The sequence below is a fragment of the Aythya marila genome (assembly GCF_965140915.1).
Source record: "Aythya marila genome assembly, chromosome: 8".
NCBI lineage: Eukaryota > Metazoa > Chordata > Aves > Anseriformes > Anatidae > Aythya > Aythya marila.
The window spans coordinates 3676809-3738769 of record NC_139049.1 but is presented as its reverse complement, the minus strand read 5'-3'; the positions used below and the strand labels follow the sequence as shown (position 1 = coordinate 3738769).

Genomic DNA, 61961 nt, shown 5'->3' with positions numbered 1-61961 from the left:
TCAAGTTTTATGCCCCAGGCGTTCCCTAGACAGGCTGAGGGAAAATTCAGAAAAGCTCCCCCTGCATGATCTCCCAGCCCTGTTAGGAGCCCTGTGTGAGTGGATGATCCAGGCTGGATTGTTTCACGTGGATATTTCCATGGTGCCCTATGGGATTCTCCCTTCTTTGTTCTTCCCAGCCTCCTTATTCCTTACCCGGCTTGCTAAACCTGCATGCTTCATACACAGGACAGGCTTGTGCTCAACAGAAGCTCAGCTCTGTCAGTACACTACCTGTTTTGGTAGTGTACTTCTTTGAATTGGAAGTGTCCTAGCAAGGAAATAAAATAAGTTCCAACAGGTACGGGAATCACAGGAACAAAGTCAACAGTAAATGAAAGAGATCTGGACTGTATATTTGCTATGGTCCTCAGCAGGCTTCAGTATCCAGAAATGACTTTGCAGTTGTGCTGCCACAGAGCCTTACACCAGTGCCTTTGCCTCCAGGCTAGCTAGTGGCCTGGTGCATGCTGAAAACAGAGAAGGATTTAGAAGTCTTGTAGCTGCTTAAGCAATGAACAGTTCTAAGACAGGAAGAAAAAATAATACCCATGTAACTGAGTCCTTGGATAGTTACCCTAAAGTATGTGCTTGTGAAAAACATTTTAAACTAGAAGGGTATTTGTGACTGTAATTTCACCAGTGCTACTAAATTTCCAAATGTAGCTTCTGTTTTCCCTACTTGAATTTCCATTGGGAGCAGGGAAACACCTTGCTAGGTCAGCACTGACATGTCTCTGCTAGCATATCCATTCAGCTTTTGAAACGTATCCAAGTTTATGTTAAAGGATTGTTAAATTTCACATGACAAAAATCAGTAGGAAACCAAACCAACATAGAGCCTCCTGATTCGCAACCCTAAAGCAGTTATTTTGACCAATGTTTATCACAGTAGCTAGAACAGACATCAACAATCTAAATTAAAGACTTGATGTGCTATAGAGCAAAGATGTTCATTAAGTATTATTAAGTCACTTAATAATTAGAACAGTATAATTTCATTAACTTTCAATTCAATATGATAAAAAAGAACAATTACAAAGTTACTGAATGAATATACCAGATCCCTTGATGAAGGGGAAAGCAGAACAGACTGCCCTAATCCTTTCTCCATCCATATCACCTGATATGCTTCACATCTCTCAAAGCTTTTGTGCCTGTGTTAATTCAGCAGTGGTAAATTAAACCAGTTTTCTGCATATGGGAGTCGCACCACCAAAAGATCAATGTGCAACTGCTACCATTTAGCATTGCAAACATTACATAGGGCACAATTAACAGCAGTCACGAATAGTATTTGTTACACTGGCATCTAAATGGTGAATTTCACAGTGCTGTTTCATCGTCAGTTTGCAGTTTCTTTGTGTGTGATGTGATACACCACAGCAGGAAAAGATCAACAGTAGCTTCAAAATAAGAGTGGATCAATGCCATTGATCAGGAAATAATTTTCCATCTTTTTCAAACATATTCATACCAGAATATTTTAGTTCTTTTATATGTGTTCAGTTTTGGGCCCCTTGCTACAAGAAGGACATCGAGGTGCTTGAGCGGGTCCAGAGAAGGGCGAGGAAGCTGGTGAGGGGCCTGGAGAACAAGTCCTACGAGGAGCAGCTGAGGGAGCTGGGCTTGTTCAGCCTGGAGAAGAGGAGGCTCAGGGGCGACCTTATCGCTCTCTATAGGTACCTCAAGGGAGGCTGTAGCGAGGTGGGGGTTGGTCTGTTCTCCCACGTGCCTGGTGACAGGACGAGGGGGAATGGACTTAAGTTGCGCCAGGGGAGTTTTAGGTTGGATATTAGGAAGAACTTCTTCACTGAAAGGGTTGTTAGGCATTGGAACAGGCTGCCCAGGGAAGTGGTGGAGTCACCATCCCTGGAAGTCTTCAAAAGACGTTTAGATGTAGAGCTTAGGGATATGGTTTAGTGGGGACTGTTAGCGTTAGGTCAGAGGTTGGACTTGATGATCTTGAGGTCTCTTCCAACCTGGAAGTTCTGTGATTCTGTGATATACATCTTCCTGGTACTCCCTCCCTTCCTGCTTTCTGTTTTGCACCCCAGTATTACAGAATACTTATCCTAGCAGTGGCCTCAATATGCTTTGGGTGGCCTATTTGCTAGATGTGAGATCATACCTAAGTCATATTGCTCATGGTTACTTTAAGGATTGACTGCAAAGCGTAGCAAAGTAGAGTATTTGCATGACAGTATTTTTTTTTCTTTTTAAATACCAGAATAGCTTCCAATAACAATAGTAAAGGCAAATTAGCACAGAGAGAACTTAACTTCAGGCTAAAATTATAAGCAGATTCTTTTGGCCTGCATGCAGGAGATATTTGACTTTATACGATTTAAAATGATAACACAGTTTTTCTCAATGCCCCACACCTCTGACCTGTAAATCCCTGAATTACAGGTCATGAATTACATATGATGATTCAAACAACAGGAAGTTTCAAAGGTGTTGAATCTTCTGGCTGGCTGTTGTCTTCTAATGGGGAGATCTTCAGAAATGCAAACCTGATTTTGAAAGAAAGCTCCGTTTCTTTAAAAGTTTCTCTGCAATTTGGTTAGATTGCAGCCTTTTCTGTGAGTTGGATCTTTGCCATACAGTGGCTGAAAACAGTGTTGTTCTCAAACACATTACATGCCCAGCTGGAATTTACATGTGGCCTTGGACTTTAGAATCTAGTATTGAGAGAAAGTGTTGGCCAGAACATTCAACTGATCACCTCCAGACCATTTTATCTCTTTCTTTGTTTAAATCCCTTCTAAATAACTAAACAGATTGCAATAGCCTGATACGCAGGGAAAAACAGTAGGGTGAAAAAAAATATAGTTTTATAAGTAAGAATTCATATGAGATGAAGGGGCTAAGGCACTAGCCTCTGCAGTTTGTTCTTACTGAACATGTAAATGCCCTTTACTCTAGTCATTTGGCAGTATTGGTTTGACCTTTCAGAGATGAACTTGGTGTCATCGTGAATTTTTGGACTGCTGGAATATTTCTTGTCTTGTTTTTAATCCTAGCTTTGCCACTCTTCTACTCATTGGCTTCAAACAAACCATGGTTACTGCTTCATGGTCTCTGTAAAATTACACTGCTAATACATACACATATATACATATGTATTAAATAAGTTAATTATGTTAATATATGTTAAATACATATATATTTAAATAGAAAATCACGAAATTCAATGCATATATCATATGCATATTAAAGAACTTCAACTATAATTTTATTATTAATATAGTTTTTTTCACAGACTTTAAGATATATTTTACTGTGCTTTTGATAAGACCTTTGCATAAATTTGATATTAATGGTCCTATGAGAATGGGGTGACCAGACTAATTTTTTTTTACATGTAGGACATATTAGACCTGCTTACTGAATCACTACCAGCATTTTTATTTTACTGTAAATCGTTCCAATTAACACTAGTGAGATATGGTGACTTCAGCAATCCTGTTCCTAAAGTAACTGGTAATAATGCTTTGTCAAGAGGAAGATGAGGTGGAACTGAGATTGGGTAGCAAAGAAACTTGTCAGTATGTGGAAGAGCATTATACTAGGTTTCAATTCACCTGGTAGTTCCACGTAATCCAGTTTTAAGTGCCTTAAACTGAAGCACTTGTTGGTTAGTGCTTTTGCTAGCAAGCTTGCTGTGCCCTGTGAAATGGGATAATAGGATCTCAGGTACAGTGAAATTAATAATTAAAACAACAAACAAAACAAAGAACAATACCACAGAAATGATGAAAACATAGAAATCTCAATTAGATTAATATTTTAGTACTTTTATCAGAAAACTTCAATAGTTTGCTTCATATAATGTTATGGCCCACACATCATGAAATGGGTAAAATGATTTTACTACAGCCCTTTATTATGATGTGCTTTGAATTGAGCAGGGACTTTGGGTAAAGTGGCAGGTTGCTATTGCATCATAACACCTGCACAGACCTGGCTCAAATTGATATTGGCAACCTCAATTAATTCATTTCAGATAAGCGAGGGAATACTTTTGTGTTTAAATTCTCTTTAAGCCAAAGCAGATGTTCATTTTGGTAGAAAGTATCTAACAAGTGTACTTCAGCTGTTGATGAATCAGAATAGACACAAAAACAAAGTACGTTTCTGTGTAGCCGGAGTAGAAAACCTTATTTTACTTAGTGGCTAATGCCACCAGGTGGCTATTTAGTGTAATTGACTAAAAGCAGTAAATTTCGCTTTTACCTCTGGGTAAACAAATATTTTTGTTAAATACATTTCCCAGTGTTATTTGTTACATTTGTGAAACATTTAAAAATGAGTGAACATAGGGAAGCTTGATTACCAGATGGAAAGAAAGACCAAAGGAAAAAAGACATAAAAAGAGTATTTATTGGGGCCAAAGGTAAAAATCAGTTGATAAGTTTTAAATAGTGTCAGAGCTCAAGGAAAAAGAATTAATTAAGTATGGAGAAAAATATTTCATCCTACATTGTGACTTTTACCATCGTTTATTTCCTTTTAAATGGTCAGGATTGTTTCCATGACTCAAGATTCCCTTCTCACTGGGGGGAAAAAAAAAAAAAAAAAGGGAAAAAAAGAAAAGCATGTGAAAATTGCACTGTAGGAAAAAATCTTCCTAAGATAATGTTATTGTCATTATTTCCCTAATACTTACTTAACTAAGCTAGTAAAGCTGAAAAACTTGAAAGTCTCTTGATTTGAACTCAAGTGCTGTCTTGCAGTGGTAATTTCACCAGTGACGTAGAGAAACCATTTGCCTAGTGCACATATATGGCACTTGAGCAAGAGCTGACCTTACAGAATTCCCCAGTTTTGCTGTATCGTTTGCTTACTAGCCAGGAGGAAATTTGATTACAAGGAACCACATAACAACATGGGGCCTGTTCAGACCTAGCTGCAATGGCTTATTGTTTCCCATATTCCCTTGGGCTTGAAAAAATAGCACAGCTATCAGTACACGCCAATATTGGACTGAAAGCTATTTAATTTCCAAAATTATATGTTTTACTTGTTTGCTCAGTTCTTAAGCAACACAAATTCCCCCTGAAATACTCGTCATGCAGTCTGCTTTGTAAAATTGCTGTTGTTCTCAAAATTATAAGCTTTCAGCTACTTCCTTATGGCCTTGCCAGAAACCATGCGAAAAAAAGCCATCAGCTTCTCTTTATATTTGATGGTATGTTCCAGGACACAGAACAAAGGAAGGCATTTGCCACTTGCCATAGCCATCCCCTGGTGTAGTTCATCAGCAGGTTATACAACTTTATCTCTCTTCAGGGTTGTAGTAAGATTAAAACCCAACTGCCAGCCCTCTGTGTCTCTAACGGATACCATGGTTAGGGCAGAAACTTCTGCTTTGCAGTAAGTGTAGCATTGTTATGAGCACGTTAACACAGCTATAACTGCAGTACATCTTACAAAGAAGATAAATCCGTGGGCTTTTTATAGTTCGTATATCCTAATGCATTTTATTTCCTTAATAGTACTTGACTATTGATACTTAAGAACAAGTTAACATGCAGTATTCTGTCATGAGAATATATTCATTAAGTCTGCATAACTATTGATTTTTTTTTTTTTCTCTCTCAATAGAAGGACTAACATATTTCAGAAGAATCCTTCCAGACAGACTGGTGACCGTGCAGGAGGGCAGAGGTACTTGTACTCACTAGTTAAAGAATTTAACTAGTGAGTTAGAAATTGTTGTCTCTTACTTTTCTTGCTTTATAGCGCTTTAGCAGTAGCTAACGCCTGGTTAAGTAATACAAAAAGAGATGCAAAGCAGCATTCCTCTCCTTACCAACTTTACCTTTCACACATAAGCTAATATATTTCCCTAAACTCTCTGTAGCTTCCAACAGCATTGCAGCTTGCATTTCCATCCCTCCTCGCAGACCTGCAGGCTTCCATATAGCTTATATTTCCTATACAACAGAGGCAGGGCTGGCTGCAGCCCCAGACACCCCGCACACCTCGGCCCCCCGCACACTACGGCTGCCCCCAGCCCGGCCCCCGGGGCCCGCGGGCGCCTCCCCCGCTGCCGGTGCCGCCCCCAGGGCCCGCCCCGCCCGGCGCCGCCAGCAGCAAAGCGCCCGGTGCGCGGCGGGGCCGAGCGGGCAGGTGAGGGGCTGCTGGGGGGGACGGAGGGGGCATGGGGCTGCCGGGGGTTGTGGCTTAATCAGCACCAGGGAGCGTGGCTCCAGCGAGCTGCTCGGAAGCTGCTCGTGCTGTACGGCCGGCCGGCAGTAGTCGTGCTGGAAGCTGGGGGCCCTTCTGAGCGCCTCTGAACTGCTGCTGTCAGTGCAAGCGCTTCTGAAAGGCTTCGGACAGAGCTCTGACCTGGCTTTGCCCTAATATTGTTAAAATACTAGAGAAGACTCTAAAGGTAAACGCAGGGTTATTGCATCTGAAAGTTACGCTGCTCACGTGCCTCTGGCGTGTTCCTTGCTTCTTAATGCTATAGGAGTATTTCCATGTGTTATTTCTTTATTAATATTCATATTTCTTTATTAATATTCATATGAGGTAACCTCATGGTAACTGTTGCAGTTGACGATGTAGTTGAAATTGGTTGTTGAGTGTAACTAAACTGAAGCTACTTTTTAGGACAGTATGCACCTTACAGGGTTCTTTGTATGCTTACAAGCTTGCAGGGTTGGGGCCCTAATGGTTTGTATGCAGAGCAGTTGTCCCATATAAAATTAAATAATTAAAATCAGTCACCAAACAGGGTGAAATCCTTGCCTCTTGCTCATTCTTAGTGGATAAGAGGGAGGGTAGGGGAAAAAAAAAAAAAAAAGCTGAAGTTCCTCTTTAAGACTTTATTTTTCTTCTGAAAGAAAAAATCTCTTTGATATGATAAGCTTTAAAATCATACTGTAAATTTATAATAACTTATGCTGTGAGTAATAAGGTATCAAAAGTTTTTCTTTTTATTTCCCCCCCCCTTTAACTGCATCAGAAGGTAATTAAAGTAATGACTTAATGCAGAACTGCTGTGAGGCATGTGGAATGAAGATGTGGGGTCAGTGCTTAATGGTAACTTCATGCATTTCATCTGAAATCTAGCCTTGTGGGCTTAGCTGGGGATGCAACAAAAAATGTTGGCTTGAGGTAAAGAACACTCATAAATATTTCCTTTTTTAGTGTCTGTGTCCTGTTTCTAGTTGCAGAAGAACTTCCTCTGATCCTGCATGTGATAAGGGTTAATACTGTGAGATGTGAACCAAATAGAAGTTATGATGTACCTATAAGCTTTCTTGCTATAAGTAGAAAGCTAATGGCAATTTTATTTGAACTTCTGTCACTGTAGCAGGACTGGCTGTGAAGTTAGCACCTGAAGTAGGAAGACCAACAGGCTGAGGTGTACGTGTTTTGTCATTTTGTGGCTGTGTGTTTTTTCTTCTTAATTTTGAAAGGATAACGAATTATCATGAATGTGAATGCTAGCTGCATGAGTAAGGGCAAAAAACAGATAATCTGATATGGCAACTTTCAAACCAGCAGGAGAAATTGACGCACGCTCTCTTTCTGAGAGGGAAACTGACTCTTTAACAGCAAGGCTCTCTGCTTTGTGCAAGTGTGTTTCTAAAGAGACACAGCACAGTATCATGTGTTCATACAGCTGGTTTTGCTTTAGACAGCTTCTTCCTTTCCTGCTTGCCCTCTTCTCTTGTGTTCAGGAGAAAAGTTTTGGCCATGATGGTTTTTGTACCTTTTGCTTGGCAACATGTTTGTCTTGCCCATCCTCTCTCTCTCTGAAACTAGTTTTAGGTTTCATACTATGCAGCTAGTGAAATTCTGTCAAATAGCTGAAAGACAACTTCTATGAAGAGATGCTTTGTGTGTGGGCATTATGTGTTTGAGGAACTAGACTGCCAGGGCTTGCTTTCCTGTCACTACCTGCAGGGACTAGGAGCCTTTTAAACACAGGAAGGAATAAATATTAAAAAAAAAAAAAAAAAAAAAAAAAAAATAGTACAAATTTAGTATGGACCTTCTCTTTGCCTCTGTTGTCCTCAGGGACATGCTGGTAACAGGAGAAAAAAAAAAAGCTTACAGATAGTAAGTATTTACAAATAACTTTCTCTTTGTAGGTAACTACAAAAATGAGAAATATCTCTTCAGTTTTCTTCAGTTGTTTTGTTGATTCTGAAGCCACACTGTAAATATCTAAATTAGGCTACTAAATTAGCCAGCTGAAGGCAGGTAACCAGGACTTCTCTCTTTCTCCCTTCTTGGGAGAGAAAATATACAACTGCTTTTGGTCTTTGAAGTTTGACAGTGTTAAAGTTATCCACCTAAAAAACAGTTGAATTTCCTCCTGTGTTTTAGATGCAGCCTGCCTGGTTAACCCTCCTAGCAATCCAGTTACTAGTTGAAGCCGCGTGACCCATTACAAATTTTCAGTCTTATTTGTAGCCTACTGTATGGTTGGTTCTGGCTCTTTCAAAAGCTGTTTCTACAATTATAACACTCAATTATTCCAATTGCTTCCAATCTTTCCCTTCCTTTTTCCTTAAAGAAGAAGGAGATGACTCCTGCATGAATGAGATGGCAAATTTCAGATGTTCAGTCAAGATACCACAGCAACACTTGTTGCTTTATGGAAGCTGGTGGATACTGTTAAGCAAACCTGTCTTTCTCTTTGCAATCAGTCTTTCCAGGCAGTCTCTTGAGATACAGCCAAAGACAATTACTTTGACAAGAACATCGCTAATACTTAAAGTTCAAGCCCATCACAAGTAGCAAGAATGCTAGCTACTACATCTCCATTTCCGCTAGCTGAAAGGTGGTTTCTAGCTCACTCTTTCAGGACTGTCTTTTGTATGTTTTCGGTGAGCTACGTGTTATTAAAAATAACTGACCTGCATCCCAATACTGGTGGAGCAACAGGCCATGCCTTTAGGACTGCATTCTGATTCTTCTACATGACTTTCCCCCAAATTCATTGTGACTTCTCTGTAGTGTAGGTTTCCCAGAAGGGTGCTCTCACTAGAAGCTCTTTCTCTTGGGTTCTGACCTGTCCAACAAATGCCAAGTAACGTGTCGTAACTCAAGTGATGCTTCACTGAAACTCCAGTTCAAATTCAGCCAGAACTGTCACTTCATAAGTCATCTCTCAGTTCTTAATACTGACTAGTCTCTGCATGAAATTGAATTTTACAGTTATAATCAAGTTTTGTATGAAATAATCAGTAGTTGACAGTCTTGGTATTTGATCCCCTTCTTAATGGTAATGAAGTTTTCCTTTTGTGCCTTCCCTCCCAGGGCAGGGTGAGGGGGTGAGCTGTTATACTGAAGTAGGAGGGAGGGAGAGAGGGTGAAGGAGGGAATATGTTTGTAGTCATGCTTCAAACTGTTGGGTGTTGGAATATTTTTATTTGACAATAAAGGCACAAATCATAGTGGTTTGGATAACTTTCATCTAGTAATGATGTGATATGCTATAGTATTGATTTGTCAAGGAGTTGTATTTCAAAAGTTTGTAAATAAATCACTGTGACCGAAGGTTCTCAAATCAACAAGCTATAATAACTTAGAGTGGAAACAGTATTTTCAAATGCTGTAGGTAAGAGCAGACCATTCCACTGTTTGCATGCCTCAAAACTTGAGTTAACAGAATCAGATTATCACTTTGAGTCTAGGTTTCATGGCCATACTTGATGATTTAAGGGTTTCATATAGTTCACTTTCAGTCAGATTTTTTTATTCACTTTTCTAGAGAATACAATCAAGGTGACAGCTGCTGATTCACCTTTATTAGAACGCTTTTTAATTTCAGCTATGTTTATGGGAGGAGTAGAATAACTGGATGAATGAGTTCTCTAAGATGGTTTTGATCAGCCTCTCAGGTTCTTTTTGACACAAGGTAGGGAGCTTATTTTGGTTTTTACTTTATTCTTTAAAAGGTACGTATCCTTTCATAATGTGAATCATGCTTCACTTTGTTACACTTCAGCTTTCCTGAAACCAACCTGTCTGTAATGAGCACTGCCCTGCCTGTGCAATTAAACCTAACCAAGAAAGAGGCATTGTACTTTTATATGTAGCTGTGAGATCTAGTTGTCTTACCTGTGTTCTTCCAGCAAAGGGGAATATCAGGAAAAAGTTGCACATTGCACAGTTTATTGTATATTCACTTACTGTAGGCCTCGGTCCTGTTACCTGTGTTTGATCAGAACATCTCGTTGCAGTTCTTAGTGTCACTACTCCTCTAAGTAGCAGTTCTGCGTTGTAGGATGTAACATGCTAAGCATCTAAAAATACAATCCTTTCTTACAACATCACTTGGAAGAAAATAACTGTTATATCTGTAGATCTCTCTAGAGAAAAGAGAAAACTCACTGAACGAAGTGATCAGTCTACACTGGAGTGACTTGTTGCTTGCCAGTGGTAGACTTGTTTGTATTTTTCCCTGCTGAACAGGTGACCTACTTGTCCAAATACCTGGTGGTGATGGATATAATTGCTTATTGATCTTCAGCCTACGTATTTCTTTGTCACTTATCAGAAGTACTTATTACTGATTCATTAGCTTAATTCATTTCCAAGCTATAATGTGCTCTGCTTTCCAGACAAAGTCACTTTTTCCTTCTCTTAGGGTGTTATGCTCAGGAGGGCATGACATGCAATTTCATGCTCTTGCAACAAGTACTCCTTTAAAGCTAAAGGAGACATCTTAGCTTTCTTGAATGTGGAAGTTCTGGGCATCTCTTGAATATCCCCTCTTCCTCTCTGTGTATTCCAATTGTCCTTGCACTGCTCATTATGTGAGGTGTGTTTTGAACAGATACTGGCTGAAGGCCAGATAAGTGTGTGCATGTTACGGAAGGGGTTGGGGAACACTAGAACAGTGTAGGATCCTAACAGTTGGGGGGCAGAAGGTAAGTGATTATAAACTTTTTTTTTGTTGTTTTCACTTTATTCTTTAAAAGGCACATATTCTTTCATAATGAAGTTAAGCATGATTCACATTACACTTCACGTTACACTTCAGCTTTCCTGAATTCAGCCTCTCTGTACTTTCTTGTACTTTTTTTTTTTTTTCTTTCCTAAACTATTACCTTAAATATTAGGTTATGGAAAGGATTGTGTCTTATGAAAGAGGTTTTTCCTATGGTATTGGAATTTAAGTCCAGAGTTCTTCAATCTGAAGAAGCTAGTTAAGGAATAATCTCTTCAAGCTTGACTTCTCTAGAATTGTGACTTATACTGTTTGGTCGATTATTAGTTTGTGAGATGTTTTCTGAAAACATACAGAGAAAAACAGCAGAATGATTGGTATTATGAGAGTGCTGAGTGCTTCCTGTCTTTCTGTCTCTTTAGCTGTGTAGGTAGAAAATGGGGAGTGCCAGAATATATTTCCAGGTTAAAGGGGAAAACTGAATAACTGTTGTTTAAAGCAGTATTCTAATCTGGAAGGTTCTTGATAATATCTCACTTGATTCTTGAAAGTGTACAGAGAAGGTTGTTCCTCTATAGTTAACCTTATTAAAAAAATATATATATATATTCTTCAGTACAGTACTTCTCTCAGGTTTTGGCCTTTTGTCCTTTTCCTCTACTTATTTTTTCTTTTCTGCCAGCTTTTGAGTTGAATGAGTCTGCTGAAGAGCTTGTTTCACTTTAAATCCCTACCACATCCTCTGCTACTTAAGCTAGAACGCAAACCTATTTTTTTTTTTTGTTTCTGTGATATGCAGCCTTATCTCTTCTAGTAGCAAAGTGTTTTGAAGATTTCTCTTGTACATATAAGCTACTTTAATACCACTATTGTACAGAAGCTTAGTTTTTAGCTTCCTATAGATTTCTTTAATTTATAAATGAAATCACATTGCTGTAGATTTGTGATGGTTTAGAGATATTAGAACTAAAAAAAAACAAAAACATTGACTAACTAGAAGTCATAGATACTATCATAATGTTATCTTGGGTGTTTGGAGGAGGAGTTGAGTGGTGATCTTTTTGTTCTAGTTTCTGAAATGTTTGATCACCATCCCCTAGATTTTGTTTACTGGTATGAAGTTGAGAAGGAGCTCGTACATTGAAAGATGAATGTAGCATTGCCCCGGATTTTTTGGATGTTTAGCACTGCATGTATGAGGACTTTGGAAAAGTTAATAATGATTACTCTTACAGTGTGCAAGACTAATGATATGTCTTGTTTCTACTTGACTGCCTGTAGATATCAGAGTTGAGTCTGAAACATCTCTGTGTCTTGCTTATCTTCACAACCATGCATGCTATCAGGGAACTTCTTAACCTGGTGTTTCTTATCACTTAGCACAGAATGGACAGAAAGCAGGCTTATTTGCCTGGTCCATGTTCCCCTAGAGCTGATAATTTTTTTTTTTTTTTTTTTTTTTGTCTAAGGATTGGAAGGATGGTGTCTTAGTTCTCCCAGCCCCTTTGGACATACCTTGTTGGCTAAGACTTCCTGCAAATACTGGGTGCAGCTGTAAACTCTGCATGCTGCAGAACAACAAAAGATTTACCACAGCTGTCTTGAAAACAGCATTGTTTCAGAACAGATTATTATATGATGAATGCTGAATTTTAGGGGGTTCTTATAACTGTATTAGGCTGGTTAGTCCTACTACCTCACATGGTTTTTCATGTCTCCTGTTCCCTTAGAGATTATAGCAAGCAATGATATTGTTGAACTAATTGTCTGGAGGTCCAATACCCAAAAGGAGAAGTTCTAAGGAACTCCTGTGTTTGTCTTAAACATATTTCTGTTTAACCTTTTATACCAAATCCTCTTTTACATGTATAAAATCTATTTCTGACATCTGATAACCACAGTCTCCCTGCAGAAAGGAGAACTCGTCACCTGGGAGTTCTTTGTCATAAGTGAAGAAATAGACACGAGTTGTGGAAACTCATGTTGGCAGTCCTAATAATGTGCAGTTTGGAGCTATGATTAATAAATGAGTGGGAATGATGTTAGCTTGGAATGATGTTAGTTTTTTCAGTACTGTAGATGTTTATACACCAATTAAAATATTTTAAGATCCATCTGTCCTGTAGATGTGTTTAAGGGACCTGGATTTTATTTTAAGAGAGTGGGAGAGCTGTAAATAAAAAGAAACTTAATATAAAATATAAATATAAAATAAAAGATGATGTAAATGTCCATCTGGTGGATCAAGGGATCTATACTCTTGAGCATATAAATGGTCTGAAACACAATTTGTGAAAGTCCTTGTGAAGTCTGGTAGTTACCACAACCACTTACTAATTGTAGCTACTGAAGATGGGAATGGTGTTTTCTCATGCAGGCTTTTGTTTTAAATGTGCTTCTAAAGTTTAGTATTTAACATGTTCTAAGAATGAATAGTGACCTGCAATGTAAATGTCTGTGGTATTTAATTACTTGTAACTCTTACTTTATTCAGATGGAGCTGCCTAGCCTGGCTTCTGGTTTTTGGATGCTTATTTGTTTCTGTGTATCTGTGAATGGATATCCAAATGGGAGAGTAAGAGAAGCCTGCATGAGCATGATACCCTGTCATGGCAGCTCACCACAGCCATCACCTGTGCACAACATTGCAGTTAATTGGACTGAATTTAAACCTGGGGACACTATAGAAGGTATTGTGTTAGTTATAACGGAAGAGTTTAATTTACTGTTTCTTTGTGTTGCAGCATGTATTTACTTGGGTAGCTACAGCAGATCTATTTAAGCAGTTGAGTGTTGTTCAGGGCATCCCTTCAGCAACCACTCAGTGTTTGTAAAATGAGCTTCTAGTGGTTGTTGATGAAGCGCTTCATTTGTCCTCTGGAGAATGTTCAACTTCCTTTTATTTTCATTACTGCTGCAGTTCACCTGTCTGGACCAGATTTTGAAGGGTTTTTCATACAAGCCCGGGATGCAGAACACTTGGATAGCCCCGCGGTTGGTTCCTTTATGTTAGTTGACCGGAAACATTCTCAGCTTCTGACGTGTGGCCGTACCAAGGTATAATCTAGTTTATTAAAATGGGACATTGGGCACTAGGGTGTTTGTTCTGTCCCATTACAGATGTGGTCTAGTACAAAGCTATGTAATTTCTGAGCTCAGTAAGCATCCCAGGAAATTGCTATAACTTGCAGCATAGAAGCATGGCTTACTGAAATTTTATTTGTCTATTCTTATAAACTATTTAAATGCTCCTGGTGGTAGAAGTCTACTGAAAGCATACAGCAGTCATAATTAGTGAACAATGAATATGTCCTACTGCATACGTGCTTATTGTACTTCTTAAAAAGAAGACATGCTCTATTTGCTTTGGAGAAGAGTAACCAATTTTTTGACATGCTTGTTAATAATGTCTCATAGCAAGGAAACCTTCCACAGTAATTGACCGAAAGAAAACACTAGAATAGGCCACTATCCTTAGTGTAGCTGTGTTAAGTAGTGTTAGTGGAGCTGCCTTAGTAACAGGTTAGATCGCAATCTCAATATTCATTTTATTTAAATTAATCTTGCTTCACATGCAAGAGATCTGAACTGACTAGTGTTTCAGCAACCAGCATGAACTTCATGCTCATGTGAACTGATCTGGACAAAGAATCTCAATCTTCCTGGATTTTTTTTTTTCTGTTTTTACCACCTGCCCCAATTAATGTATGCTGTAATATGTATGCAGTACTGTAATGACATGGGGTTATGTTTCGTGCCTTCTCTGATGAAGACGTAGTTCGGTGTTGTGCCTGATTTGTTTATCTTTCGTTTCGCTCTGTAATACTGGTCCACTTCTCTCTATACAGTTATTACACTGTTCCTTCATGTTCTCGGTGTCAAGAAGTGTTACGACACTGTTTCAGCATAAACACTGCAGGGATCTCTTTTGTCACTGAAGTCTTCTGGACTAAAAGACCTCTAGTTTTTCCTTTCTAGGCTTTTTTTGGCAGTATGTATGAATTTCAGTGGTAGACTTCATCTGAGTGGATCATGACTGACTGGAGAAAAGCCAGTTGTCGACTTTAAGTTGCTTGCAGTGAATATGTGCAGTACAGCAGTGCAATATCTCTTCAGAATTCAGCTGCAGCCAATGTAATGAATGTGTTAAATGAAATGTCTTTAGTGAATACCCTCTGTGTAACTCTTAATATGTACATTTTCAGAATTCAGCAGTCAGTCACACAAGTAAAGCAAAGAAGAGTGATGTAAAAGTTTATTGGATTGCCCCTGGAAATGCACCAAAACACATACAATTTCTGTAAGTAAGCCCAGTATTAGCTTTAACTTTAAAATGCAAATAAAATAAACATGTACAATTGTCTGACAAATACTGACCAGCAAAAGTATCCTTAGACTAATGGTCCCAAAAGTCAACACTTGCTTACTGCAGAGTCTACATTAATATAGATATTTATTCTTTACATAAAGTTTGGAGGTTGTTTTTTTTTTTGTTTTGTTTTGTTTTTTTTTTTTTTTTTTTTTTTTTTTTTTTTTTGAGCTGACAGCAGGAGGGAATTCTGAGACTGGTTTCTTCAGTAATTCCTGTTAACTGCTTAATTCTCATATATGTGGTATGCAGTGGTAATATTTTTCTTTTTTTTTTTTTTTGTACCTAACAAAATGGCACACAACCTCCCATTATACTGTCATTTTTTTTGGAACTAGTGGGTAAAAGCCAAGGTGTAAAAACATCACCCTTCTGAGGCTATGATCTATGCTAGAGACACGAATGTGTTTTATATCTAGTAGGGCATGTAGTAGGATGCTTTAAAGTTAATTTTCCCCCCTTGAAATGCTTTCTTATTTCAAAATGCTAGAAATTGTGGGGGCTGGCATAAAGATAGGTGTCTAGCAAGTATGTTGTAGAAACTATACCAGTTAAATGTTACTTTAAAAAAAAAAAAGAGTTCCTAATGTATGCAGTACTGACCAAGTGTGCATGTATTATTTCTTAAGAGCCACAGTTGTGAAGAAATACAAGACTTACTGGGTGAAGATTCCTGGTCCTGTTATTTCTCAGCCTAATGCACCATTCCCAACAACACCCTTATATGTGACATCTGAGGCTATATCAACATCACATTCAGCTTCCTACTTAACAAAGCCAGTGAGTAACTATGAACCCAAATAATTCAATCTCTAATGCTTGTGATGAATGAAATTAAGTGCCATTGATACAGTTAGAGAGAAAAGGAAAGATGGTAGGAGTAACTTACATATCAGACTAAGAACATAGATGTCTACCCTGTTGTAGTTGCTTGAACGTGGGTTGAATGTGACCATGCCTCATGTGGGTTAAGTTTTAAATGTTCTTTCAGCCTTCTCAAGTCCAGATGAAAATTTTGTGTACCTGGGAAGAGACTTACTCTGGTCTTGACTCCTAACTTATTCAGTAACTGCAGGTTCAGAAACTTCTGAGTACATCTGTGTTACAGACTTCTACTACTGATTCTTGACATTTCAGTGGATTGAGAACGCATCACTACTTGATCCAGAATAACATTGTGACTTCTAGTACATGGTTTGTCTCATTGCTTGTCAGTGGACTTACTGCTTTAGAAAGGAAATAAAGTTCTTCCCTTCTTCCTGCCCTCATCCTGCAGTTGATTTCAACCTCTCTAAAATAAAACTGAAGGAAGTTTCTTTCAAGTTTTTACTTTTTAAGGTTATTCTGCTATAATGTCTTTGACATGAAAATTCAACTTAAATAAAAGTACACCTTAGAATTCCCTATTATTTTACTTACTACCTATCTGGTAACTATAGGGATGGGTTGAGAAACTGGTATGTGGGTGTAGATGGCACTTCTTTCCAGTTCCTTGTATGCTTTCTTCTACAGCAGGTTACAAAGGGAAAAAGAAGAGGAATTCACATTGCTTATGACTTATTTTTGATTTGTTTTCTAGTTTAATGCATCAGGTTGTGGAATTACGAAGTTTTGTGTTAGGAATCCTTCAAACTGTGATCCCGGAAGTGCTTCGTGCCTTTTCTTATCCTTCCAGCTGCAGAAGAGTTCAGTACTTATTGAAATGAGTGGCGCCAGTGAAGGGTACTTAGCATTTGCATTGTCCTATGACCAGTGGATGGTGAGTGTCCTATTTCTACTTTGGTTACTTTTGTGATCCTGGTAGAGTTTCAATGATGCTTCAGGAAACGTGCATATAGGAATTGGGTTAGATTACAAACAAATTTCTTCCCTGTAGTGCTGAAAGAAAGCACAGGTGGCTTTTTAGAGAGGTTTGCAGTCTTAGCTTGAGACTGACTTTCTGCAATAAATCTCCCTGTGGATACCTGTTCTCACTGAATTCAGCCTTAGTAATAGCACAGTAGCTGACTGGAATTCCTGTCTGGATAAACTTTGCTTTGTTACCCAGGAATTAAAAACACCACCTCTCAGAACTTGCCTTGCTGTTTTCTGAAAACCACTTGCATTTCGGCATTGTTCATGTAAGAGTGACTCAATCCTATCTTTACTAAGTGTTAAAAGATTCTTTTTTTCTAGTTGCTTTTAAAGTGAAGGGACAATGCTGAAAATATGAAATCCATGAAGTGTTGCACAAAGATGCTTTTTATTCATCTTCCTACTGCAAGAGCGATTTGTTCTTAACAGTATATTTGTACACTTACAGTTATGAAAAACAACGTGCAACTAAAGGTTTTTAAAATACCATTAGCATCCATCTCTTTCTTGTTTTAGTAAAATTCTAAATAAAGAAACTTATGATACTATGGTTGTTACTTTGGAGGAGGGGGAGGAACATGTTAAATCATAATATGTCTTACTATTTGACTTCATGTGGTTCCCCTATACCACTGAGGTGTTTGAAAGCTGGCATATAGCTTAACAGTTTGAGATTTGAGTCTTTTGCTAGACTTTTGGAAACAGTCATTATAGGTTTTTACTGGTTTAGAAATAACTCTTTCTCAAATATCTAGGGTGATGATGATGCATATCTGTGTATTAACGAGGACCACCATGTTACTGTAAGCACTGCATACCTGAAGGGACGAAGACCTCCTGTGTTGGATTCAGAGGTATGCACGGAAACCATTCCACAAATGTGGGTTTGAAGTGATGAATGGTATGCTGCTGCTTTGTGCTTTTATTTTACAAAGTAAATGTAAATAGTCAATTGGATTTAGAATTCTTTAAGTTGAGACTGATTGGGCTCCTCCTCAAAAATGAAAGTTAAACTTCTGAAGGTAACATTTACCAGGAAGGAAGTCATAGTAGGAATTTACATGATTTAGGAACTTTGTGCAAATTACTCATGCGACTACCCTTTTGCTAGGGCTGAGGTTGTGATCTATGTATCTTGGGTTAGAGGGTAGAAGGGAAGCAGAGGATTATCACTGTGAGTTGTAAAAACTTGTAGTAATAAATCTAAGCCTTAGGTTGCTACGTTAACTTACTGACATACTTCTAAGTTGGTATGCAAGACTCTTTTTTCCTCAGACCATTGCTGTGTCATTTCTTTGCAAGCAACAAGAGTCACTTGCACAGGGTTAGTTTTAAACCAATTACTCTCCAAATCCCTTTTGATGTACTAATACAGTAGAAGGTATCACCAAAAAAAAAAAAGTATTGACATAAGCTGGAAGTATCTGCTTAACTAGGGCCTTTAATACAGAAGAGCAGCAAGTTAGGATCTCTACAGTACATCATTTTTAGGATTGCTGTTTTTACCTTTATACCTGCTTCCTTATGTTTGTACTGGATTCTTATCTTCCAGCTGTTTTTGTAGAGCTAAACAGTTTTATGGGAGAAGACTGTTCATTTATCTGCTATAAATGTATATCTTGAAAGCAGTTAACCCAAAATATGGTGATTGGCCCCTAGGGTCAGAGTACATGTTAGGAAAATTCTTTACTGGGGGGGTGACCAAACACTGGAACAGGCTTCCTAGTGAGATAGGTGATGCCTGTTAATGTTCTAGAAGCATTTGGATAATGCCCCTAACATGCTTTAAATTTCGGTTAGCCCTCAAGTGATCAGGCAGCTGAACTGTCTTTGTAGGTCCCTTCCAACTGAACTTTTTTATATTTTATGTTCTGCTATTGTACTGTAGTCATCTGAATTGCAGGGGAGAGAATGACCTCTTGGCTGTGTTAGCATAAGAAATGTTTTATATCGTGACCTGAGATATAGGATGCTGCCTGTGTTTGCTACTTTGAAATTAGCCTGAACAGTGACCTTAAAAGCAATAAAGAATCCTATTTTTCTGGAAAGACTGAGTATTAAATATTCTGTTTCACAGAATGCCCTTGAAGATGTGTCATGGAGGCTTGCCGATGGTGTTCTTCAATGTTCTTTTAGAAGGAGTATTCATCTTGCAGCATCTAAAGAGAGATTTAATCTAGACACCAGTTATTATATCTTTCTGGCAGATGGGGAAGCTGGTGAAGGTAAACTTGACTTGTGTGGTTGCTGTTCTTTGAACAGTTCTAAACTAGTTACTGTAATGTAAGATATGCCTTAGCTGAGAATTAGTATGTGAACTAAGGACTCTAGTTTCCAAATTTGAGAGGCATTTAGTTCGGTCATCTTTACTGGCTGTCTGGATCATGGCTTTGATTTTCAAAGTTAAAGATGACTTATACTTGTGTTGCATGGGCACTTGATGCTAGGAGCTGTTAGCTGCTTAAGATCTAGCCCCACTTCTTAAAAAATGGACTGGAGCATAATAGAAATTATTCTTCATGTTTTGTGTGCAGTGGAGAAAGCTCTCCTCTGTAGAGGGTTAAATAGGTTCATGTATATTAAGTATGGAAGACAATTTAGATGACCTGCAGGTTTTGATTCACAAGTTAAGTTCCTACCATATTGCACATTAGAGGTTTTGTATAATTACGTTCCATAGTTGTAACAGGGCTTACATTCATGAAAAAGGAATAGGCTCACTTTACAAGTGTGACTTGCATTTGCCTTAAATAAACTACTTTGTCACTGTTTAGGTGGGCCAATATACAAACATCGTCGTCAGCCTCTAATTACCAATGGAATGTACAATGTCACAGGCATTCCTCAGGATATTGGAGGTTCCCGGTCCCCAAGACTCATCAAGGCTCATGGTAAGTTGCACCTCTCAGCTTTGACTTCCAGCTCAAAATTAGCTGAGATTGAGTTTTCCTCACTATTGCTGAGTATTTCCTCTTCTTGTCATTCAGTTTATTTTTACTGTTGGGTAGCAAGATTTGAGGTTGTCAAAGCAGTTAAGCTATTAATAATTTTCAATTTCAGAAGAGTTAAGGTTCTCTTTACCCAGGAAAATGAATCTGTTTGACTTTCCTCTTAAATGTTACTTGGAACTTGTTTCTCTTTGTATCTTTCTCTCTGGTTTCGCTTATGTTCATTGTTGGTCTAGATCTATCTGAAATGAGAAACCCTTCGACTGATTGTCCAGAGCTGTTGAAGTGAATTTTCTCTTCTAGTACTGGACCGTAAACTAGGCCCATAAGAGACCTATCATTCATCCTGTTGATGAAAGCCTGTAATAAAGGTCACCCCTTGTTCTCTCTTGTATAAATTGGTAATGAGTTAGTATCTCCCCCTGTATGTAGGGATGTATGTGAAAGGCAAAATAGACCCAGTTGCTCTGTCATGCTGAGGATGTTGTCTAATCATTCTTCTTATGGATGATTCTGACCTCTAGCAACATAAATGTTATAAAATTGTAGTCTAAACCAGGTGATTAAAAATTTATCACCAGTAATTTCTGATAGTATACGCATGGGCTAAAATATTATATGGTCTTTGAAGCAGTATTAGCATACACATAAATGACCTATATTTTTTTTTATTTTTATGTTTATTTTATTTTTAAGGAACACTGATGTTTGTTGCTTGGATTACTGCAGTTAGTATTGGTGTCATTGTTGCACGATTCTTCAAACCTGTCTGGTCTCATTCATTCCTGTTTGGAAAGGAGATGTGGTTTCAGGTGGGCAAAATCTCCCCCTAGTTGTATTCTCTTTCTATTAGCAGAACTTAAACCTACTAGATTCAAGAAATAAGAGGTCAAACTTGGTGTGGTTTTCTTTTTTTTAAGTCTTATAAAATGGAATAACTGCGAATTGGAAATTCAGGCTTGAATAATAAAAGCAAAGTCCAAAGACGCAGCTAAGAACATCCTTATCTGCAGATCATTATACATGTATGTATTTTAATAGTGTATTAAGAAAATCATAGTTTCTAAAAGCAGACTTCAATTTTCTAGGTGCATCGTATGCTTATGCTGACCACTGTCACGCTTACAAGCATATCTTTTGTTTTGCCTTTTATATACCGAGGAGGTTGGAGCAAAGTAAGTGTGTGGTTTGTTTTTAACTTTGTTGTAAAAATAGGACCAAATAAATGAGAAGTACATTGACTCTAATATTAGAACTATTGTCAAGAGAATTGTTGTAAAAGCTATTGAGAAGTCAAACTCCAAATTCTGGCAACGCAGAAGAATGTTGTCTCCTTTATAACTGTAGCTAAAGGAGACTTTAAAGCTAGTGCTGTCTGCTGTTTAGATGGAAGAATTTCTCAATACAGCATAAAGGTGGGGCAAATCCTGGGCAGACTAATCAGTGTCTTCCTTCTTCCTGGGAAAACCATTTCCATCCATCTGCAGAGCAGCTTGTTCTCTCCTTTCTCCTCTGCCAGGATAAACACATTACTTTTCCGCCACCATAATTTTTATAAGCTTAAATGAAATTAACATTTGTTTTTTCTATATCTTTACATAAATATGATATTCAAAGGTCTTATGTTTAGCAAGCAGGTTTTCATCCCTATCTTGGCTGTACTGTGATGGCTCTCACAATCTTTCAACTGCTTATGGCGGGTTTCAGACCATCTCTTCATGCACCAAGGTATTCAATTCATTCTATAACTGCAAGTAAGAGTGTAATGTTTTCACTTCATTGTTACTGCTTAAAATGTTTTTTTTAATATTCTTTAATTTTTATTTTAAATTACTTTCCCGAACAGCATAATGCTTTTCTTCATTTCTGTAGGAGACAATTGTTTAACTGGTTTCACTGGAGTACTGGTACAACAGCTAGAATGCTAGCTGGTGAGTAAGTTGTAACTCCCTTTTAAATGACTTGAAGGAACTCTCAGTAATTATCTGGTCTATTGCTCATCTAAAGCATCTGGACATCTAGGCATTGAGTTTTAGCACATTGGATCCTCTGTGCCATTTCAACTCTGAAATAAAATTAAACCACAGATGATAGTTAAATCCTTTTGTTTAACATGTTTCACTTGCTCAGCCGTGTTTAAGGTAGGTTCAGGTATCTAATACCAAAGATACTTCAGACAAATATTAAGGACCTCTGTAGTGAGGAACTGTTTTTTATCTTGAGTCCTCTTTTCCTTTTTGAAACTTTTGAGGATAGTGTTCTTATCGTAACATAGCTCAATAATTGACTATTTAACTTAAATAACCATAATTTAGTCTTCATTCTATATCCATAAGGTTCCACAGGCAGCTTAAACACAAGTTTGGGTGACTTTGGACTTGTTGGTCGTCACACATTAGTGATTGTGTGACTGCACAGGGCACTGAGCAAGATGAAAACTGCTTTGGCATCCTGGCCTTCTCCTTCCTTCCCTGTTTCCACACCCACCCTGCCCAGCAAAAGCTTTTCAGCTGTAAAGATTCCTTTAACCTCACTCGCCATGCAACTGTAGGCAGTTTGTGGGAAATCTGTTTCCAAAGGTGAAAAACTTGTTTTAATTGTGCTGATGAAGTACTGAATGTCTCTATCTCATTTTTGCTGACTAGTGGTGACTATGTTCTTGGGAATGGATCTACCAGCACTTGACCTACCAGACCCATGGGACACCTATACAATGATTGCTTTTGTAGCTTGGCATGTTGGTATTGACGTTCTTCTTGAAATACACAGCTACTGTCTCATACGGAAAGGTACAAGCCCAAACAATCTGTTGTTTTTACCTTGCTTAGTGAGATTTGTGACAAAAAAAATCTAAGTGAATTGAATTTGTAGAAGTGGTTTTTGGCTCCTAACTTAGAAGCTGAAGGGAATAACTGTAGAGTAATAGCATGATATCTTTATAAATTGCTATGGGAGTAAAACAGTTCTTGAGACCAATGTATTATAGAAAAATTGTTTTTGCGCTGTCTCAAGTGGTAGCCTCTTATTTCTCAAGTCACAATTCATAGGGCAGACTGAAATGTGTGAGTGTTTTCCCAGAATCTATCACCTTTTGCTGAGGTCTTGATCCCAGGTAGGGTAGGACTCCCGCAGATTAATTCACACAGTCTTTTTATTGTCATAATTTACTGGTATGAATGGATATATTGCATGAGCAAAATGATCTGAAATGTAACCACAAATGCTTGCAATTTTGAGTGAACAAGGGAACAAAAGTGAAATTACGGCTCCAATATGTCTGATAGTGACTTCACTGGAAATTCTTAATCTGGCTGGCTGCTGTCACTAAAAGAAGATCACTGTACACAAGTAAATGACCTGTATCTAAAGCAGAGAGGAGATGTTTGCAGGATTGAAGCAGCATGGTATCTTAACAGATGGTGTAAAGGGGCAAGTAGAGGAGTGATTAAAATAAACTTAGGTTAGTGTTTCATTCCTAGAACTAGGTGAATGAGTCTAATGTTTAAACAATCTAAACACAAAACAATTAACAGTAAATAACTGCTTTTCTCTTCCTATTAACAGCTGAATTGATAGAGGATGACAGAGTACAAATATTGCAGTCACTCACATCTGCAGAAGCAGAGGTAAGGCAACATTTGTAAACACCTGCTATGAGATGGGAAGCGTGTTTTTAAAAATAAAGACTGACACACTTTTTTTTTTTTTTTCCCTTGCAGGGTCATCTGTTTAAACAGATTGTGTTAACAATCTATGTCTGTGGAAATATAGTATTCCTCATTGCCTTCCTGGCAGCAGTCTACCAAATATGAAATAAGCAATTGAAAACTCTGCAATGAAGTACTGTACACTTGAAAAACCTGTGAGGAATACTTTATTATGTTTCCCTCAACACATCCATGAAGATGTAATTGAAGAATAATAGCACATGTTAGGGAGAACTTGAATTCAAATCAGTAGAAGGATGCTGGAATCCTGCAAAAGCTGTCTTCTGATGTGATTTTTAATGTGAGTCTTTGCCCGAGTAAGGAATTAAGTTTCTATTTTTAATAAGGGCAGTAACTAACTTGATTGGAGTTTATAGGCTAAGAAGACTGAGATATACTGAAACCACTGTTTTGATAGTTATAGTTCCCTAAACCTTTTGGGAATATTACTAGAAAGCATGATCCCAAATCTATCATATTTGTTTACTTTACTGTATTCTAATGATGTGAAATGTGACAATTTCCTGCTTGTGACAGTTGACCTTTACAAAAACTTACTGAAGAAAACTGTCACAAATGCAGGTTAATGCATTGTTTATCTTTGCAGTTAAATGCAAAAGTTATTCTCTGCTCTAAGAGCAGTACACATGTGCATACGGGTTTAGGAACTTCAGTCTTGTAGTTAAAACACAATTTGCGTCACTCAAAATACTGTTTTGTTCCCCTCAGTGCTTCTAAACCATAAAGAGAAAGTATGTTTGCAATACAAATACATTAAAACTAGTTGTGCTTATATAACTCTGAAACAGGAAGAACCTATCAGTATATGCATGTATTTGGTTATGGTCTTAGCCAGTTGTGGCTTATGAATGAATAAGATGGGTTTATGCTACTTGATTCTTAAATTGAAATGAAAATACTTGTTCGATAATGTTGCTCGTGTTTGCACTGTTGAGTGAAATGGAGATCTGGAGTTGACCTGACTTCAGGAAAACACAGCTTCTGTTAATGTTAAATGAGTCCTTTGAGCTGTTGTACCTAGGAGACTGACTTGTCTCTATGTGATAAGGGAGAGCATTTTTTTAGTCAATAACAGATTTATCTGAATGGTATGAACTAGGTAAGGGTCATGGAAAGAGATTATTCTTAAATTCTTTGGTTCATGGTTTACTTAGATATGGAGGATCACTCTAAAACAATCTCAGAAGTTAACCCTTAACAAAGCACTGAACTGCATGACACATTTCTTGTAACAATTCACAGTATACTTCTAGCCTAGGGCTATTAACCTAGCTAAGAATAAAGGTGTTGGAGTACTAGAATAAAAAATACTGGGGCATATCTTGATATTGACTGTTTTAGCAAGAGCTCTCTACTACCTGACAGCCAAGATTAAAACACTCATGTGGGTCAGGAAGTAGTTCTCTCCATTTATTAATGCAGTCTAGTTTGGCCTCTTCTCCTGAAATCCACAATGCAGTCTGCAGTGACAAAACATTCAGAAAGCTATAAGTTTGTAGTCAGTTATTTTGGCTGCTCAAGAAATCTCTTTAGTCATAGGAGCATATATATAGCTGAGATTAATCCCTCTGTCAGCAGCAGCTGTAGACTGAAAGGTGAGTGTAAGCTGAATGGTCCCGTTCCTCCCAACTGGAGAAGTCAATCTCAGATTGAGAAGGGGGAGACCATGAAGAAATATGGCAAAACACAGGCTGAAGGGCAACAAGCACTTCCTTGTGCATTTTTTGATCTTTTTGATCTCAGAAACCTGGGAATCACAGGTCTATTTAATACTAAATTTCTGAGGGACTTTTGTATACTATAAGTTTATAGAAGAATCTCTAAACTTAGGTGTGATTGGCTTTTTTAAACTAAGTCAATGCCAAATTATTTCTGTAATACAATAGCTGTGCTATGTTGCTTCATTCTCATGTGAAAGTGGTCACAGGGTTTTTAAAACATGAATGTATGTATCTTAAAATATTTTTTAGTAAAATGAAAACACTATCAAATAGAAACTAGAAAATAATAGTTTTGCCTAGCAGCAAAATGGATTGTTTGTTTTCATAGTAGGCGCTTATTTTATAAATTTAAACTACCCAAATTCTTCCCAGAGAAACTCTTATTGAAATTGAACATTGGAATATTAACATGTTTTTCTAATGTAGAATAGCTCTCTCCCAAGAGCTAATGAGATGGCAGATTTTTTTTTTTTTTTTTTTTTAGTTGCTCTTTGGATAACTTTTTTTCCTGGTACTAGTAATATTGTGTAGTTCGTGTGAGGCCTCTGTAGCATATTCTAATATCTTTGATTTAAAGACTTGTTAACTTTGTGTTCCCCCTGCATGACTAGTAAAAGGAAGCAATGTGTGATTGTATTCTAGTGACTATCCCGACATTCCTATTATACTTAGAAAATAAGCTGTGCAAGAGGTTGGTAACAAAAGGCAGGTAGCAGGAATTTTGGTTCTAGAGGCACTACTGGCTGCTCTACATACCTTTTCTTTATTGATAACTTAATATCGTTTGGAGAAAGATTTCCCTTTTCTTCGTAAAGGAATCCCACTGAAGAGAACTTCATAAGAAGAGATCAAGAAGGTTTTGATGTTCTTTCAGACTCAGATTAAACTTGTGGTGACAAATCAACAGTAGTGTATTTCTGATTGGATTCTTCTAGATAGGCAAATACTCCCTAATGAGTGGAAACTCACCACTGAAGCTTATTGTTTTGATTGAATTGTTAAATCAAGTCTTCAAATACTGATCGTCTGCTCTTTACAACTACAAATAATGTTTCTTGTATATGTTTAGAAGAAAACAAAGTGGTGCAAGTTGCTTGAATGCTTTTGAATTCTTTGCTATTTTACTTGCAATCAAATTTTTGCTAGTTGATATGCAGGCTGTAGAACGAATTAAGAAATAAAACTTTTTTGTATGGTGAATGCTATTTCCTTTTATTCCTTTTATCAAAACAAAAACACATTTTTGGGGGACTTGTATTGAGTGTAATAATGCCAATGTTTTGTTTTTTGTTTTGTTTTGTTTTGTTTTTTTTTTTTTCCTTTGCCCAGGTGTGAAAAGGTTGGAGAGAGCTTGCATAGCTTTTGTTTTGTATCTCTATTTATAACACTATGTGGCGCTCTTGTTTAAATAACAGCATTTTTATTTTGCTATCAACAAATGATGTTGAAAATAGGAAGTGTTCCTAAAGCTTGAGAATTTTTATGATTACCTGATTTATTCAGTGGATCTAAGTTCACTTTAAAGCAGTTCATACAGATGAGAATGTTTCATTACATCTAAACTTTTGTTTCTATAGTTACGACCTGTTTTCTTTTGTCAAGTGAGTAAATTGTACGTTACATGTGTACATCCTTTTCCAAACAACTTAAGATAAATGGCAATCATGGAGGAAGAACCAACGTCTGCACTTCAATGCACAAGTTAATATCTCAGTGATTTCTGACCCAGAGACTCCATGTGAATCAGCAGATGGTTAAGAAGGATGATCTGCTAAAACTGAGTCTGTGTTCAGTTCAGTTTGATTCCAAGCTCTCTAAAGGGAGTGCATATGTGAAGGGGAAGCTGTTGCATACATTTACCTGAGGGAGTGACACAGCAGAATCAGCATGTGCCAAATGCTGCAGTACATGTTTTAACTCACATGAAAGCTAATTCAACTGTTGAATAACTTCTGCTTTTGGTTTTCCTTGTGCTCTTCAGAAGTGACTTTACCTACTAGTTGCTATTATAAAAGCTGAACACTTGCATTGCACTGAACCAGGGATCTATGACAGTCATCCTGGACAAATGAAACTGTGCTTAGGACTCCAACTCTGGCTTTATTTCAGACTCTTTTTTTTTTTTTTTTTTTTTTTTTTTGCCAGACCATTGAAATTATTCAGCTATAATAGTGAATTGGGGTTTTGTATGGTGTTTGTACTGATGTGAAAAATTATTGCCTTCTTTCAATTCTGTTCTTGATATGGAATGTGGGAGAGCTCTGGGGCTGCAACACTCGGCTGATGAATCTCTCCTCTTCTCAGAAATGCTTTTCTTGGGTGCTCCATTTTGTCTCTGTTCTTTCAAAGTGATTAACTGCTATCCATGCTGCTACCTAGTGTTACAGTTTAACCTGTCTAGCAGCTAAGCACCACACAGCCATTTGCTCAGGGGTCTGTATACAAATAGTGTATTAGTGGGGGGCAGTTCAGACTCACACAAACAATAGTTTTAGTAGGTGATGTTAGAAATGCCACAGAGCAAAGCAGATCTACTGAGCCTAGTATAGTCTACACAAGTAGCACTAATGGGTGCTTATGGCAAGAGATGTAATGAGACTGCAGTGATATAATGAGACTACTGTGATACTTTCCCTTCCTGGCAAGATCTCATTGCTGCTTGCCAGAATCGGTGTAAGGAAACTGTAAGGTAGATACTGCAGTTGGACTGAACCTTTTTGATGATGGGACTTATCCATGAAATGTACAATGATTTCTTAAATAAATAAAAATCCATCAATGTTTGCCTTCCCACTTAATTATTCACTGTCAAAGCATTTGCTTTTAAGTCTGTCTCTTGATATTGTACTTTATCTTCCTGCCTTTATCATGGTTCTGCAGACGTCTCATACCAGTCTTACTGTTTTTATCCTGTATGATTGCTGTGTTCAGTCATTTTGCACTTCTGATCTATCTTGATTACCCTTCTCTTTTACCCTTCAGGGAAAGGGTGACCAAAACTCTACTTAACAAGTAAAAAAAAACAAAAAACAAACCTCTACTTAACATGTTAACATGCAAGACCTTGCCACAGTTGTTGGGATTTGTTGTAATGAATCCCGAACTTCTTTATGTTCATGGAGTTGATACTTTGCAAATGCCTATCTAAAATACTGCTATGGTGTTCCCCTCTTACCCAAGAGGCTGGTAGTACTTAATAACTACTTCTGCTGTGTAGGGTTAAGCTTTTCTGTTTTTATGCTATTTTACATCTTTCAGTACTGAATTTCAGCTGCCAATTTACTTACATAATCACAATTGTGATGTCTCTTCTGTTTCCCTTCTTTTAAACTACTTCAGTAATATTCAGGGAACAGTATTTTTACCCCTTTGTCAGCTCACTTAGGATTGATAGCAGAGATCACTGGGGCAAGGCGGGGACAGATTCACAAACCCTTCTGCCTCTGTTGTAAGACCCACCACTGTCAGTTCATGTCACTCTTTTCTACTATCTAAATTGTACCCCACTGAGAACATCTGAGTTGTCTTAAAGGTACCTCCCTCTGCTCACAGAACCAAGTAATGGGAGAATAAATGTCTTTAGTGAAAAGGGGAAGGGGGAAAAAACAACAAAGCAGCACAGGCCAGACATAGAGAAAATGTAATATAGTTTATTCATTTTTATCTACTATTCCAATCTCCAGGTAACAATCTCTCAAATCCTAAAATTTGAGATTATCCTACTTACTGTCCTACTTGAGACTAGGAGCCACCCAGTGTTTAGAGGCTACGTGTCAGCTGATTACTACCATCCACCCTCACTATGAGGTAGTAGCTTTAGTTTCCTGCTCTGAAACGAGGAAGACAAGCAGAAGGTTACAGTTGCTTTTAGGTGGTACATAATTTCTGACTCAGCTATATAAGAATAATACAACCTGAGCATTTTATCTGCTTAAACATTCAAACCAGCCTGAGATCTAATGAAATAAAGCATCATAGTGCTTTGAATATAAGGATGTAGCGCTTTGAGGCACTTTTTCCTCAAGAAGGTACTGGAAAAATCTGACTTGCCCGTGACTTTTCTAGATGTAGTTGTACTTTATGGCTGCTCTAAATGCCCTAGCTGTTCCTTCGTGTGGAAAGAATATGTTGCTTGGTGGGAGTCACAGACCTTGCTGGAGGGCTAAGCCCAGCAGTGGCTGTCCCTACAACAGACCTGTTGTGGCTGCAGGACAAGTCACTGGCAACTCAGTATTTCTGAAAGGGGCCTTGAACTAATTTTAGCTTTCCTGGCCAAATGAAATGTGTACTAAGCACTACTTCTCAGTGCCTGACAGGTGCTGCTTGTCTGGTAGCCTGCTTTCTGGAAATGTGGGGCTTTCTATAGTGAGCTAGGAGGTGAAGCCATGCTTAGGAGATCAAGCTGTTTACAGCATTATGTGCAGGATCTGTGAGGTTATGGGTGGGAGTCATACATGGTCTGGGGAACTGAGCAAGGTCTTTTGGTGGCTATACTGTCATATGTGAAGTAGAAGGGTGGGTAGACTGGGGTGCTCAAGAAGGTGGCTAAACATGTAAGTGCTGAATCTGCTGGTTTTGGATTGTTTTGCTGTTATTTAAAAAGGAATGCTTTAAATTTTGGCTTTAAATATGAAGCTTGGAAACCAGCTTTTATATTTACACTTCTTCCTGCTACTCTCTCTTATGCTTAGTTTTTAAAATAACTATTATTATTTTTTTTTTAATGAATGAAACATTTTCAATCAAAAGTCAAAGCAGGTGTGCTTAAAACTGAAAGGATATGCTGTGAAGTTCCTGGAGAGGGATGTTTATCTGCTCTGTGTATATGGCAACAACGTATTCCTGATCGTGCATACCTGTCCCCACATCTTCACACTTGGATGTACACTGCATTTATGGTCTTGCGTAACTTTACACTACCTTCAAAATACAAGCTTTGATTTGTGTGTGGCAGCTGGCCGAATCTAAGTCTGTTAGAGTCCATTGGGTTATGCAATGGGCAAAATAACCCAGATGCATAAAATAGAAGAACAAAGCATTAAGCATTAAGATCCAAAAGGTATGTTGAAGAAAATCTTCGTAGCTTTATTCTGCTTTGAGTAATGAAATTTACTTCCATCTTATAGCTGTTAAATCACCTTTTTCCCCAGCTTTGCCATTCTCATCCTTAGAGCTGAAAAAAAGAAAACAAACAAAACCATTGTACTTTAAGTCTTTCTATTTCTCATGTTAAATCTTTGTATTTAGAATAATGAAGAATACACGTACCTCCAATGGTTAATCCAGCAGAATAAGCATTGTTTTAGTGTTACAGAAAGAAATTAGTAGAAGGCATTAGTTCTAGTAATTTGGCAATAAAGTGAATAATAAGAAATGTACTCTATTATTGCTATTTGAAAATTAGCACAGCTCTCTTATCTGTTTTGTTTCTGTTACCTTCACTAACACATTACAGACAGATGGTATTGTCCTTGACTAGAAGCTGACAGATTAAAAGGATGCATGAATAATGAAACCCATTGTTTAAACTAAACTCCTCAGTGGGCACTGTAACTGTTTGGAAGCCTTTTTCTTTTGTTGATGTTCAAAGTAAACTTCTCTCTTCCTGGTGCAGTGAGTCAGGGTGGGAGTTAGTCATATTCCTGAATTAAATGGGACGGAGTAATTCATCTGTATAAACATCAGCATGGATATAGTCTGTAACTGGGTATAAGGTAGGTTCATTTGAAAGTGACAATGCAGGGCAGATGATTAAATGTTAAGGTTATTTTTAGAATAGCAATATAATGCTTTTGTTTGATATGTAAGAGCCTCCCCCCACTAAGCTCTTGATCTGAGAATGCAGTGGGAATAATCTCCAGCCCTCTGACCTGTTAGTTTGAAGACTCACCCAAAATAGCATTTCTTCCCTCCAACATGCATGTTCCTCTGTACTGGGAGACAGGGGGCCAAAGCAGCTGTTTACTTGATATATACAGGTCAAACAAATGTCCAGTTCAAGTCATGTTTTGAAGTTTGTTGCAAATCATAAAAGCATCTGAGCATAACCTTATTATGGGACCACTGACATTAAGCTTAACTCTTACAAGGACTGTACTGTTTGCAGACCAAGGCGTTCTGGTGGATGCAAATCCTGGTTGTGGTTTGAGAGCAATTACTCTGTCCTAATCAATAGTCCAGGGATGTGATTTTGTCTTTCACTCTACATTACAGAAACAGGTGGCATGTATGCGTTTTCCTTTTCTATTAAATAAACAGTTTTGTTGTACAATACTTTCTTCAGCACAAATTGGGCAAGTATTGTTTTCCATTGTTGTGTATCTTCCAGTGGTAAAGAAAAAGTCAGCTCATCTAGACGAGCTACCTGCCAAAAGTTGCACTTTCACTTGCCATGAGAATCTGTTCCATGCTGTCAACGAGGTTTTTCTGCCTATTCAGATTGTTTTGCCATTCTTCATTCATTCCATTATGTCTAGCCTTTGTTATGCCTCCAAGGACTTTATTTTCCCTAGTGAGTATTGAACCTTCAAAATATTTTCATGATTGAAATTTAAAGAAGAAAATAAACTTAATAACCCTGAATGCTAGGGTGCTAATTACAGCATGGCCATCCCTCTCCCTCTGTATTTCTGAAGGTGTGTGCCATGAGATATTGGTCTCCCACCAAGCTCATAGGGAAACAAAAATTACTCCAGTATGGAAAGAGGTATGTCCTGTGCTTCTGTCAAGTTAGGGCTATGCTGAAGTCTCCTAATTTAATCCCATATTTCTTCATATTGGTTGGGACATGGAACACTTCCTCTGCATCTAAATTGTCTTTTATCATCCCTAACTTTTCAGTAACTTGCTCTGGAGTTTCATTTTGCTCTCAAAGCAAGACTGTAACATAATTGACCTCCTTCCTGGTCTGTCCTGTGCTTTCTTGCTTTCTGTTCTTTCAAAGAGACCTCAGTGTCTATTTAATGTTCAAATACTGCCATTGCTTCCCAAGTCTTAATTTCAGAGAGGATTATTTTTCTTTTACGGTTTGTTGCTTTAGTAATGAATGTTGAGATACCAAAATAATTTTCTACTCCCCTCTTTTCACTGGTGGTGTTTATGGTTAACCTGGCAGGCTGAGGCTTGAAAAGAGTTTATTTCCTAGCTCTTTGTCATTCATTGTTCTAGATGTAGGAGGCTTTCCTGGTTTTGTTTCTTTGTTAGAATTAGCAGTGGGATTACAGGGCTGCTTGGGAAAAAATGAGTCATTTCCTGTTTTTTTCTCCACTGATGAAAATGTCCTAAGGAGTGGTAATAAATAGGTGGAGGGGCAATATGGCTTATTTTCTGATTCTACTGGGCACTTGAAGGTGCTCACTTGGAGGCAGAGCTTAACATGGAGGTGTGTTTTTGACTTTATTGGGGCAGTTAGCAAGCTGCTATTAATTGGAACATGGATTTTTCCTAAATGGCTATTTTCTCCGTAGTATTGTACTTGTAAGTAAATGGGTAAGATGAATATAAATTAATAGAACAGGTTCTCAAATGTCTTTGCTAGGTTTTCCACTTCCCCAAAAGTCGTTATTTGTTTTCTTCTAACCTCAAAAGAGGGAAAACAAATTGCTCAGAGACTGGCAGGAAAAATGAAGCATCAGAAGCTTCTTTCAGGAGACAAAAATAGGCGAAAGATTGTTACAGGTGGAGGTGCTCAGCTAACAGCTCAGGTATGTGGCCCACCTGAATGGTGCTGCCAGCTTTCCTCTTTCCCAGGGTCTATTCAGGTCTGTCTATTCAGGTCTATTCAGGTCAGCAGGCTGGAGAATGAACAAATCATTTTTGCTAGCAACTAGCTTCTGGAGAGCGGGTATTGCTTCTCTGTATTGTCCAGACATACGTGATAGGGGAATTAAGACTATTCCCAAAACACGAGGGGCTAGAACAGTTGATGGAATGGTTTATCTTGCCTGTAGCCAGCCACTGGTGCTTTCATTTGTTGGCATCGAGTTTTTGGCAGCAGCCTTTACTCCTGTGGGACACAGGAATTGCACAGACAGCAGAATTGATGCTTGGGCGAAGCAAAGGTTCTCCTGAGTGGTAGACAAGGGCAGTGACTGATCAGAAGTGCTGGGCAGCACTGCTGGAATATTTCAGGCTGTGTTGTGTGTGACTGCATGAGGTTGATGCTCCTAAACTGAGAGAATTACTTAACAGCTCCTCCCAGTCAGTGCATACAGCTGCACAAATACTTGAAATTTCTTTATGTGATCTAATGTCCACCCTCTCTCCTGGCTTTACTCTCACTGTTAAGAAATTCTGAAATTTCAGTCCATCTGTAGGCAGGACCTTGCACTTTGGCTTCCAAATTGCAAGATTACGCAGGATATAGTCAGGTAGAAAGGGGAGAGGGGAGGGAGAGAATGTAGAATCAGCACCCCTGGCATCCCTTTAATTCAAATACAACATTCTCTAGTGCAGAATGTGGCTACTGTCTGAAATCTGGTGATCTGTAAATACTCCTAAATGCAGTTTAATTATATGCTCTAAAATACAACATAACCATGCTATTATCCCTTCAACCCTTCTTGCTATTGTTCTTTCACCCTTTTATTATAAATGTTATAGTAAGAAACAGACATCTTAAATATGAATAGATTATAAAAACTGCTAAGAAATAATAGTATGGTCTAACCAAATGTAGAGAGGAAAACTTTCATCGTTTTTCAGAAACTATAAAGATATTTAACTTAGGTCAACAAAAATGTTAAAACTTGCATAGACATTGTCAAGGCAAGGCTGGAAGTGTTGGTTCCAGTAAAATAATGAGTAAAACAGGTTATTAAACAGCCTTTCTGATTTAAGGTGCAATCTGGATTATCTAGGAAGTGGTTAGAATGCAGATAGGCACAAAAAATTCCAGTATGGTGACAGCATCAAGAAGCAATGCTGTTAGTTACCTTGTAGAAATGAAAATTATCCTTCTAATTGAGGTAGCATTAATGAATCCATAAATTGTAACTTTTAAGAGAACAATTTTAGTCTTTGAAAATCACAGAAACTGGCTTTTCTGCGATAGGTGGTATTTATTCCAAAATTTTTATATGGTAACTAGTGCATTGCTAAAGATGAAATAGTTCAACAGTATCAAAATGCAGATTAGCGTTTGTTAACAAGGAAGCAAAGAAATGATTAGTAATTGCATATTGGTCCATGAAACAATCAAAATAATAAGTGAAATAGCTGCTACCAGAGAGCAGTATCAGGAATGCTACATGAGTGAGCAGCAGCGGCATGATTTTCCTTTTCCATTACCTGTTAATGAGGGATCTTCAGTACCATCTCCAGATACCTGACTCTGAAGATGAATGCGGTGCGTAGGTGAGCTTAAGCGTTCCTCTTGTTCTTGTAGGGAGATGGAGTTCTTGTGGGGTGTCTTGTTCAGGCTTGAACCCAGGCTTCTCACCGGGTTCATCTGTGGCACTTCTGTGTTTTTTCTGCTTGGTGGCTGATAAACCTGGCTATAGTGGCCTATGGGATGATATGATGGTTTCTCAGATTTGCTGTCGTCGTCATCGTCATCATCAATAATAACTAATTCTGCACGGATAACCCCATCGTATCTTGACAACTTCTGATCTGCTTCTGCATCATCATCATCAATGCGCTGATAACCCATGAAAATCATTGTAACTGGTTCAGAGTCATCCACGTAACATGGTACAGCTTGGACGATTTTGTACTGAACATCTTCCTCATCCTGAGGTGCAGGGGATGTTTCATTATGATGGTAGGAGTGTAAAAACCTTGTCTCATTATGTCTTTCTATTGTATTCTGGTAAGGTTTTAATTCCTCATGTGCAGCTTTTCTTTTTTCGTTATGTATCATTCTGTTCTCAGGATTAGTGTGTGCTTTCTTCTCTGAATGTGAAAGTTCTGGAGAGGGAGACTTTGGTGTTGGCTTTGGAAGACCGAGCCCATTCTCTTTATGTTGCTGCATGAAGTGTTCCCCCTTAGGAGAGAATTCTGCCTGAGTGAGTCCATTCATCTCTCTTCTATGTGTGTCTTCCAGTTTTAGTCCAGGGACTAATTTGTCTTTCTGAGGAGTAACTGGTCTGCAAAATTTGTTTGCAAACACAGGCTCGTGATACTCTGTGGGAGACTGGGAATTTTTTTCAGTTGCCTGCCTTAGAAGGTCCTCTACCTCAACAGGAGCAAGTTCATCCATTCCATTTTGTGTTGTGCTGCCATTTGAGGACACTGCATAGACTGACTTCCTACCATCGTCATAGACTTTAATACCTGTCTCTTTAAACTCATTCGAGGGAAGAGGTATTGTTGACAACACTGTGTTTTCTCCTGTCTTCATGTCTTTTTCAACTTTAATTTCCATTGCAAACAATGCTGTTGAAAGAAACAAGTGCTTAAACTGATGATGCAGCAGCTGGAAGAGATGTTTTAGAAGAGTTCTGACACTAATGGAGAAAGACTGTCAGAATGAATTATCAAAGATGTAAAATTATCGCATACATAACCAATGTTTCCAGGTTCTCATTCTGAATCCCCCCTTCCACCTTGTCAAAACTTGAAGTGGAAAAATATTTTTGGTTGGATCTACTTCTGCAAGGGAAAATAGAGGGAAAAATGAGGAGCCAGTTTTTGTTATGTGATTCTGACTGACACCTTTAACCTTAGCCTCCAGTGGTGTGCTTGGCAATAGGAGTCGAAAGACCTTGACATTCTACAAACTGAAAGTTTTGGGCACTCAGAGGGGTTAGAAAGTGGTGTTGGTAGGAAATAACCAGGTACTGCCAGTTACCTGGTGGATGTAACTGCTGGCAGAAAATGTGAAATGTGTAGCATGAAGGGAGGAGCTACTAAGTTATGCCAAATAGAGGAATGAAGTACTGGAAGGAAGCTTCGGTGTTGAAAACATTTGATCTTATTCTCAAAAGCAAATGCCTGGTGTCCCACCTCTCAGTTTTGTTGACATCACTGATAACATAATGCAGCTTAACTGAGAACATCATCTGATATCTATAATGCTCATCCTTTCCTTAATGTGTTTGATTCAATTTTTAGGAAGCCTTTGCAAATACTGGCAGCCTTTGCAGTTGTTAGTAAGCAGTACCTTTTCTCTTTTCTTCATCATCAGTGACAGTATGTCCTGCCCTCTTCAGTGCAGAAGGTCTGAAATACTTGGGAAGGTCAGGTATGCTGGCATATATGTAGTCAGCTGCCTCTGAATAAAGAATATCACCAATGCACTTATTTATGTTTTTACTGACTTTTACAAGAACTTTTTTTGAATTAGTTTTTACAAAACGTACCTTCTTCAGCTTCTGCTTTTTCAGTCTTCACTGACTAGGAAAGAGAACCATTAATAATAAATGTGATAGGTCAGTTTTAAGACATTAACTAGACAGTGTTTTGCTTTACATAATAGTTTTAACTTCTGTACGTGATTTCATACTGAGAGGTACCTAAAGGTGGAATCTGCTCAGCTTGGAGTATGGCAAGTGGGAAAGAGGAACTTGCTTCTGGTCATCTTACCCTGTGTCACTTAGAATCATATTGGTAAAGACAAGACATCAGGAAGTGTTACTCAGTGAAACAGCCTCACGCTGTAGCCTAGACCAATTGACTTCAATGATTTTTTCAAAGGCCGTACTTTGGCTTTCCAGTTAATTATCTCCCTGCTTATTTTTAGAATGTATATGTGCATATGTAAGAACAACTGGAAAACTGAGGTTGAGTTTCATCATTTTTTTTTGAGAAGGCTTCAAATTTTCAAATATCAAAATGACCTTTAGACAAAGGCTAACAATACATCACTTTTCACTATAGCTTCTCTCAGGGACTGAGGAGAAAGCTTGATGCAGTTTAGTTGGATGCATCACCTGAAGGAGTGTAAGTCGTTCTCTGTATGACTGTGTATATCTCTGTCCTCTGTGTATATCTTTTGCTGAGGTGCAAAGTTGTTGATTGGTGGCAGTGCTGTTTTCTTGAGATGTGCTATAAGTAAGTTATGACAGGAATTGTTTCCTGACCTCCAACCCCTGCTCCAAACAGCAAATGGAAATAAATGGACACTTGAACAATATAATTTCTTGGCCCCTCTTTGTATTTGATCTACTGTTTTAGAACAAAGGTTCATGACCACTTACATGATCCAGCTTGCTCTTCTTCCCCTGATTATGATGATGAATAAGTAACACATTCTACCTCTGGAGTAATTTGGCACTTACCTTAATTATGTCTTCTGTTGTTTTCTCAACTGACTTAAGTTTCTTTAAAATAGATTCTTCCTTAGCTGAGACTTTCATTTCCTCTTTTTCAAGGGCCTCGATTTCCTTCTCCAGTCTGCAATTACAATTCCCTTTGATTTAATATCAGGAAGAGAACAACACTGCAGATTTGATTCATTTTGAATACAGACACTAGTGGGGTTGATTCTACTTACACTGGCAAATCTCACTCTGATATAGAATCAGCTTGTAATTTCACATGCCTCAGGAAAAACTGAAATAGTATTCTCAGCTTTTAAAAAACGTACCTGCCAGACTCCTTCTGGGCCTACTGTGAAAACAGTGACTGAAGTTAACTTATTTACTTTTCATGAGAGAATAGGTAAGGAATATACGCCCCCATGGGATTACCTCATCTTTAAGCAAATTTTCTCTCTACATTGTCTCAAGAAATGCGGTCATTCCATGGTAATTATGATGTAGGAAACTAGTCTAGTTACGTACACCAGGGTTACGACTTTCTTGTTTCTTCATTGTGTGTGTACTTGAACATTTGGGACAAAAGCTGTAAATTCTGTGGTTGTAAAGGTCAGAAGGATGTTCTTCTAACTCCGAGAGTTAGAGTTATATGAGGTCACCTCATACACTATATTTTAATATATGTAGCTAAGCTGAATTCAGGAGGATAACCTAAATAGAAAAGGTCTAATCAATCTAGTAGAAGCTGGAATTCCCATAAGACCATCTTTATCCATGGAAATAAAATTGCATTCATATTTCTGAGAAAGAGCAGGTATTGTGCTGATATATGAAGGCTTTATTTGATAAAATAATGGCATTTGCAAATACTTTTGTAGATCTAAAATAGGTAAAACAGCACTTAAATGATTTTCTAATGTAAAAATTAATATAGCTAGGAATCACAATAGTAATATGTTTTGCAGACTACTTTTATGAAGTGATAACTTCATAATCATGTGGATTTTGAATACCATGCAAACTGCACAGCAGCGGATGCTAAGAGAGACTGAAGTCTGAAGCTTTCTTATGAGTTTGTTTTGGGACCAAGAATGAAGAATTTGCAGTCACCTAGAGTGGTAAAGAGGCTTTTCAAAGGTAGGCTCAGACACCAAGATAGTTCTCTACAGTTTTGCATGTGTCAATGTGGGTTGTGGGATTTCAAATTTATTTGCTTCGGTAAAATAGATGTAACAAAGCCTGACTGACAGTGGAAACTTGGTTCTTGAGGTGAATAAATGCAAGATATTTATGATTATAAGATATTTATATATGCAAGATAAGTGTGGGGGCAGGATGGCTGTGTGACTGTAGCATTTCTGATAGCTACAACAGCTCTTGTCTAGTCTACAAACTTTAAAACACCAGGCAGTTTTAAGAGTTCCACTTCAGGATTGTGCACTAAGGTGTCTGCAGATATAGGTGTGCTTCCTAATTGTTCATCACTTTTTTTTACTTGATTCTCTGGGAAAATGCTGAAATCAAGTCTCTGGAAAGGATTTTTTTTCAGCATAACAGTAGTCATATTCAATGTACCTTGGACAAGCAGCTCGGAAGGCTAATGTTTGAAGTGTTTGCTCAAGTAATATCCTCAGCTGTATTACCAATGAACTGGCAAGAGAAACTGAGCACTTCATACAGTACTGATACATGTTGCATCAGGTGTTAATAACCACTTTATAAACTTGGATTTAGAGGAGATTTCCTGCACTAAAACAATTTGTAAGGGTCCATTTAGTACAGAAGGAGACTTTGATTGCACCTCAGTCTAGTCAGTGAGAGTTTTGTTTTACAAAGATAACTTAAGGATACCAAACACACTAACTTTGGATATTCTCTAGAACAGGATATTCAGCACTGGGCTCATCTCCACCAGATTTTACTAGCACAAGTCACTTGCCAGTGAAGACATGGCTGGTGGGTTATTTTCTTTAAAAGCCCTCATTCTGTAAAAGATTGAAGTTCAGCAGTCAGAATTTTTTGGCCTATTGATTTGTACTCTAGCCTTGTACTTGATTTAGAAAGGGCCACAGCTCCCTTTCTCCTTCCCCTTTTTTGTTGTATGTTAAAGCTATATGATATGGTTTCTTGCATATTAAAGCTGAGTTAAACGTTTAAGGTGTCTCTTTCTTAACTGGAGTTCTTATTTTCTCAGCACTAAGATGCTTGATGAAAAATTTCTAGTCAGAAAGGTCCAGAACAAAATGTTTAACTTCTGTATATGTGAGAGGGAGAAATCTATGCCTGGTTGTTAAAGCACGTCTATAAGGTAAAGTATCTCAGTCAAATTCTTTTCTCTGGTGTGACTAAGGTAGTGACTTTAGGGAGGTGCCCCACAACCTATTTTTTCCTCTGTAGTCAAGACATTTCCATTCTGCATAAGCACATATTTTGGGGGGTTTAGATAAAAGCTTTCTTTGTAGCCTACTAGTCGTCAAGTCACTTTTCCATGGGGGAGATTCATAATCAAGTCCAAATTTAGCTCTGAACTGGATCTCTCCTGCTATGGATGAGTGCAATATAGCCTTGGACTTCTCGTTCATCTCTTTCTCCTTCTTGCAAACCCTTTAGCTTCAACTTATAGAAAAAAAACAGAAGTACATTTTTAAATGTTCCATATTTAACTAAAATATGTCTTCCATTGTTTTTGAATCCTGTAGAAGTTGATGACTGTAGACTTAAGGCACCTGCAAATGGTATCACAGTTGCTGACTCTCTAATCATAAGAGAATTATCACTGGATGATCAGATCCAAAACTAAAAATAAAATAATGATGGACTATACCCCAATATTCTAGGAAAAACTGCATTATGATTTGACTTATTCTTTAGTATGGACTAAGATCTAAGACATCATACCAAAGTCAATGCTAATAATAGAAATTTCAACTCCATTTAAAACAGTAAGCAGGCCAGAATAGTTGAATGCAGCCTAGCAGAGAAGCATTATTTAACTGCTTTTGTGTGATTGCTTGAGGACTCTGAATAATGTTGTGGCTCTTGCCCTTTTTAAAATCAAAGTTGAAGAGCTACAATAGTAGAACACTGTGTGGATTTTCAGCTGGTGGTAAGATCCTCTTTTTTGCAACACATATGGTATCACAGATCTCAGAACTGAGATGTGAAGAAAAGTGTATTCAGGATGAAAATAAAACAAATAAAAATAAGAACTCTTACAGTGCTATGAAAAAACTAGTGTAATGACCACATTCCATATTTCTACATTTCTTACAGAATACTATTTAATATATCAAAATGTGGTTTTACAGGAGACTTTGATTGCAATATTATAATATTAAAATTAATCATTAAAAACTTATAAAAGCATAATGAACTAAAGGATCGTTAACCTTTGTTATGGGTTTGTTTTAGTCTGGACTGTGACTGCTGCTAGACACAGGTGTAAGAAGAAGAAAAATCTTGGAAAGTTATTAGAAAAGTAAAGTGGGGGTGGATGAGATGGCTAGGCAAAAGACAAAAATTAAAAAAAGTTATCTGTGACATCAAGAAATGTATTTAATTTTCTGTATGCTCTCACGCCCATACAAACACCCACTTCAAGTGGTAATTTAGAGGACTGATCAGTGGGGCTAAAGAAAAATTATACCTATGCAAATTGAAAATTGCATCTAGAACTTGTCTCTTTTTTTTTTTCTTTTTTTTTTTTTTAACACATACTAGTATATAGATGTAAATACCTCTTATGGTTCATTTTTTCACAGGATGTTGTGTATATGCACATTAGGACTTGTTGAAAGGCAACTTTTTAAAAACACAGTATACGTTGTTTAAAAAATCAAAGTCCTTTTGATTTTGTACAGGTCAAAATTTAGGCCAGGATCTCTTTCCAGTGTTTAAATCTTTAGCAGCTTCTAAATACTCTGAATCAATGACATTTTTAGGAAGTTAATCACAGTCTGGTTTGAAAGGGTCTAGCAGCTGAAACAGTGACTATTTTAAAACAAACTAAAGTTAGCTTAGGGAAATGGTTTAGTGGGGACTGTTAGCGTTAGGTCAGAGGTTGGACTCGATGATCTTGAGGTCTCTTCCAACCTAGAAAATTCTGTGATTCTGTAATATATATATATATATATTTTCATGGTGTTGCTGTGTCTTGCAGAGGACTGGAAGCATAATGCAGTTACTATATTAAATCAGTCCTCTGGATATTTGTCCTTTCCTCCTTGAGTAGTGTTTGTTGTTTTAGAGGGCAAAGAAAGTAGTATGGAGATGTGGAATTAAATAAGGAGCTTTAGAAGATGAGGTTCTAAACTGGTGGTGTCTCTGCCAAAGCAGTAGCTGAGTTAACAAATTCTTCAATGTATACCTGACTGCTGCTGGCCACCAGCTGATCTGTGATTGGCACCACTACCATCCCAGAAGAAAAAGGCTTATGGATGAAAAACAGATAGTAGGATACCACCCTGGAGGATACCAGACTGAGAGGAAAAGGCAGCTTAGCAAGTCTTTGCATGTTTTGAGGTGAGTCAATGCTTTAGCAGCACTGTAAACCATCTAGTCTTAGCCTGCCTTAATGTATGTATCACATTACAAACTAGAGTAGTCATTAGTAACATGGTGATGTTTGTGCATTTTTTTTAAGTATGTTGTTTAGCAACCAAGTCTGTCACAAATGAATGCTATTTGCTGAAAATCAAATGATAAAATGGGACCGAATCTTTATTCACCTTGTTCCCTGACCCATGACATGCTCACTTGGCTCACTGCAACTTCTAACAGATAAACAAGGTGAATAGAAAAAAATGTGTAAATGCTGTTTTTGTCTGTAACCAGAGCTTTGAGTCACTTGTCTGTAAGGTGGCTCAGGCCATTCAGTGAAACACTTTTCACTGTTTTACTGTTGCTACAAAGAATGGAACCTTCCCTTTTATTGAAAAATGCCCAAATCCTAACAGATAAATGCTAGCTCTATTTGATATGCAAGTAAAGAGTGTTTCAAAACAGGGTTAGGAGAGTAATGGAAACGCCACTGTTGTAAATAACTTGCATACAACTGCAAGCGATTGTGCTCTCAGCTGAGAGAAACATCCATGGTTCTAGGGGTATTGAAAAAAATATCTTCATTTTTTTAATTGATAATGACAACCACATAACTGTCAGAGTGGACAGAATCTACCTGAGGCAACAGTGAATTTTAATAATTGGATGCACAGTAGAAAAATTCTGCTGAGCTTCTCAACATATTGTATTGTTACTGCATGACAAATGTGTACATGATCAGTATTGCAATTTGATACCATAGGTCAAAAGTGTGACTTCATTTTATGTATATGTAGTCAGGCCAGCTTTTACTAGCTTGGGTACCATCTATGACATGGCAAAAGTGCTGTGCAAGTATGGTGAGTGCACGTGTTGTGCTTTTTAGTGGACTTTGTTCATGCTAGACTTGGCATTACTAGGTTTCTCTATCTCTGTCTAGTTTGAAACCGGGTTGAGGATGTTTAAACAAGACATGATATGGAAGAGAGCATGGATGCCTCTCTGGAGGCCTTTGCCAGACCACTATTGAACAGTGGTAGGAGGTATAATTTACAGGAGGAGGCGTTTGAGAATAATCCTGCTTAAATGTTTAGTTCAGAGGGAAGTTTCCATATGACTCAAGCTATGTTCTTCTGCCTCAGTTCTCCATCTGTAAAGTCAAATACCTTGCCTATCTCCTCTGTGTGTAACGAGGATAAAAGCTGCCCAAGTCTCTAAAGTATGGATTGCCTAGTTACAAGAATAAATATATCAATAATGAAAATGTTTCTTTTGCTAGTAAGGCCTTAAAACCTCCAAACTGTCTTTAAAACTTCAGCAATGCTGATATAAGTACTTTTTCTACTGCTAGGTGGGTCAGGAGTATAATTAGGACCATTTCTGTACCTATTCTTAGTTCCAGGATGCATGTTTCTCGTTGTATTGTACCTTGCTTGGTGATGAAACTGTTTTTTCATGCTTTTTTTGATTTATAGTGGGTGAACATCACCACTTATTTTTTTCTATATGCTGTCTTGCAAAACACATCCACAATAGAAGGAAACAATATTTGCTATATAAGTACTACTTCATTGTACCTGTGCAGTTATAGTGAGAGTGAAGACAGTGTCATTCTGTTATACTTTCATTTAATCTTTTCATTTTATGCTTGTCATTTTATGATGTCTTTCACTCCAAATATATCTGAAGTATTACAAATATACATCAGGTAGTAGGAATCATTTTAAGGAGAAAGCAATGTAGGGGAGGTTGCCAGAAGGTCATGGGCAAGAAAAGTTTGTTGGTGAGTCTGGTATTAACAACAAATAGTTGTAGAAATATTTAGTGGGGGAAAAAAAACACAATTGCCATGGAACGGTGGTGTGTATATATGTGTGTGTGTGTGTATATGTATATATGCGTGTATATATATATATATATAAGATGAAACATGCAGGGGTGTTGTAAAGAGAATAACAATTTTAATAAGAGGAGAAAGGCCTGTGTCTAAAACCAAACATTTAATGCAACTTTTCCACTGTGGTACTTAAGGTTGCAAGCAAAGTTATTTCATTTTCATCAATGTTTAAATTGCTGATTTATGGTCAGAATCTCAGCCATCCAGATGCACAAACATTGCTTGTGCTTGTAATTAAGTCAATTGGAGTTAAGTAGGAGAACTCATGCCTAATACATTTCTCTGAAATGCAGGCATATAAATAGAAAGTAGTTTGAAAAACAACAAAAACTGGCATCCCTGAATCTGACCTACATGGGAAAGGAATTCTAAACTCTTTTTTGGGGTGCAGGCTGAACGTTAATCAAGTTTCTGGTAAAAATTCCAGTTGGAATGTAACAGACATTTCTGTAGTTAGGCTGTTGCAGGTTCAAGCGTACATTAAGTTTATGAGCTCAGGAACTTTGGCCTTGTTTGGTGTAATGTGTGCGCTCTTGGTCATGTGATACAGTACTAAATGTGCAGCCATTCACAGTGCATCTGCATACAGGCCTTGTAATTATATATATATAAAACTATACAAATGTTTATATATGAAGAGGTGGTCTGAGATTTTGCTCTGGGATTCATGATGTCCTTTAAGTAAACAATCAGGTATAAATGAATGGTTTAGCACTCTCATTTCTCTCACTTCTTCCTTAAAGCAAAAATGCATTTAGAAATTTTAATTTTAATGTCTATGGCTGTATTTCAAAGGATCTGGAAGCTTCTAATTCAGGTAAATTTTATAAATTTATTACTTCTTCTCAACTCAACTGCAATCTGGAATTAAAGCAGAAAAATTAAAATTTCTTTGGTGTTAATTTACCTCTATGAGTTAAAGTTTTTTGGGTTTCAAGCTCCAGATTGGTTACTGTTTTACTATTTGTAATAGTGTTAAATTCTAATTAGGCTAAAACATTGTATAGCTGCATTCAGAGAAGTGAAGCTTAATATGGGTGTAATAGAGAATTAAAAGTAGAAATGGTGTAAACAGAAATTAAGGATGCTGAACTGAAGACAAAGTCAAGACAGCAATTACAAGAACAGCATCAAAATACTCCACAACTGGAAGGAGAACCCAGATCCTGGGAGATGTTGAAATGGCATTGCATATCTGACTTATCAGTCCTATTTGCTGAAATCTCTTAAAAACCATCCTATAATACTAATTAAGTCTCAATCCTGCTTTCCCTCCTGTTCTGTTTCTGGGAAGACTTGGACTTGCTGCCAGCATTGCTGTGAGACAGCTTAATTGCAATGACTCAGGTGCAGGGAACCCTTAAGGTTTGTTATCAGGTAACAGACTAGATTTAGATGCTGGAGATTAGCCTTCCTGATGGAGCACCTCCGTGTTTATAAGGCAGTTTATATAGCAGAAGTTAAACAGTTTTTCTTTTTAGTGGCATAGACACTTACAAACCTCCGGTATAATAGCATTGCTTATTCTTTACTCAGTCATCAAATTAATTAAACCAGTGTAGGTTTTGTCAGGAGAATAAAAACATCATCTCCCCAATATATCTACACACCAAATCCATTACCAGACTTGGTTCTGAAGCTTAAAAAAAATAAAACTCCCCTCACCAAATTTGTTGGGGCACAAAGGAGACTTCAGCTAAACCTCCAGCTCTTACCTGAAGTCAACAGGATTTTGAAATCTATTCTACCTTCCCAGTGCCTGGAGAAGGGTTGAACTTCCACTAGACTGGTGGGGAGTTGCCTACTCTGTGCAACTTCCCCAGTGCTCCTGCCCCACACAGCTCTGTGATCACACAGGCAAAGGGACCCGTCTCACATATTCATAAACACCACCTGTGGGATGCTTTAGAGTACAGTCTTCCTCCTACCACTGCAAAAAAGAATTCCAGAGAGCTACTTGAAAAGCTGTTCTGTTGAGAAAAGTGCTTTCAAGCAAGAAGTCAGCATAATTATAGGAAAAACTAGCACAGGCTGTTGCCTGTCAGTGAGGAGAATTATCATTTGTGTCAGATGGAGTAAGGGGGGGAGTGGGTGTGAGATAACCAGTGGAGATAATCTGGGTGACAACTTTGCCAAAATACTGTGTAGGAGAACAGTTGAGGAAGAAGAGAGGAAGGTGATATTGAACTTAAATAGAGGAAGAAGCCTAAAAAAAAAAAAAAAGAAAAAAAAAGGGTGTGTGTGTGGGTGGGTGTGTTTTGTTTCTTTCCTGAATCTAAAGCAACCAAAACACTTCAGCTTTGCTGTGGATGCTAATGGGAGGTACCGCTCAGGATGCCTGGATCCAGTTTTTATACAGAGCTGTACTGTGTTTGGGAAAAGCTAACTTCAGATAAGGTAATGAGTGCCTAGAATTACATTCATAGTAAATAAAAGAGCCATATGTATGACTGCCTGTGGAGGTCAAAGTTATCCCTCTGTGGGATGGCAGCACTAGGGAATAAGATTTATAGGAATATTTTTAATAAAAAATAAATACAAAAAGGCCTTCGCTATAACAGGTTTCTGTGATTAAATTGAGGACACCACTGCATGGAAGATAAGTGAAAGTAAGGCAAGTGACACTAATAGGGGTGGACAGCTTGTGATGTTTAGAAGTGCTGTGTTATGGTAGAAATCAAGTATTAAAGGCTGTGTGGGATCTAGCAAAATTGAAGAATTTCTAAAATGATTTACCGATATTTTAAAAATCTGACTCAACAATGACTCTCTTAGGGCAAAACCATACACTGTGGCTTACATCTGAGTATAGCATAGCATGTATCTGGAATTAGAAACAAATACTTTTCAAAATATTTGTGTGGTTTGACAAAATTGGTGACATAGAGGCTTCCATAGAAGCTTTGCGACATAGAAGCATTTTTTATGCTCTAATTCTGGCTGATCAGAAAATACAAAAAAGACTGCTTTACTCTGTATCACACTGCATGTGTTTAACCCTCACTGACATTGTAATCTTTCACAAAGTAAGGCGCGACATTTAAAGAAGGGCCACTTAAACCCAGACAGAGAGAAAGGGTTACTACCCTACCTGAAGATGTCTTGTTCCAGCTCATGAGTTCGTTGTTGGTCCTCTCGATTCTGCTTTTGCATTTCTTCTTGCTCTTTTGGAGTGAGAGAACTAAGGCCATCCAAAAGCCATTTTTCTCTCAAGGCCTTTTTCTGACAGGAGAAATACAGACAAGTGTACTTTAAAAGTTAGTCTATTAAATCATTTACTGTATTTGCCTTGCTGTCATAGATGTGCTCCACACTTTTGTGTCGTATCTAGCATAAAGCAATCTAACAGGGCGACTGCCACTGAAAGAGAAGTACTAAAAAAAAAGTTTTGAGATTGACTTAAAAAGAAAATCAATAAGAACAGTGTCCCGTTTTATTAGTTTACCCAAAGTAAAGGTAGAGGACATCAGTTTCTACCTGACATCCTAAGGTATTCAGCATTTCTGAGTGGTGCTTTTGTCCTCAGTAAAGCAGAATGGTTGGGCCAAAGTGCACACATTACAGATTCATGCAAAAGGCCTCAGTCAGAAGTGCTATGGTTTATTTCTATAGCCCTGGTTTATTGGGTCATGGCACTACATAAATGCTGGGGGAGAGAGGAAAAAGATGAGAAGCTTCTGTAAATAAGGTTGTTTTGGGTAAGAGATCTCTGGGGAGTTAATGATGCAACACTGTCTCCTGAGTTTAAAAGAACTTGAGTAATTTAGCATGTATTCTGGTGAGGGGATGTGGGGTAAGAATAGGACTGGAAAGGTGAAGCTCAGAATGCTGGTAGTCTTTGAGCAGACCTACAACATATGTAGAACTGCTACTGTAGGGTCAGATCCAGGGATTGCATATTTAGGTCCACACCTGTTTAGGTGGAGGGTTTTTTTGTATAGTAGTGGTTTATAAATGAGTGTCTTGTCGTATGTATAGGTAAGTAGATCTCTAGGTTGTCTTCAAATTTTGCAAAATCTGTCTGTATGCACGGATTTCTACAGCCATTCTACTATGTGAACAGTGGCATCTAAAGTCATCTGAGTTCTATGTTATTTCAGGGGAGAGAGATTCATGGAGATAAATTCATATTGGTAGGCTAGAGGTTGAAAGTCATACAGACTTTATTTATCTTTTCCCTCCCTTCCGTCTAATTCAAGAATATAAATCCAGTGCTGCCTTGGGGAAGAAGAGAGAGTTAGGACTCTTTAGGACATTTTCAATTGAGGGAAAGCATGTATCTAAAGCTTTTAATTAACCAAAATTTTTCCATTTGTAATTTAGATTTCTTGAAATATCTGATATCCACATTGCTGTTTTTTTTTTTTTTCTTTTTTTTTAATATATATATAATTGTGTTAATTGTAGGATGTGGATGAAAGTTAAATTGGATTTTGACTACTGCTGCTTTGAGGCAGAGCCATGCCCAGCACTGAGAAGGCTGCATTTGCCTCAGTGCTGCTTGGAGTGGCTGCTGGGGTCCTTGCCCACATCCTGTGCATTGAGTTATTTAAACTTTCGCTTCCCACTCTTTTCTGTTTACTGTATGCTTCACGTGAGGTTATCACTGAGGGCCAAGTAATGGTGGAGGGTTCATAGAGAATCTGGTTGTAGTTAAATACATATTTTCAACCAGCTTCACATATGACACAAACAGCATGATAGAAAATGTGGGTAAAGCAAGCTTTCTAGGAGTTCTGTGGCACTCTTTGGTAGTATTTTCTGCAGAAGGTGAGAGCAACGTTTACAGTTACACTAGCCCTGTAGGACAATGTTCTCTCTCACAACACTGGATCCTAAGAAATCTGTAGGAAACAAGGGCTGCTCAAAACTGAAGTTCTGAGCCTTGACTCTGGCTTTGGGGACTTATCTGCCATGAAGTTGGAAGGGACTGCTGCCTTATAAAAAGGCTCAGATGAAATGGATACAGATACTTTAATGGGATGGTTTTATCTGATCTAGTAGATGCATACAGTTTGGTGTTGGCACAACTTTTATTGACTGCAAAACACTGTTCTCCCAAGATAGAGGGAGAACAGTTGTTAATTTCCTCTGAATTGAGGAGTTCAGGTTTTAGTGCTAGGTAGGACTCCTAGAAAAGTGAGATTTTAATCCTGGTTGGAACTGAAAGTTTTGCACTGCTGACTCAAATCTGTAATTCCTTGTGAGAACTACAGCAAGGCTGGCACTGTGGACCTTACTAACTGATAACCCCCATTGAAATCAACAAAAGCTTCATGTACATGTAGGGTCAGACCCAAGAAAACAAACTCCCTAAATACAGGGATAGACAATGGTGTTATTTCTGTGTTTTCCTAGAATAGTTTGCTGCTCACAACTAAATGTCATATAACCTCATGAATTTCCTTATCCACTTCTGAAAGAGTAACACACTTCACAGTGGAAACAAGCTTTGAACAACAGACAATTTCTAGGTGTTAGTCAGAAGGCTACTCCAATGAGGCATTGGCACAAGCCAGTGCAGGAGCAGCTGCCTTGGGGATGTCAGGTTCTTTCTGCTGTTTAACATTTCTTTCTGTTGTAAAGCATCTTTAGCACAGTATTTAAGTTGTGCATGTTATGCCCTGCAGCTCTAATATGAACTCTAATATGAAAGAACATTTATTTCATATTGCCCTTGTTTCATTAAAGGAAAGGGATGTTTTTATGCTGTGATGCAAGACCCTGAAAATGTCCAGAATGTTGGAAATTGATCCTTTTCTTCTGTAGTTCATCCTCACAGCAATGTGACTACAGTCTGCAAATTCTGTAAATTGTCTGCTGCTGGTATAAGTCCATTGTAATCCTTAACAAGGCTGAACTAACCCATAAAGACACAGCTGCCCACTGGAAGGCACAGGTGTTTTGAGTTTGCAGGTCTTGCTCTCCCAGTGGTGTGGCAGTTCACCTTACATGAAGCTGGGAGAAATATAAATCATTTTTGTAACTTTCATTCAAGCTGTAGTTCAACATCAACACCTGGAAAAAGGTGTGTGACCAGCATCTACAAGATAGTATTTAATGGAATTCAGACATATCAGAGGACAAAAAACTAGACTGGAAAAGCTCTTGGAAAATAGACGCACACCACTGCTGCTGATGTTTTTCGAACAATTCTGATCCTTTCCCTTGTTGCCTCAGTGAGGAATATTCCAGACAGTAGGAAGTACTAGCTGCCAGTACATAGAAGTACTTGAAGATGAAATTTCCCATATACCCTCCCTCGTGGTGCCAGTTAGGCCCTTGCAGTTCCATAAAGCCCTGGTCACCCAGGTGTGCTGTAGTTGCTTCCATGTCCTCTATTTCATGTGGTAGAGAGGCACATGTATGGAATAAACAATTCTTCTCCAATGTAGCTCTACTGGATAAATAAGACGTGTTACACCTCATCTATCTCTTTCTAGTAAGGAGTTAGACTGGGGGCAGCAAAGTTGTTGGAAGCTAGATTCCACTTTACAAAGAGGAACTCACAACAAAAACCCAACCCAAACTAAAAACAAACCATCCCAGACCTTTTTATAAACCTGTTGCTAAGGGTTGTAAATATGAATTAAGGACAAAACTAGGAATAGAATAGCAACATTCATCTAACAGGAACATCTGTATAACAGTGAGAATCATGAATCTGCAATAGCTTCCCAAGGGAAAGGTGTGAGTTATGCCGACTAGGTCATTGAGCTCTAAATTTCACCATACACAACTGGCGATACTATAAATGAGTGAAATCAGCCTTAGTCACTAGGGAAACGAGCCCTCAGTAATGTTTACAGAAATGACTAAATATTTTAGAGGTCTAAACTTGTTTTGAAGTGATTTATGCACAGGTTTCTTGTGTTGTTTGACTCCACTGAAATACCTGAGTTAGTCTGAAGCATCAATCCTTGATAAAGACCAAGTCTCTGAGGACATGCAGCAGAAGATATAGTAAATGTCTGTTATTAGGTGCCTTTTTTCTTCCAAATGAGTGCTAAGACAATTTCTATTTTGGGTGCTCTGAGCAGATAATACAATATATTTATATGTACACTATACATATAAATACTTTAATGTATGCTTGATCCCTCTGTGCCAAGTGAATCAATTCCCATACAGTTCTTGGATTCATTTCATGTGCAATGTGACTGATTTTAAAGAAAATACAGAAATCATACCCTCTGTTGTCTTCCAAAGGATGTATACATATATGTGTGAAATATTACTACTCTTTGTCTGAAAAAGTTGCTCAATAACCAAAAAAAAAAGCTTATTTGTCTTCTGTTGCCACATTTAGAAAAGTGTATGTCATATGTGGCTCTGGATTGCACTGTGCACCTTTATGGCATGGTAGGTGCATTTAGCACATGATTTAATGTAAAAAGAATTTCTAGGAACATTGGCCTATAGTTATTTGTAAAACAAGCATTTGTCTGTCTGTGCATATATGTGCGTGGAGAGTAGATTCTTCCTTGCTAAGCTTAGTATCTCAAATATTTTTCTAGGAGCATTTTAGTTTTTGTCAAATTCCATAAAACACCTTCAGAGTATTTTTTTTTTTTTTTTTTTTTTTTTTTTTTTTTTTTAAGTAAACCTCTAGATGATGTTTTAACTCCATGGTACCTATTAGTGCTAAGTGAAAGTACGTACTAAATCTATTGGTGAACTACTCTAGTACTCTGTCTGCAACACTAGTAAGAATTCGTGAGGTGTCTAGAACAGATCAGTTCCTCCTCAAAAGAAAGGCAGAGGAGTTAGTTTGAATTAATAGGCAAAAAAACTTGAAACATAAATTGTAGTACACCATATATATGGAAGTAGATAGTTGCTCTTTTGCTGTTACAGGAATTGGAAGACATAATTTTCTAATCTAGGCCCATAGTATTACACAATTTGTTAAGCCTGTCCTTGTGGCCAATACCTTCTGATAAAACCTGAAGCATGGGTGACTTGCAGCGGCTTGCCTGTCCCAATGAACCAGTGTATCATAACTTGGCTTGACACTAAAGAGAGGGTAGATGCAACCTAGGAGCAGGTGTCTGTTTTGAAGAGGAGCCTACTTTAATTATGCTTCTCCCATGCTTGCTCAATGAGACACCATACTTCAGGTATTGCATTCCATGTCTTTCTTGAAAACTTCTTATTCACTCCTAAATAAGACATGTAAAATACCACATCTTGCATATTTCTAGAAACAAAAATTGGTCAGTGTTGGATTTTTTTTTTTCTTTTCTCTCCCCATATGCCTGATAAAAGTGCAACTGCACATCATTATTGTGCTGTGTCCTGTAGAAAGTGAGGTTGCTGTAGTGGAATTAGGGAATGTACACACCCAGTCTGAAATGTGAGGCTTAATTTTCAGCTGTGAGTTATTCCTGGTTATGATCTCACTTTATGCCATGAAAGTGATCAAATAACATTAGCTCCTGAGTGTGATTTTTTTTTTTTTTTTTTTTTTTTAAGCATGATGCTTATTAAAGTCAAATGGAGTCCTGGCAAGACTCCAAAAAGCTGTGAAAATTTGACAGTAAAAGCATGACTTAAATGCATGAAGATTTGCATTCCAAAATCCAAAACCCTTATGCAAGTTGAACAACTTAAGGTTATCTTTAGTTATATAACTCCAACAACTTACTTTTAAATGCTGGTGTTTCAGTTTTTCCTCTTCTACTTTTCGACGTTTCTGTGTAATTTCTTCTTGCAGTTTTCTTTTGTCCTGCAAATTAAAAGAACAAAAACTCTTTAGAGAAATTACTTGGTGCTAAAAACTGGAGTGTGTGTTGTTCATTAGGATGAAGTCAATCCATGCAAATAAAGCCTAACTTTAACTTCACTAAGAGAGTGGTCAAGCAGTGGAGCAGGCTGCCCAAGGTGGAGTCCATGGAGTCCATGTCCCTGGAGGTATCTTAGACACATGGAAGTCTCTTTAGTGCAAGTATTGTTCACTGCTGTGAATCCCTGAGTTCCTCTTTCTGTTCTCTTTAAGATCCTTTAGGTAGCACTTGAGATTCCAAGATGTGATTTTTGGGATATGTCTTCCCAAAGCCGTGGAGTTATTTGCAGTAGAATTTTGTTGTTTTCTTGAATAGCTCATTGCTTATTCTTAAACCTGGTAATAACTTATAGAAGGTATTTTGAGCAAGTTTGCTGATGACACCAAACTTGGAGGAGTTGTGGACTCGAATGAGGGTGGAAAGGCCTTACAGAGGGATCTGGACAGGTTGGAGAGCTGGGCGATCACCAACCGCATGAAGTTCAATAAGAGCAAGTGCCGGGTCCTGCACCTGGGACGGGGAAACCCTGGCTGCATGTACAGACTGGGCGATGAGACGCTGGAGAGCAGCCTAGAAGAGAGGGATCTGGGGGTCATGGTAGACAGCAAGTTGAATATGAGCCAGCAATGTGCCCTGGCAGCCAGGAGGGCCAATCGTGTCCTGGGGTGCATCAAGCACGGCATCGCTAGTAGGTCAAGGGAGGTGATTGTTCCGCTCTACTCTGCGCTGGTGCGGCCTCACCTCGAGTACTGTGTGCAGTTCTGGGCACCACAGTATAAAAAGGACATGAAACTGTTGGAAAGTGTCCAGAGGAGGGCTACGAAGATGGTGAAGGGCCTAGAGGGGAAGAGGTACGAAGAACGGCTGAGGTCACTGGGCCTGTTCAGCCTGGAGAAGAGGAGGCTGAGGGGAGACCTCACCACAGTCTACAACTTCCTCGTAAGGGGGTGTCGAGAGGCAGGAGACCTTTTTCTCCATTAACACCAGTGACAGGACCCGCGGGAACGGGGTTAAGCTGAGGCAGGGGAAATTTAGGCTTGACATCAGGAGGGGGTTCTTCACAGAGAGGGTGGTTGCACACTGGAACAGGCTCCCCAGGGAAGTGGTCACTGCACCGAGCCTGTCTGAATTTAAGAAGAGATTGGACTGTGAACTTAGGCACATGGTCTGAACTTTTGGGTAGACCTGTGCGGTGTCAAGAGTTGGACTTGATGATCCTTAAGGGTCCCTTCCAACTCAGGATAATCTATGATTCTATAACTTCACGTTATTTAGGCTCCTTTGTTTCTGCAGTGCATTGCAACAAATACACTGAATTGTTTCAATTAAATGCTATGAATTGATAGACAACTATCATATTAGAAAGCACATAGTTATGTTGTGCAGCAAGTGTAATAAATGAAGTTGTGAATAGAAACCAAGCATGATTTCTGATTTCCTGCACTGCAGGAAACTGTCATGGGTTTCCTAAAAAAATAAATAAAAATTCTCCATTATTCCTCTGCAGTCAGATGTTGCCGGAGGATGCTGGATAGTAATCCTCGTATGTGCACAGAAGTCCTCAGCAGACGAATGTGCTGCCTTATTTGTTGTGTCAGATACCAGGAAGTATAAAATATTACAAGGCCTGGATTTCTCCTCTGCAACTTCAAAACATTTCTTATCTTCTGATCCCATCCACTAGAGACAAAGTCCAGGTTATGAGTAAGGTTCAAACACCATTACAGTAAACAAACCAAATTTTCCAACCAAACACCTCCCAAACATTTCAAATTACCTCATTGTAAGTTTGAATCAGGTCTGAAGCAAATATGATAAATGTACCTGTTGGTTTTTATCAAGTGTAATATATTTGGAAAACAACCCCAAATCCTTTTCACCTCCTGTAGATTTCCTTTTGAGTTCTCATATTTTTCAGTTCCAATAGTGTTTTTTTTTTTTTTAACTCTGTCCACAATTAATTCAGACAGTAGTATCTGTTTCACAAATAATCTCACTATTGTGCCAAAAGTGTGAAAAATGTCCCCCTTAATATTTTTTTAAAGAATTCCTGTGACAGTGATCCTTCTGCAGTTTTCTACTTATCCCAAACAGCCAAATTCTTTCAATTTAATTATTTTGCAACTGTTTGGAGGAGAGATTAAATCAGAGGAGAACTTGGATTTGGCCATTTTTTTGTAGAATCAATTTACATTTGTTTAAAAAAAAAAACACAGTATTTTATTCAAAATATTATATCTTTTCGAGGCAGATTTCCCATTAGAACAGAAACTGAAAATGTTTACTTAGGTCTTCAGCATTAATTTCACTCAGACCTTTTTTTCCCCTCTGAAAACCGACAGGTAGGAATTTGCTTAATCTATGCTTGTCCTTTTTAGTTTTCAGACATCCATATTTAAGGTAGAGCATCAGCAATTCAGCATTTTTATTTAATTCTACAATGCAAAAAGGAAAATCTTTCACCTCTTCATTTGGTTGTGAAAAGGGAAAATTGATTTGTTCTGGATTTCTCTATCTGCCTTTTGACCTGCTGTCCTTCAAGCAAACATTCAGTTGTGATGATATTTTAGACTGTCCAGTATCTATTTGCACACATAATTTCACTGCTTTAACTTTAAATTTGAAAGTGTAATACAACCCAGTAAGATCAGTACAGGCAACTTAGCTGTCTTAAATCAATAGCTTATAAAACAGAATCAAAATGTAACAATTTCCAGCACACATAAGTCTTTTTCATTTTCCTTCCTGAGATTAAAACATCCTTCAGGAAACACAAAGTAGGCAGGAAACACAAAGTAGCTCATTAATACAATAGTATTTCTAAGCTTTTTTTTTTTTTTTTTTTTTTTTTTAAGTAGCAAGTTATAACTATAAGCACTTACTGTTATGGCCTGGAATCTTTCCTTCAGCAATTCAGCTTCCTCCATTCTGGAAATCAAAAACAGACAAGTACTGAAGGAAAACCGAAAGAGACCATAAACAAAAGCCTCCTGATGGGGCTACAAAAATGCTGAGGTGATTTGATCCAATTCCAGAGCAGAGAGAAGGCAGAATTCTTGACTTGTCGGAGAGTCCCTGAACAGATGAACAGATCAGTCCAGACAGACACATGTAATGAGGGTGTGTAGAAGAGGCAGACGTGGAGAGTGCTGGCATGAGTTGACTGACAAGTTGGAACAGTGAAGCACAAGCCCTTTTCCTTCAGAAGCTGCCAACTCTTTGTTTTAATGTGCTCAGTTAACATGCCATTGCTTCTTTAACTGTTAAATGCCCAAAACAGAATCTTTCAGGACTGTGGTTGAAGAAAATTTTTATGTTCCCATTTCTTTTTTCCCTTTTGTGTGTGCCTCTGGTGACCAACATATTTTAAATTTAAGTATTTCTATTTCTTGTGAAGCTTGTTTCACCTGTAACATTTTAACCCATTGTAATGTTAGCACTGTAGCTGGCATGGGGTTTGCAGAGGTGACACCTTTAGTTTAATTTCCAAAATTAATTTTTAGAAAAGCTGTATTCATAGCTGAAAGAATGTTTTAAAGATGATAACCTAAAGTAAAATGAACTTAAGGCAATCAGTTCTACCACTGAATGCATGTTAATCTGTGCAATCACTTGTCAGCTACAAAAGACTCAGTGGAAGCTTTATCTAAGTAAGGATTTCAGGGATCATCATTTCAGTGTCTAAGATGACAGTGCTGTGTTAGGTGAATCTAAAATGCCATTGACTCTCACAATGAATTTCCATTCAGCTGACTTGAAGGTTTTTGTGTGTGTGTGTGTGTGTGTTCGTGTGCGCTTTGGGTTTCTGCTGAAAACTGCATTATGCTTCTTAAAGGAAGGCATACATTTCGACCTTTCCAATTACACGAGTGGGAGTCAGCCTCCCAAAATCAATTTAGGAAGCTTGTAAAACAAGTGGAACTGCCTTTAGCAAGATCCAGTTGTGGAAAAAATTCTAACATAGAAGCAAGATAAAGCTAAATTCAAACAGCATAAAGATATAATGTGAATCCAAAAATCTTTGTTTACCTCTCAGTATCATGTAACTTAAATATCTGCAAGGACACCAACATGAGTGAGCATTTATTTTTATTTATTTATTTATTTTTTCCTACTGATACATTGGGGTGACTGAACTCAATGGGATTTGGTTATACTTGTCAGTACATTTACCTGAAGCTTGGTGGGCTCATTACTAAGAAAACTCTAAGACGTTACCAGATTGAACGCTTAAAGTTACATACTCCAATATGAATTAATATTTAATTTCAATTTCCACCTTTCTAGTATGTCATCACTAGTTCACATACCCAAACTATTCCTCTCCAGACTGAGATTAAGGATGCATTAATGTTTTGTTTATACTGTGATCCACCCTGAGGTTTTGTTCAAACATGCAAAGACCCCATATTTGATTCTCCAATGAAGATGCTTTTTTTAAATATTAATATATGCTTCATTTGGTCAGCACCCAAAATTAAAAAAACATTACCACTTAAAAGCAAATGAAAAGTTCAAAGGCAAGTGTACTGAGGTATTTCAAGAGCCAGATTACATGGGAATTTAAATGTATTCAGTTTATGGATTTGAGAATAAATTCAACCATTCCACTAAATTAAATATACTTCTGCTGCAAAAGCCAAGATAGGCTTTCTGTTTAATCTTTCATAAATTAGCGTAGATTTCTTTAATTTTTGTATTCTGTGAAGTTCATCTTAAAGTTTAACTGCTTATGCTGATTTCAAACTGTTCAAAAATATTTGAGGCAGCAAATGTTTACATCAGAAATAATTATGTTTTGGGCCAGAATCTGTTCTCTGAGCTAAACGTGATTAAGCTTTCATTGGGTGAAGAAATAAGACCAGTAGTTCAGGTTCAAATTAGAATCAATGTGATTACATTGTTTTGAATTTTTGTGATCTAGAGTATTTTTTTTAATGTTATTCTTCAAAATTATTTAAACACATTTAAAAACCATACTTCTCGGTGTTACGTATTTACAGACCTGAAAATGATTTAACATCTTTCACTAATCTAAGCCCCCAGATTTTTCAACTAACCTGAAGATGGCTTCTAAAATGTTGCTTCCCTTTTTAAGTGACCATTATTAAGAAAGTATTTAAAGCCCACTTAAAACGTTTTAAATTGTTTAAATCATATATCCTCTTGCTAGGAAGGATTTGTTGTCCAGTCAGTAGGTTGTTTTCCAGTTATCTTAATCCTATTTGAAATGGGATTTATGGACAAGAGAAGAAATGGACCAGCTGTCACTCTGTCTGCCCCTTGAGCCTGCTTCACCAATAAGAGTATCCACAATGTCTTGTCATCAGATCAGTGAATCTGAACAGCTGTGTTTTCAGTCTGTTTTCAGGATTCTTGGAACAAGGTTTTCAGAACTTGCCTGCCAGCAACATACCCAGAGGAAATTATTTACCTATTCTGCAACCTAAAGCCAAAAAAAAAAATTAAAAAAAAAAAATTGGAAGAATAATTTGTTAACCTGTTTCCATAATTGGCAACTGTATATTTTTCCTTTGTTAGAGTCATGCAGAACCTGTTCGTTGTATGACTGAATATGCAATACAAGTTGTATGTTTTGGCTTTACTTCCTTTGTTCACTTCTATTTTGTACTGGATACCTAATACAGGAGTAATAATGGGAATCAAAAGCATGTGGTGAAATGGTTGCATGATGAAGTAATACACAAAAGTGGGTTAAAGAATATCTTCAACAAAAATCCAGAAGTAGGACCTCAGAAGCACTTTCACATCTGGAAGTACGAATTTTGTTGTCCATTTCTATAGCAAAGTCTGAATATTGGTGCAGAGAAATCCTGTCATTTCATAACCATAGCAGCTGTCCAGGGCTGTTCTCTACAAGCAACACCATGCTCAGTTTTATTTGTCACACTGATTTCCTTTGAAAATAAATAAATAAATAAATAAAATAACCTAAGGTAATAACACCTGTATAGTGAATTATAGATTATTGTTGTAGTAAACAATACTTTTTTTTGTAGTAAACAATACAGTACTTTTCTTTGTAGTAAACAATACAGTTTCTAGGAACAAACATCTCATTACTGGTAAACAGCTAGAAGCTTTCGCTTTTTGAAAATATATGTGAAAAAGTTAGTTTGAAGTAAATGGCATTGATAGATGGTTACTAGTTGAAAACATAGCACATACGTTCTGGAAAGCATGGTTACTAAGTTCATGACTCACCATTTTGTATATCTTAACTTTTCTGATTATTTTGTTTCTTGATGAGCTGACTTCTGTAGCATTTTTAGCTTTTTTTTTTTTTTTTTTGTTTTTTTTTTTTTTGAGCACAAAAGGGGCCTCTTACTCAGCATTAAAATTAATTTTGTATTCTTACACTGAACAAATGCATTGCTGCTATGCATCTGTCTGCTTCTAGTCTTGACCTTCTGACAGCAGAGGAATGGAGAGGAGATAAATTTTATTGAAGGTCCCTCACTGAAAATGCCTACCACAGCCTGCTGTAAATTAACCCAAAGCCCTGGTGTTTGAGAGGCCTCTGTTGAATGACAAGTGTTCTCTTCAACAGATACAACAAAGATTTTGCATTTTAAAAGTGATAAATATGCCAACAAGAAATAGAAAAATTGAAAATCTGAAAACTTGTGTTTATTCTAGATTAAATACATATAAATAGACAACTAAATTTTTTTTTTTTTTTTTTTTTTTTTTTTCCCAAAACTGTTTTGTTAGAAACTTACTTGTTGGCTGTATGCTATTTCACAGCACTCCCATAAGATATAAGGTTCATTTGTCTTAGTTAAAGGCTAGTTTAATGCCTTCAAAGCTGAAGGCGGTTTCCACCATTAGTCTGCAAACTACTTCCAGCTGGTTCACTCAAGAGTGTATTAACATCGCACAGTAAGCAGCAAACAGCTTTTGTCTTGAATGCATCCAGATAGACTCTTCTGAGGCTCAGTGTGGTGGTATTATCTGGCTTAAAAGCATAAAATGTATACTAAGTGATGGAAAACTTACATATGGAAAGGATACTAGCCAGTAGCAACACCCATTACATCTGTTTTACTTTAACCTGATCTCTTTAGTATTATAAATAATGTTGTCATGCATCCATCAAATCATAAATTCTGAGCTAAACTGATAGGTGTTTCATGGAAAAATGTGTTCATAAGGGGGAAAAAACTTCAAACTGAGAATAACATAGACAAAGGAAGTTAAACTATCCCTAGAATGTTGTATTATATGTCTAAATATGTGTAGGCATGCAAATGTGTGTGTGCAACATATATAAAAATACACAAAAACTATTAGCAGTTAGTAAAGGTAATAGCCTGTTTTCCTTCCACAATTTTCTATCTTAGCTTCTCCCGGTCACTAAATTTTAATCTAATGGCCTGTTTAGCATGTGGGATTGCATGGCCATCATCAGGTAAATAACAGTTAAGGATGCTTTCTTTTATACTTTAGTTGTAGTACAGATTATATTAATTTGTGTACTTGCACGTATATGGTAAAATAAAGTGAAAAAGGAGAAGAAGAAAACCATATCCTTCCAGCGAATTATACAATGTTAGAAATTATATAAAAATGAATTGTGTACATTTCTAGGATCCTAGAGGAAGTTTATAACAAAGCCTCTGCCAGCTCTCAAGATGGATTAAATTGTTGCCTTGGAGGCCAATTTTGGCAAAGCAATACTTGAAAAAAATTACTTACCACATAGGTAAATGAATTAACAATGAATTTCTTGGGTCCTCTCATGGAAGGAAAAAAAAAATAAAAAATCCAAATACCCCTGTTCTTACAGTGTTAATGAAGCTAAATTTTACCTTGCTTGAGTAGGCACACACCCTGAATCCCTGGGAGGAAAAGCCTTGAAGTATTATGTTTCTGTTGGTACAACTCCCTTCCTGTTGCTATTAATAGCTCTGAATATGTAAAGTCTTTAGAAATCAAACTAAAGAGACAGATACTGGCCATTGCCTTCAATTGTTTTAAAAACATTGATTATTTTATTCATATTTTATAATAAGTTTCCTTGACAGATATCTTTCAATACTAGAGAGAAGTTTTTAAAACACAGCATAGGCTCTGCTTTCTCTTCCACACTGGAGGAATTATATGCACATGTGTATAAACTATATGCACAATGGAGCCAATCTATAAATACTATTTAGCTAAATATGATTCACCTTGCCCCCATTTTCTAAAATGACACTGTGAAATTTGTCAGTCTGGTTGTTCTTTAGTAAGTTAAACATGTTTATGTAGCTTATTTCATGTTCCCAGACTCTTGTCAGTACTTGGCCTTGTGTACATTGGAAGTGTTGTATGAAATTCTGAATGTGGGAGGTTTCCAAAGCAATTTTCACTGTGTTGTTTCTCAGTTAAAGATTACACTTCTGTGAATTGTTTAATTTAAGTTTAAGTACTGTGGTGATACTGAATGTGAGATTCTTAACAGAATGTGTTCAGGTGCCTGAATAATAATGATAATTGTGTGTGTGTGTTTTTGTAAACTGAAATAAATGAAACCACAATTTGAAATACTCAGGGTCACAGCCTTAAACATGTTGTGGAATGCATTGATTGCAACCTAGCATTTTCCAGTTGCTGCAGATATGCATGTCTAAGAATAGTGCAGAGATCTAAATCCTACCCAGCCAACTGTGTGGGGAATTTTTAGCAGGGCTCTGAAAACTAGCTTTACTTATGGAGTTTAGTTGGTTTAATTAAGTGAAACCAAATATCCCATGACCAAGGCCAATCCTGTGGAAAGTAACAAAACCCAGACGGCTATGTTGCTGTCCATAGTAATATAAACTGGATAACATATTCTTCTGATTTTTGTTTGCCAAAACATTTGGAGAACACAAAGAGAACAGTAAACAGTGGTGGTTGTGACTAACATGCTTCAGAAGGACAGCAGAGCAAAGCTAGGGCCTTGCAGATA

General features: G+C 37.6%; 2 protein-coding genes across 9 annotated transcripts; one reads left to right on the top strand and one right to left on the bottom strand.

Annotated features, from left to right (window-relative positions):
* The first annotated feature begins 5681 nt into the window (after positions 1 to 5681).
* Positions 5682 to 28617, top strand: FRRS1 (ferric chelate reductase 1). 7 transcript variants are annotated; one of them, XM_082765598.1, is made up of 16 exons: positions 5682 to 5745; positions 13458 to 13653; positions 13884 to 14020; positions 15169 to 15263; positions 15962 to 16112; positions 16912 to 17091; positions 17942 to 18040; positions 19264 to 19411; positions 19961 to 20077; positions 20831 to 20946; positions 21223 to 21309; positions 21752 to 21862; positions 21981 to 22065; positions 22780 to 22923; positions 23699 to 23760; positions 23854 to 28617. In XM_082765598.1, exons 2-16 carry the CDS (start codon positions 13458 to 13460, stop codon positions 23944 to 23946), a joined length of 1821 nt encoding a protein of 606 aa, XP_082621724.1. In that variant the 5' UTR covers positions 5682 to 5745; the 3' UTR covers positions 23947 to 28617. The 7 variants fall into 7 exon arrangements, with proteins under 7 accessions (XP_082621724.1, XP_082621722.1, XP_082621725.1 ...); XM_082765596.1 differs by lacking the exon at positions 5682 to 5745 and adding an exon at positions 6142 to 6177; XM_082765599.1 differs by lacking the exon at positions 5682 to 5745 and adding an exon at positions 6266 to 6442 and having other exon boundaries at positions 21765 to 21862; positions 22007 to 22065.
* Positions 28618 to 29141: 524 nt separating this feature from the next.
* On the bottom strand, positions 29142 to 60900 carry PALMD (palmdelphin). 2 transcript variants are annotated; one of them, XM_082765603.1, is made up of 9 exons: positions 60725 to 60900; positions 55888 to 55933; positions 52867 to 52947; positions 47311 to 47441; positions 37805 to 37919; positions 36887 to 36920; positions 36688 to 36798; positions 34872 to 35960; positions 29142 to 30756 (listed from the first exon to the last, which is right to left on the bottom strand). In XM_082765603.1, exons 2-9 carry the CDS (start codon positions 55930 to 55932, stop codon positions 30713 to 30715), a joined length of 1650 nt encoding a protein of 549 aa, XP_082621729.1. In that variant the 5' UTR covers position 55933; positions 60725 to 60900; the 3' UTR covers positions 29142 to 30712. The 2 variants fall into 2 exon arrangements, with proteins under 2 accessions (XP_082621729.1, XP_082621728.1); XM_082765602.1 differs by lacking the exon at positions 60725 to 60900 and having other exon boundaries at positions 29143 to 30756; positions 55888 to 56162.
* Between the last annotated feature and the right edge of the window lie 1061 nt (positions 60901 to 61961).

Bases quoted from the DNA above. Each gene is read 5' to 3' on its own strand.
- FRRS1 (XM_082765598.1), top strand. From the start codon at position 13,458: ATGGAGCTGCCTAGCCTGGCTTCTGGTTTTTGGATGCTTATTTGTTTC. The intron at 13,654-13,883 runs GTATTGTGTTAG...TTACTGCTGCAG, and splicing joins ACCTGGGGACACTATAGAAG to TTCACCTGTCTGGACCAGAT. The intron at 15,264-15,961 runs GTAAGTAAGCCC...TTATTTCTTAAG, and splicing joins CCAAAACACATACAATTTCT to AGCCACAGTTGTGAAGAAAT.
- PALMD (XM_082765603.1), bottom strand. From the start codon at position 55,932: ATGGAGGAAGCTGAATTGCTGAAGGAAAGATTCCAGGCCATAACA. The intron at 36,921-37,804 runs GTAAGTGCCAAA...TCTCTTTCCTAG, and splicing joins CAACAGAAGACATAATTAAG to TCAGTGAAGACTGAAAAAGC. The intron at 30,757-34,871 runs GTAATGGAAAAG...TCTTTTTTTCAG, and splicing joins TGAAGATCCCTCATTAACAG to CTCTAAGGATGAGAATGGCA.